General features: G+C 37.9%; 1 long non-coding RNA gene and 1 pseudogene across 1 annotated transcript; one reads left to right on the forward strand and one right to left on the reverse strand.

The window, feature by feature from the left end:
• Window positions 1-5,438: 5,438 nt before the first annotated feature.
• Window positions 5,439-6,605, forward strand: LOC101708595 (proline-rich protein PRCC pseudogene; annotated as a pseudogene).
• A 24,746-nt stretch (window positions 6,606-31,351) lies between these two features.
• LOC110347859 (uncharacterized) lies at window positions 31,352-42,892 on the reverse strand. Its single transcript, XR_015440215.1, has 4 exons — window positions 42,695-42,892; window positions 34,734-34,876; window positions 33,610-33,656; window positions 31,352-31,821 (listed from the first exon to the last, which is right to left on the reverse strand). It is a non-coding gene; the product is annotated as an uncharacterized LOC110347859 (long non-coding RNA).
• Window positions 42,893-72,089: the final 29,197 nt, after the last annotated feature.

Consider the following 72,089-nt stretch of genomic DNA (forward strand, 5'->3'; position numbering starts at 1 on the left):
ATTAAATTGAAAGGGGAACAATAGTTCCAAATTCATTCCTGGAAGCAAGTGTTACTTTGATTTTAAAATCAGGGAAAGACACAACCCAAAAAGAGAACTACAGGCCAATCTCCCTAACAAACATAGATGCAAATATCCTCAACAAGATTCTGGCAAACAGAATACAGAGTGTCATCAAGAAGATCATACACCCTGACCAAGTCGGATTTATCCCATGGATGCAAGCATGGCTCAATATTCATAAATCAATAAATGTAATACACTATATTAACAGAGTCAAGGACAAAAACCATAGGATCATCTCAATAGATGCAGAAAAAGCATTCAACAAAATCCAACACCCATTCATGATACAAACCCTACAGAAAATTGGAATAGAAGGTCTTTATCTCAACCTGATTAAGGCTATCTATGAAAAACCAACAGCCAATATCATATTAAATGGTCAGAAACTGAAAACTTTCACACTAAAATCAGGAACATGACAAGAATGTCCACTATCAACACTTCTGTTCAATATTGTTCTGGAAACATTAGCCACAGCAATTAGAAAAGAGAAAGAAATAAAAGGAATAAAGATAGGAAAGGAAGAAGTAAAACTGTCATTATTTGATGATGAAATACTTTACATAGAAGGTCCAAAAAACTCTGCCAAAAGACTTCTAGACTTAATTGACAGATTCAGTAGAGTAGCTGAATACAAGGGCAACACTCAAAAAACTATAACCTTCTTGTATACAAATAACAGACTCACTGAGAGAGAAATTAGGGAAACAATTCCTTTTGCAATAGCATCAAAAAAATAAAATATATAGGAATCAATCTAAAAAAGGAAGCAAAAGACCTCTACACTGAAACCAATAGCACTCTGATAAAAGATATCAAAGAGGATATAAGAAAATGGAAAGACATCCCTTCCTCCTGGGTAGGAAGAACCAATATAGTGAAAATGGCCATACTTCCAAAAATGCTATATAGATTTAATGCAATGCCAATTGAAATTCCAACAATGTATTTCACAGAACTAAAGAAAGCAATCCAAAGTTCATTTGGAACCAGAAGAGACCTAGAATACCAGGAGAAATTCTAGGCAACAGAGACATGGCAGGGGGTATCACAATCCCCAACATGAAACTATACTACAAAGCTACTGTGATAAAAACAGTATGGTACTGGGGCCGGGGATTTAGCTCAGTGGTTCCACTGCCTGCCTTGCAAGCACAAGGACCCCAGTTCAATCCCTGGTACAAAAAAAAAAACAGCAAGGTACTCACAAAGAAACAGACCCAAGCATCAGTGGAATAGATTAGAAGATCCAGAAGCAACTCCAGACATACTCAGCTACCTCATCTTTGACAAAGGAGCCAAGCACTCTCACTGGAGGAAAGATAGCCTATTTAATAAATGGTGTTGGAAAAACTGGATTTCAGCCTGTCAAAGATTAAAACTAGACCCATATCTATCACCATGCATTAAACTAAGATTGAAGTGGATTAAAGATCTAAATACTAAAACAGAAACACTAAACTTGCTGGAAGATAAGTTAGGTAGAACACTCGAAGACATTGGCATAGGAAAATACTTTATAAACAAAACCTCAGTAGCATGGGAACCAGCACAAAGAATCAAGAACTTGGATCTCATCTTACTAAATAGCTTCTGCACTGCAAGAGAAACCACCAACAGAGCTAAGAGACAACCTACAATGTGGGAAAAAATTTTTAGCGGCTATACCTCAGACCAAGAACTACTATTTAGAATATATAAAGAACTTTTAAAAAATCAGATTCCCCAAATTTAAAGATCCAATTCAAAAATGGGCATTGGAAATGAACAGACATTTCTCAGACAAAGAAGTAGAAATAGCAAATAAACATATGAAAAAATGTTCAACATCACTAGTCTTTCAAGGAATGCAGATGAAAACAACACTGAGATTCCACCTCACCCCAGAAAGAATGGCTGCTATCAAGAAATCAACCAATAACAAATGCTGGCGGGGGTGTGGAGAGAAAGGAACCCTTCTCCATTGCTGTTGGGAGTGCAGACTGGGTGCAACCACTGTCAAAATCAGTATGGAGATTCCTCAAAGAACTAGAACTAGAGGTCCCATTTGACCCAGCTATTCCCCAGCTGAGTATCTTCCCAAAAGAATTAAAAGAATCACACCACAGCAATATATGTGCACACATGTTTATAGTGGAACAGTTTTTAGTAGCTAAAGCTTGGAAACAGCCCAAGTGCCTATCAACTGGAAACTGGATAAAGATGATGTCATTTTTTAATAAAATCGAGTACTACTCAGCCATAAAGAATGAGAAACTAGAGACATTTATAGCTGAATGGATGCATATTGAGGCCATACTCTTAAGTGAAATAAATAGGACACACGTGTAAATACCAAATAGTTTCTCTGGTATGAGAAACTTAAAGTGTAAATAAGGATTAAAATGATTAAAATGAATAATTGATAATTTGAAATAGGAAGAAAAGGTTCAAAGGGTTAGAGGAAGTGGGAGGGGAAGGGGAAAGGAAAGAAGGGAAAGGAAAAATAAGAAAAGGAAAAAATGGAAACAAAGTGTTTGTAAATATGGAAGCATGGATGGGGTGAAGGGAGGACAGGGAATAGGGAAAAAATAAGAACCAAGATACATCATGTACAGGTACAAGTACCCAATGATAAATGTAAATGTATTGTATACCTAAGATGTACCAATAAAAGAATTTAAGGCGGAAAAAAGACCCAATTCTCCTTTTATTCAAAGTATTTTAAAGCATGGGTATTTACCAAAGAGCCTCTAGGAAATTTAAACCCAAAATGCCCATCCTCCTGATCTGAAAGCCTTGGTATCACTTTATAAATGACAGGAGTCATATGTGCCCCCTTGACTTCCTGTACTCACCCCACATGGCCAGGAAATTTTGAGAACCAAATAAGTAATAAAACGGGTCCTACTGTAGGCTCCAGCTAGCAACACAGTACGAGACCAGAGCATGCAACTCCTGGCACAGAGGTGTAAAGAGGCCATCCTACATGTTCCATCGTGGGAGAAATGAACCAAATTTTTTAAATTTTTAAATTATACCACATGGCCAGAACAGAATAAAATGGGTACAGTTTCTTAACTTTACTGAATTGAATATGTTAATAGCGATCTCCAAGATTTCTGGATTTTATTTGTTACTTTCTTTGATTTTTAAGTTTTTATCCACTCTTCCAATGTTCCTAGTCATCATTCACCCTATTAAGTCCACAAAACTGAGTCTGATGATAGAGGATAGAGGGCACTGGGGAAAACATCAATTAAAGTAAAACTCCTAGCCTCTTCCTGTCCTGTACTTTTTTTGTTCTCATGGGAGAAGGAAAGACTTCATTGACTGGTGGGAATGTGATAAAGAGTTAGGCTTCTTGGATTACATTTTGCTTTCCCTTGGCATCTGCCTTCCTGTGGAGTATAGGTGTTTTGATTTCCATGGACAAAGCTGTAAACTTGGCAGTAGGTGCTCTGCTTTTAAATAGCATGTCTACAGTTTTCCAGAATGACCTAGACCAAGTGGTTAAGTCTACTTACCTTAGGCAAATAGAATCAGAAAGAGAATAATAATAAATAATAAAACTGACCTTTTCCTGTCCATCTGATGAACTTCATTTCGAAATGAATTAGAATTCAAGTGGGTAATCTTTCACCCAGAAATCCTACTTCTAGAATTTACTCTGGGAAGCCACCTCTAAAGCACTATAATTCATTGCCATGTAGTTTGTTTTTAGAGTGAAAATTGCAATAAATCTGGCTTTGCAGATCTTTATTTTATGGGCTCTTATTTGTAATTCTACAATTGGGCAACAGTGAGACCAAAAATGATCCCAAATATTCCATAACATGGGCAGGTTATATTTACAGCCAGACAAAAAGAAATGATATACAGAAAATGAAAGTGACAGGATGACTGGTTACACTTCATCCCTGTCTTATTTGAACATAGTTTGAACAGTTGGTCACATGTAATTGGCTGAGACCCAGTTATTTGCTACAAGAGTAGGTTACAGTCCATTTAGAAATCAAGTTAGGTTATAGTTTCCTATGTAGAGAGAAACCCCTAGGCCAAACTTAAAATATGTAGGAGGCAGCTTTAGGCCAAATTTCATTCAATTTAACACTCGAAATAGCAAACATTAGAGACAGCTCAAATAATCATCCATAGAAAATGAGTTGCATAAACTTATAGTACATCCACTTGGTAGAGTAATATGAAGCCATTTTTTAAATGAGCAAATCTCTATAAAATGATGTGGAATAGCTTCCAGTATGCAGTAAATTGTTTAAAAAATTATTTTTCATGCTATTTTTGCATGAGAATGAAGGGGAGAGTAGAAATGGAGGTTAGAAAGAATAAAACTAGCACAGCAACTTTTCTGAGTACACCATTTGTGAAGTTTTCTTTTGAACCACAAGGTTGTTTTTCATTTTCAAAATTAATATCAAACCAACTGGATGGAAAATAAATCCTAAAAGTGAATAAAATCAGAAACAAATTTAAAATGTTTACCAAATTGATAACAATGCCACACAAAAACAATAAAGAATTATTCGAGCAATTTTTAGGTCCAATCTTCTGATAACATATACTTAGTGTGACATATTCTAAGAACAAAAAGACTTGCCCCTAAAAGCTTGGAAAGTTTTTTTTTCAGTACCTGGGAACAAACTGAGGACCTTGCAGTTTCAAGGCAGACATGGTGCCACTGAGGTAAATCCCCAGCCCATTTGGAAAGTTTTTTTATTGGTAGTAATATTAGTATTATAATTCTGAAACCATCTTGTGTGTTTTTAAAGACAGAATGAACTCATAAATGCATTGATGTATCAAAAATGTGAAGGGAGATACAAATTTAGGATGGGAGCAAGTGAGGAAGAAGCTTATGGTATTCTATTTCATTTAGAAGCATTGATATAAATTCATGATTTAAAATATGCACGCTTTCCTAGCTCTGTCCACTGAAAGGGCCCAGGGTCAAAGACATCTTAGTAGCAACAAGCACAATTTTTATGGTTTAGATCTAAAAATGTCCCCCAAAATTTTCATGTGTGTAGATGACTGGAGCTTGGGGGTGCCATACTCAACAGTGGATTTATACACTAATAATTTTGATCTCAAATGTGCTATTAGGAGGTGTGGCCTAGATGGAGGTGGTCACTGGAGGCTTGACCTGGACAGGTATATTCTTATCCCTAGCCCCTCCTTTCTCTCTCTATTTCCTGAATGCTGTGGATGAGCAATTCTGCCCCTGCATGGCCTTCCTCCATCCTATTCTTGCCTTGGAGCCTGCTATGTTCTGAAACTGTAAACCAAAATAAATCTCCCCTCATTTAAGTTGTAGGTGTCAGGTATTTTGTCCCAGCAATAGGAAGTGAATAAAACAAACATCTAATGTCCAGATCTTGATCTCCAATAAAAAGAAATAGAACTCCTTGGAGAATTGGCTGATTCCAGGCCTGGGGCAAGGAACATATAAATTGACCCTGGATTATCTTGCTGAGCAAAAAAGTAATGAGGTACTTAAAGAACGAAGGAGGAAAAACACAAAGGTCAGTTTTCAGGGGCTTCAAGAAGAAAACTGTCCTTCAGGGATCCGGCGAGGGGACTGGTTTGTCTGCCTTGCTTCCCCAACCTAAAAATCTGACTGTGAAAGAGACTAATAGGTGCTCCTGCCCCATGCCTTCTCCCGGAGACGCTCAGATGGCTCCTCTGATGCCAAGCCCTCCAGACTGGCTTCTAAGACCAAGCCCTCCTCTCTTGCACCTGTCGTGGGCACCACAACCACCACTCCATCGCCCTCTGCCGTAAAGGCTGCCTCCAAGAGCGCTGTCACGCAGGAAGAGGACGACAGTGATGAGGAAGTGGCCCCTGAGAACTTTTTCTCCCTCCCTGAGAAGGCCGAGGCACCTGGGGTTGAGCCATACCTTTACCCTGTCCCCACTGTCCCTGAAGAGCTGCCTCCAGGCAGGGAGCCAGAGCTGGCATTCCAGGACAATGTGGCCAACGACCCCCCTTGAGTTTAAGATGGCAGCAGGCTCCAGTGGGGCCCCTTGGATGGCTAAGCCTGGGGATGACGACAGCTACAATCAGTTCTCTGCATATGGCGATGCCAATGCTGCTGGTGCTCATTATCAGGATTATTACAGTGGTGGCTACTATCCTGTGCAGGACTCGGCTCTGGCCTCCTCCCAGGAAATCGCCCCAGATGCCTCCTTCATCGATGATGAAGCATTTAAGCGGCTACAAGGCAAAAAGAACCGAGGGCGAAAGGAAATCACCTTCATGGAGATCAAAGGTGATGACCAGCTCAGTGGGGCCCAGCAGTGGATGACCAAGTCGCTGACAGAAGAGAAGACCATAAAGTCATTCAGCAAAAAGAAAGGTGAGCAGCCAACAGGCGAGCAGTGGCGGAAACACCAAGATCACATATCTGATTCATCAGACTAAAGAGTGGGAGCTGGAAATGAAGAACACCTGGTCGGGAGAACAAACTCAGCCGCCGCCAGACCCAAGCCAAATATGGATTCTAGGGCTCTGGAACCCACTGCTCCCAGGATCTCCTACAGCCCAGGTGGCCTGGCCCCAGCTTCGAATAAAACAAAAAGAACATAAAAAAAAAAAGAGAAAAAGATACATTAATTTTAAAATAGACTCATTAACTCATAATAATATTTTAAAGTAAATGAAGGGCTCTTCTAATAATATTTTAAAGTAAATGAAGAGCCACTTCTTACCACCATTGATGCAGCAACAATTTATTTAGGCAATGATCATATATGCATGCTAAAATCACTGGATAAAACCCTATTGAAGACAAGATATTTGCAATCTCAAAGCATCACCCCAGAGATCATTAATTACACAGGGGAAATGGTATTTTTATGATGAAGTCATTTGGTAAGTCACATAAAACCAAGGAGTTAGATTTATCATTACTAACAATGGGAAAAACAGACACCAACACTATTGATGTGATGCAACAAAAGGACACAGCAGCGCCTATATCATATTTCTGCGAAATAGATTTAATCACAAGGAAATATATAAATTTAGATCATACAGTATTCTACAACTCTCCAAGCATCAATGCCATGAAAGACAGAACTGGTTTTAGAGTAAATGAAGTTATAGGGACATAATAAATAAATGAAATATATTTTTAAACTTCTGAAGAGCATTATTGAGCTATCTAAGAAAATTAAAATTAAAACAGTTGGTATATTCTAGATAATTTTGTATCAGTTTTGCATTTCTTGAGTATAGTAATTGTCCTGTGATCATATATAAATTTGTTCTTCTTAGATACATCTTAAAATTTTTTTCAAAATATGACAAAGGGAAAGAGGACCTTTGTCTCCCTAAAATTCCAACAGAAAACATCTTCCCTAAACATACTACTAATTTATTTTGAACTAACCAAAAACTAGAATAGACCCTCGAGTTACAACTGGCCTCATATACATACAACTTGCATTACGAATTTTAAACTTAAGACCACAGTCATCGCTTCTCGGCCTTTTCGCTAAGATCAAGTGAAGACCATAGTCTTCAGTTACAACCCAAATTCGAGGAGTGGTTTCACAATTTTAAAGTGAGAACGTGTTTATAGTGTAACTAGGCATGATGAAGCAGCCAGTGCTGATTAAAGGGCTGCTGAAAATTACATACACCACTTCTAAATAATGACACAGAGAAATGGCTTTTACTCTCATCAAGCTTTGAACTGTGATGAAATTGGCCTTTTCTGGAAGAAAATGTCCAGGAGAACATACATTACCCAGGAAGAGAATAAAATGCCAGACCACAAGCCTATGAAGGATAGGCCAACCTTGCTGCTATGTTTCAATGCAAGTGGTGACCTCAAGATAAAGCCTGTCTTGGTTTATCATTCTGAGACCCCTAGAGAATTAATAAAACATAACATCATGAAGAATAGGCTAGGGGTCATGTGGAGATCTAATGCAAAAGCCTCGGAAACAAGAGTACTTTTTCTTGAGTGGACCAGGGAGGTTTTCTGTCCTACTGTTAAGAAGTATCTGGAAAACAAAGGTTTACCACTCAAGGCTCTCTGCATCATGGACAATGCTCCTGCTCACCCACAAGATTTGAAAGAAGAATTTGCTAAAAAAATCCCATGGCTCTCAGTCAAGTTTCTGCCACTTAATGGAACTCCTCTACTAAACCCTATGGACCAGCAGGTTATAGCTAACTTTAAGAAGCTATATACCAAGGAACTGTTCCTGAAGTGCTTCCAGAGGGCCTCAGATACAGATTTAACACTTAAAGAGTTCTAGAAGGAACACTACAATGTCCTTTACTGTGTGGGTTTAATTAAGAAATCCTGGGCCAATTTCTCTCTAAGGACACTGAGATATGACAGGAAGAAAAAGTGGCCTAAAATTATACAAGAGACAGACTTTGAAGGCTGTGTAGAAGAGTCTGACCATTAAATTGACCCTGTGGTTGATGACACTGTCACTATAGCAGAGTCTACAGGTTTGCAGGTAGACAGTGGTGATGTCGAGGAACTGGGGGAGGAACACTCAGAGGAACTGTCTACAGAGGAACCTCAGCAACTTCTGATTGAGCAACAGAGAATGGCAGTTGAGGAGCTTTTGAAGTGGAGAGGAAGTATCAACAATCAGTGCAGCAAAATTCTTCTGAAATAAAGGGAATCCTGAAAAAAATGGACAGAGCTACAAACATTTGTAGAGAAGACCCACCCAGACAGAAAAGGCCAATTTTTGCTTAATCACTGTGCCATGTCATACTACAGAACAGTGTTAAAGAAAATACAGAAACAATAATCCTTAGACCATTTTTAGTTCTAAAAGGATTGAGACCTAGTGACCCAGAAGCAGGTCCTAGTGGGCTACAGACTCTCCTATGGAGAGAAAGGACACCAGAGAGCCAGATTCCTATGTTCTTATGGAAGGGGACTCTCCTTCCAAACAATAACCACCTTCCATTTCATCCTCCTTCCTTGCAAGCCAAAGATGTCAACTTTAATGGTGAGTACAGTATGAAATTATTGTTTCTGGTAAACTAGGCACATTTTATAACTTTTTAGTGAATACACTAGGAAAACTATTGATGTTTCTGGTAAATTATGCATATTATACAACCCCTTTTTTATCATGAAAAAGTTAGTTAAGGGGTGCTTTGAGAGGTTTGGAAAGCATTATGGCTATTACCATTATTTCTTACGGGAAAATAGTCTTGACTTACAATTAACTTGAGTTACAACCAGCCCTCATGAATGAATTGAGTTCATAAGTCAAGGGTCCACTGTACTGTCAACTTTTAGTTTGTCTAAATCTTTTCATAACATCCCCATGTGGCATCACATCTCATTAAAATACTCTACTTGATTCCTACCTTGTCTCTCTTGTTCTTGTGGGGCAGGGAATTGGTATTCCCTTTTGCTGCCTTCCCAATACTATCCCTAACTAGCTCAAAACACTTAAAATTCTTTCAAAATGAACAAGTGATTAGTAAAATTTGTATATTTTCCTGAGTAATTTGTTGGCACTCATTCTACCACCTAACCGAGGTATCTCTAGATGTTTGGGCATCATATCTATCTCTCTGTCTTAGTCACTTTCTCATCACAGGGACAAAATATCCAATACCCACAATTTAAAGGAAGAGAGGTTTACTTTGGCTCATGATAACAGTCATTAGTTGGCTGCCTCCATGGCAGAAATGGGATGGTGGAAGGGCTTAGGTAGAGGAAAGATGTTCACATCATGGTGATCAGGAAGTAGAAAGACAAGGGAGAACCTAATGAGGGAGATATATCCTTCCAGGTTAGCGCCCCCCCCCCCAGTGACCTATCTCCAACCAGTTCACACCTCCTAATAACAATTCACCTATACAGTTCCCATAATCCAATCACCTCCCAAACACATGAGGCTTTGGGAGGACACCTTAGGTCTAAACCATAACACTCTTTCATTAGGACCTAAGATCAACACTTAACTCATCTATTCAAGGCCACCAATTATGGACAAAGTATGCTGAGGAAAGATAGGCAAATAAGATAGAATCCCTATTCTCAAGGCTCAACATAGCTGAAGAGACAAATATGTAGGTCATTGCTACATAAAATGAGGTGTGGCACAATAAGAAAAAATACAGATACTAAGAGCCATATAACCCATAGCTGAGGGAGACTGCATCAATTTCTGAAAGAATTATAATACAATGACCATTGTCAACTACAAGACAGACCCTATCTAACCAAGACTGCCTAAATTAACTAACACTGTGCTTATAAACTTCCTCTGTCTAGGAAATATTTGACTAGAGCAAAGACTTCCATGAAAAAGGTGACCTGAGGTTTTGTTTATCTCCCCAAACATCCAGTTCCTTCTCACTCCTGATTCCCAAAGGCGTTTCAGTCAAGGATCTTCAATGCGTATGTGTATATTGATCGGTTTCCTTGAAAAAACCTGTGCATACCATCTGTGATGAAAGGGTCCCCTGAGCACAGATCAGGCCCCATTTATCATTTTCTCTCTACTATCAAAATAACTGCACAGTGCGGAGACTTGTTATTAAGAACTGGGCACTGCCGTGGAAAACATGTTATTGGAAAACACCTGCCTTGGCAAAAGCAAAGATGCGCTGACCCAATTATTTCCTCCATCTCTAATTTGTGATGGGATATTAAGAGAAATTGAAAAGAACACATTGGAAAGAAATGAAGTTCATTCTGTGACGGGGGAAAAAATACTCCCATTGAGCTCAACTGAGCAAAACTCTGAAGTATCATTTAATTATACTTTTCCATACTCCTTCCGTCTCTCATGAAAAATGTTAGGGCTGAAAACATGTCATCTAGAGATTTTTACTCACTAATAATTTCCCCCACATATCAATTTAAATTTTTAAAATTCCAACCTAGAGCTCTTTGAAAAGTAGTGATGAGAATGAGACCCTGCCAGACACAGAATGAGATGTGGTGCACTATGACTGGAACAGATGGCTCGGACAGAAGCCACCAATTCAGCCTGACAGCTGGAGATTAAACTGCTCCCTTGAAGCCTTTAGCAGTTTGGTGCCCCAATCTTTTCTAGTTTCTCCAGAAACATGAAGCTTGGATCTACATACGCTCCTTCAAGGTGTTTTTCAAACTGAGTAAAATTTGAACTGGAAGCGATACAAAGTCAGTTGACCTGCTCATTCCCAAATCTTGTGGCAGCAAAGAATCACTCTAGAGCTTTGGAATATCACTGAGATATTTCAAAGATGCAGATATACAAGAGATTAAAACACCCAAGTGTGGGGCACAGACCATTCATGAATTTTGTTATTTTTCCATGTTTCTGCTGGAATTTTTACATAAAAAACTATTACAATACACTTCAAGTATGCTTGCATCTCTCCCACTCTTAACTCCTGTTTTTTTCTCAAAGACAGCCATTATCTTGAAAATGCCTTGTTCCATTGCCATAGTTTTACATTTTCAGAATATATTTATATGTCCATAAACAATATAGTCAATTGTTTTGTGTATTTTTAAATATAAATAAATGATAAAATACTGTACAAATCATTTTGTAAATGATATCATTTAATTCTAGATTAAGTCATATCAATAAATAAAGATGTATTTTATTCATTTCAATTGCAGGGGTCATTATAATTTTGACATGTTTGGTATGTTCCTTTTAAACTAATATATAAATATTAAAATAAATATTAATACTAAAATTTTAAACTAATATATATATCAGTGTCTTTTTAGTCTTTGCCTGTGAATAGGGAATTTTAGTCTATTTACATTTGTCATAAACACTAATATAATTAATTTGTTTTCATAAACTGATTTTGTGATTTCTAATTATTATGATGTTTTTCTTTGCTGCGTTTCTCTTTTTCTGACTTCTATGGTTTTCACTGGGGTTTTATTTCTTCTTTATTCCACATACTGGTTTAGAAGTCATGCCTTCTATTTTAACTCTCTCAGTGGTTACCCTTAAACTTTTAATATACATAATCAAATATATCTAAAACAAATCAGTATCAGAATCCTCCTCACAAACAATATGATAGAGAATTGTAATTTCCAACTCCCAAACCCCTCCTATTAGTTAAAAGAAAAATTAAATGTTTATGGAGCAGCTACCACATGGCCATGACGTTATCAGCATTAGAGATATGGTGGTGAGGACCTAGGCATCCTGCCAGAGACACATAGTGTCTGGTTGGGCAGAAAGACAACTGAGTTACCACATAAATACATAGGTAAATATATAATGTGGAAAGACAACAAACAAAAACAGCTGCGTATAAAACAAAAGAATCACGTTTATTCTAGAAAGTTTTAGAAGGCTTCCCTTAGCAGTATTTGAGCTGAAGGAGAAATTAGGCAAGGGGAAAGAGAAGGGAGTTCATTGGAAGGAATAACCAACTCAAAGTTCTCAAGGTAGGAAGGAGCATTTAAGAGGGAAAACACACACACACACACACACACACACACACACACAAAAGAGGGAAAACACAGATCAGAGCTGCTGGATGCGCAGACAGGGAGCAAAGGAGGCTGACAAAAGGCAAAAGCAGGAGTAGCAGGAGATTTTAAGCCCAGAGCAAGTCACAGGTGAAGGGAGATAATATGTATATCCCAGCCCTTGGCATGGTGTCTGAGAAATGATGTCACAATGAATGTTTGCAAAAGGATTAATAATCCCTGAATAAATACAAAAATGACCTTGAGTTCATGGCCATGCAAGGCTGAATTATAATTTTAGTTTGAGACAAATCAATTCTCAAAAACAAACACAGGAACACATTTATAAACTCACAAATATTTGCAAGGTCTATGCTTTAGACAAAACACTGCAGGGCATCTCAGAAAGTTCTCAGAGTCTAGACAACAGCACAGAAACATTTTTCTGAAATCCAACAGTCCTTTTCATTTTATTTCACTTTTTTAGGTAAATTTAAGTAACATGAAATTTAATAGCTTTGTTAATAAAAAACAAAGGTATACCTTAGTCACATTTTCTCCAAAACATTTTTGTCCTTCTTCAATTGTTTTTTGTGTGTACAAGATATTAATGAAAGTTATTTCTGGGTTGTGAAATTTTTTAGTGATTTGTCAACTTTTATCTTTGTATTTCTAATTTTGCATGATTTTTAGATATAGTCAGCTCATATAATTTTTACAAGCACAATAAAGCCATGATATTTTTAAACTACTGAAGGAAAAAGGATTCATTTTGATCCTATCTAATGTAGCCATATAAATTTATGCCCCTCATTGAACTTGAGAAAAAATTTCAGTTCAGACAGGTCAGATGACTAAACCCCAGTGTTAAACAGAATATCTAGGACAGTCCTTGAAAGGAATTTTGCCCATTCCTAAAATGCAGAAGTCTATAACCTTGCTATTGAAAGGGAGAGCCTACTTTCTCCCTATTGCTACCAAAACTCCTATTACAGAGACAGGTACTTCGCATAGCAATCCAACACTCTTGTGGCAACTGCCACATTCTTGGGCATTTCTGTTTAGGGAGCAAGATTTTTGACTCATGCTAAATCTGAACCAGTGATAGTCACATCCTTGTATTACACAGAAACAGAGAAATAGGTCAACCTCTGATTAACTTTCTCTTACCATTCTCTTCTTTGCCAAAAAATTTAAGAGACATGCCTTTGAAGAAGAGGTAGGAAGAAGGGACAAGGAACTTCATGTAACATGCCTCACATTTTCTACCACCAATTCCACCATGTTGCAGATAAAATAAAATTTCCATGTTTATAACATTTATTTTCCATCTCTCCGGTTATCTTTCAAAAAGTTATTTTTCCTGTAACATCAATAATGTAACAAGATTTTTTCATTTATTCAATATCAGTTGTGTGCCTGAAGAATTCCAGAAATAGGAGGAAATTAAAGGTAAAGAGAGTATTATCTCTGTCTCCAAAAGTTTAGAGTCAGGAGCCAAATTTCCTACCATTTTAAAGTCATTAAGCATGTACTACTATGCTACTTATTAAAGATCAGGAAATTCTAGACACTGTTGCAACTATCAACTTAATTATAATTTGTCTGTAAATAAGGGCCCAGAAGAAAGAGTTTAGTCTTAAAGGGGGAGGGGGATCCCTAATGTGAGAGTTTACCAAAAAAACCACAATATTTCAGGATAGATGGAAATCAAAAAGACTCATTTGGAGACTACATCCCTGCAAACACATTGGCCACCTGACAGAGGAGAGAGTTGTTCTCTGTTAAAATCTACTCTTTGGGTCACTGTTTTTGGCATATGGGGAACATATTTGCCAATAGAAACTATTCCTCTCTGAGTCTAAGGTTTTGGGGGAATTCAAGGAGCCAATATGCTTCAGTCATAAAATGAAATAAAATCAGCCCTGTCTACTGCTGGCAAGACACTAATTCACTGTCAAACATACACTCAAGACGTATATGTTTGGTGGTTATGTCTGCCCACTTAGAAACAATTATCAAATCCCCTAAAAGAAATAAAAGAAAAATTTATAGAAAATAGGTGATGGACAACGTTACAAACCAAATTGGGTCCATCCAGACCTAAGTCATTTAGCTGCAAATGGGCCCAAGGAGAGCTTGGAGATGGATAGGCACCCTAAATATAGTCTTTCTATACCTAGTAGAGATTTTTAATGATGTTGCCTCAGGAGACCTATCAATACAACTTGTATGTGGTCCTGCTCTACCAACCTCTGCAATATGCTTTGTGAAATCAATCAGTGTCTTTATGCAGAAAAGGAAATTGTAGTAGTACTGGAGAACTATACTAAGTTTTAAAATTTGAAACACCACAAAATTATTCTTTAAAATCTTAAAAACAGATTATTTACTTAAAACTTGTCTCAACTACTTCTTCTCAATACCCTTTTATTATTAGAATTAGGATCTATTAAGGCTGTTAGAATAATTGGCTTTCTGCAAACACACCCTACAGATTCAAGAGGATAAACATTCTTACATCTCTGTTCATGTTTATTCATAGTTTCTGATAATTTTGTAAAGTGAATAATCAACACAGTAAGAAAATATTCTTTACCATGTCAAAACCATAATTTCTAAGGGCTTCCTGCACAAAGAAAGAATCAACTTCTTTCAATAAAATTTGAACACAAAGTAATTTGTCTCTCAGATACAGTAAATAATAATGTTCCTTGTCCCTGTTTCAACTACTTCTTTAAAAAAATAACGAAATCATCCCAATAAATCTTGCAATTAAAAGAAAACTATTTCTTTGATTTAGAGGACTTAATTTGAGACATATGGAATATTCAACTAGGTTTTCCAGGCAAGGGCCCCAAAGTCAGCAAGTCCATGACTGAAGAACCACAGGACACAGCTGAGTGTCCTGCAGACAGAGGTGAGGAAATTAAGTGATCCCAGAAATTCTCTGCTAACATACTTTAGTCTTTTCTCCATCCAAAGTCAAGCCCTTTTTTACAAGCTCTATAGTCCTTCTCTCAGGAGTTCTGGAAGTCTGATGACAGGAAAACACTTAAACTTTTTCTTGAATGGCATGATAAGAAACTGTATTTGTATTCCACACCCAACTTCCAAAGACCAAAAGAAAAGAGGAGCCTTTGACCCATTTACTAAAAACACATTTAAGGGACTGACCTTGAAAATACTCAAGTGGAGGAAAAGGCATCTGATGTTATCCAAAATAGGCCTTTAGAACTCCTCCTCCCCATAGTCCATCAGAAGAGGAAAAAGGGAACTGGGCCAGTTACTTACAAGGAAAAGGAGACATTAATCACCTAAAGAGGGAAATTGGGGATTCTGAATAGATATTCAATTTCTCCATGGGTAGAAATGAATTTAAACCCACTCAAGCAGTCATTAATCCATTCATTCACTGAACATTTCTCAACATCTACTGTGTGTCAGTCACCATGCTGGGGCCTCCCAAGTTGTGAGACACCTGGCCTTCGAAGACCCCTCTGGAAGGGGTCCAGACTACTGCAGATTACAGGACAATTTCATGTGTACCTAAGAACAAAAAGCAGCATCCCAGAATTGGGGGTGTCTATATTGAGATACAGGAAGGAGGCAATTTGTGAACTGAGATATGAAAAAAGGAAAAATGTTCATGGGGTGAAGTGGAGAAATAGTGTTTTCATGGAGGGGGAGGAGGAACAGTTCCTGCAAACAAACCAGGTCATGAAACAGGCAGTGCCTGGACAGAACAACCAGAAGCCCAACAAGGAGAAGAATGCAGGTTCTGAAAGCCATCCTACCTCCATCCCCAGTTTATGACCTCGGAGAAATCACCAAACTCATTGGACCACCCTACCTGCCTGTTAACATCACTCCAGGAGATTAAAAAATGCAAATGCTTGGGTTCTAACCAAATCAATAATATCAGGATTCACTACTACTTTTAAAAGCATTCCAAGTGATTCCAATATGGAACAAGCCTCAGGGCTTCCTATAGAAGAGGTTAATAGAAGAACCCAGCTCCACGAGTTGTCATGAGGGTTACATGAAATATAATGAATACAGAACACTAAGAGTGTTAATATAGAAAATGATGGGTTGTATGGGAGGGATCACAGAAGGAAATGAGACTGGAAGACAGCCAGGAGCCAGATAATCATCCCAGCTGCATCTTTCTGTGCCTTTCCTGCATGGCAGCCACTGCTGTAAGCTCTTCCCTGAATTTACTCAGGCAGCCTGGCTCTGTCCACCAGGCACTGCAACCCCATCACTATCCTGGGAGAGATGAGAGTCCTTGATTTGGACATGTGGGCTTTCGAGCTTATTGTGTGGGCACAGGTGAACTACATGATCAAAGAGTGTGTGATCAGAACTGTACTATGTAGTCATTCTGACTTTATTGTGTGTGATGGGTTAAGAAAGGAAGAAACTGAGGCAAAGCAATGATTCTACTTACAGTCATAAACGGGAGACTGAATGGGTCTATCCATAGAAGAAGAAAATCAGCTCTTATAACCCCAGAGTACGGGGAAATAAACAAAAACAAAGCAAAAAACAATCAATAGGAGTAATGGTTTTCTCACGCTACCTGAAAGTATTGATTATGACATGAATATATGATGATATGCAAGTATGTTCCATTCTACATCAACCACCTCTTAACTTCATGTCAGCTTCAAGTCTCAGCATTAATATCATTTGAAAAATTTTAAATCATGTCCTGAGAAGAGTCTATGAATAAACTTAGCATGCTTCCATTACCTTTTAAGAATCTCGTTTATTCAAAGGATAGTTTTTAAATGCTCTTTATTACCATCATGAGTTGAGGGAATTTGATTTAAATTATTTCCTCTACAGTAAAGTTTCTTTAATTGGAAATTCTGATTTAAACTGTATTTTTCCATTAATGACATATTAATGATACCACTGGCATGGAGAATACGGTGAACCTCAGCACTTAAGAAAAAAAAAAAGATTAAAATTTCTTGAATTCTGAAGGTGGGAAAATGAGGCAGTGACTGTGAAGCTCTGTGACATGCATTTGGCTTCTGCTGTTTCCATCCACTTTAATACTGACAGTGACTACCTGAAAAGAGGACAAGTCTGTTTTCTATCCAAGATCAAACAGCTAAAATACTCTTGTGGCCCCAGAGGCTATACTCTCACTACTTTGTGGCTCCTCCATTTTGTTCCATGAACCATTTGGGGGCACAAGGCCTTTTACACAAAGGTGTTTGGTCGGTTGGTTGGTCGAGTTGTTTTATTGGGAGTCGCAAGTATTTTATCTGGGTGATTACCATTAGCATTAGTGGTCATGAAATAGGAATAAGTATCCAATATTGACTTTCTGCTGTGGTCAGACTGAACATATTAAGTATTCTAAACTACAAGTAGGGACCAGCTTTTCTATTTTACAGATGACAACTACACTAGTTCCCTCTAGAGAGATCATGATTACAGAAGGAATAAATAACTTGAGTACCAATTATTTGCATGCATCATTAGCACTTCAAAATTATCACTTGACTCCAGAAAAATAAATATGACAATGAAGTCTTTTCCAGTCACTAAATTCAGCCTTCTTATGTACTATGTATTAGTCAATGCTTAAAAGAGCTTGCAGGGCTGGGACAAGACTGCACATGCTCCAAGTCAGATTTAATGCAGGACACAGAAATTTACAAGATTGACCTACAATGGCCACCCACAGAGTCAAATATAGAAGAATGCAAAAGATCTGTCCATGAACTAGAGACCCGAAGGATCTAGCCAAAGGACTGGAGCCCACAGCAATATCCCCTACGAGTCCACATCAGGAGGCCAAGGACCCTCAAAGGAACACCAGGAGGTCTGCACTGGGAGGTCAAAAGGTCAGCTCCAGAAGCTAAAGAGTCTGCATCAGCAGGCCCAAGGCCAGTGCTGGAAGCTGAAGAATCTGCACCAAAAGCCAAGAGACGACACCAAAGGCAAAGGAGAAGACCAAAGCTCCTCCAAAGAGAACAGCCAAAGCTACTCAGAGGAAAACCAGCCCCCGTGAAGCTGAGCTCCTTCCCTTCCATTCTCTTTTTATACCGTTCCAACAACAATCCTCCATAAAGCAGGTCTTCTACTCCCACAACCATGCTGACTCAATTCAGCCAGGTGTTCCCCACTCGAGTTGACAATCAATTAACCACCACACACTAGTTGCAATCTTGTGATTTAGAATAAGAAATATGTATTTTGGCTTTCATCCCCAGTTCCTAACACCAGCTTCTAAAGCCCATGTAATTTCCTGAGCAACTGAAATGCTAGGAGACTCTTGCTAAAATACTTGGTCTTCGAGCCCAGTTCCTGACACAGAGCTTCTAATCCCTTAGAACTTCCTGGGTGATAGGAACATCTTTTATTCTAATAGGGTGACACTTTGGTGGGGGGACTGGTCACCAGAAAGACCAAGCCATAATTACAGCTTGGAACTTTCAGCCTTACCTACCCCATTCTCCAGAAAGATGCTGGAGATTGCATTAATAATCATGTGCATGTGATGGGGCTTCCATAAAGGTCTCTGAACTACATGGTTTGGAGAGCTTCTGGTTTGCTAAGGAGGGTACTCCCCACCCACAAGAATGCATGGAAGCTCCACACTCCTCCCATACCTTCCCCCACACATCTCTCCATCTGGCTGTTCCTGAATTTTATCACTTTATAATTAATAGCCAAACCTAAGTAAGGTGTCTCCAAGTTCTATGAGCCATTCTAACAAATAACCCAACCTAAGGGACTGTAAGCCAATCAGTCAGAAGCATAGATGACAACCTGGACTTGGGATTGGCATCTGCAGTGGGGGACAGTCTCAGGGGACTGAGCCCTCTGCTATGAAATTGATGCTATCTCTAAGTAGTAGTGTCAGAATTTAGTTGAATTGTAGGACACAACAGCTGGTGTCAAAGAATGAGTTGGTGTGGGAAAAAATTCATGCATGCTGGTGGCCAGAACTGTTGAGTGCCAAACATGAGTACAATTGTCCTTCAGTATCTGCAAGAGATTTTTTCCAGAACCCTCCAAGGATACCAAGGTTCATAGATGATCAAATCCCTTATATAAAATGGTATAATATTTGCTTAAAGCCTATGTTCATCAGTCCATATACTTTAAATCATCTCTAGATGATTTATAATACAGTACTTAATACAGTGTAAATAGTTCTTAAAATGAATTGCTTAGGAAGTAATGACAAGGAATATCTTACATGCTTAGTATAGACACTGTTTGTTTCCAAATAGATTGGTTGAATTCAAGGCTGTGGAACCCATGAATATGGAGGACTAACCATACAGAAGAGAAGAGCAATTTGTGTGAGGTTTTTTGTTTGTTTTACGATACTAGGCAAAATAGCTAATCAATTCCTAAGAAATAGGGCTATTTTAGTTTAAGTTGTTCCTTGTATATAGAAATATTACTATGTATTTAGAATATTACTATGTTGTTAGAAATTAAATATGGTATATGATGTTCTTGTAGGTCAAAAATGGACAAATACTGGCAATTTTATGTGAGTAAATGTAATATGTTACTAGTATAACATCATTCAGAATATTCAGTAATTTGGACTGAGTTTACTTTAATTCTTTCCTGCATTTGCTAGGTTCTATCCAGCAGAACAAGGTGGATCTTGGAAACAGCACCTAAGACTCTGGTCACAAGGAATGGTAAATGCAGCTCTACAGTAAGAATTTAAGAAACACAAAGTTAACCTCAGTTGGCCTCTGGATGAACTAAACCTCATATGTCTTTATACTCCCCAAGGACAGTGTGCCCTCCTCCTTGGCTCTTGCTAAACCCAACCAGCCTTTGCCTGCTTTATGGTGGCTCCTACTTCTCACTGCCTAATCTATGGCCATCTAGGCCCTTGGGTGGCTGTACATCTTTCTCATGCAAGGTTCCTAACAAGGCAACTTTGATAACATTGTCACTATGAGTAGATAAATGTTCAATAATTCTGAAATAGAATTTTCATTACTATGTGTTTCTTCAACAAATGTGCTATAATTTAAATCCTGCACTGATAACTTGACTCCCAGCCTGGAGGAAGCCAAGTATTGGGAGGTAGTGGAACCTTAGAAAACAGTGCCTAGTAGAAGGAAGTTAGGTCTTCGGGAAAATGCCTTTGAAGAGGATATTGGGACCCCGTATCCTTCCTGTTTCTCCTTTTGCTTCCCAGATGCCATAACATGAAGGAGCCTTTGGCACCATGCTCTTCCACCAGATGTACTATAATACCACAGGCAGAAAGCAATAGGACCAACCAACCATGCACTGAAAGATTTGATAACGAATGCTAAAATAACCCTTTTCTTTTTAAGCTTATTATCTCATGTATTTTCTCACAATGATGAAAAGCTGCCTAACATATTAAAAAAAATTAAGAATCAATAGTGACAAAGGACATGTCAAATTATTGCAATACATGGATCTTCTTAGATCCTAACTTGAATGAAAGTTTTAAGAAAGTATGAAACAATGAGGAATGTTCACAATTGATTTGATGATAAGAAATTACTATTAATTTGGGGAAATATGATGAAGATATTAGGGATATGTTCTTTAAAGGTTTTTACAGGCGGCACTGAAATATTTACAAATGAACTTGTATTGGCTTTCAAACTAATCCAGTGGCAGATATAGACAAAATAACTCATAGTCACTATTGCTGAACATTAGGGTTCCGTATACTCTATTCTCTACTTCCACGAATATTTGAACCCTTCTACAATATAAATTTACAAAATGCTTTTTTAAAACAAATATACCTAACTTGCCACCTTCCCCGTCATGTCATTTGAAATGCTACATAAATTCTATAACCCTCAGCCTCCTTTTCTGAAAAATCAGAATAATACAACCTGGTCCAGAGCAAACTTTCAAGAAGCTTTGACCTCCATTGCTCCACAGAACATGCCCATACCAAGGTTCAGGTTGTTCTTATATAGCTATATATAATTACTTGTTATCTTTCCTTGGAAGTCCAGAGTAAACTCAAACCCAGTATGTCTCAGATTGAATCCATTCGGTTGGATGAATGAATAAAGAATGAGTAAATGAATGAATGAATGAATGACTCACTGTTTCTGGAGTTTCAGTCCATGGTTGGCAAGTTCAAGTGCAGAAATGGCATGGTGGAGGGGCCTGGGCAGAGGAATGCTGTGCACATCATGGTGGCCAGGAAGCAGAGAGAGGAGGAAGGAGCTAGGGAGAAAGATATACCCTTCCATGTCAGGCTTTTTTGCCAGGTTTATACTGAAAATTAAGAGAAAAAAAAAATTTTGTGTCCAATTTTGCAAAAAAGAAAATGCCTTCAAAGATGGAGGACAGAACTTGATTTCTGAAATGATTCATATTAAAAAGAATCCAAGTACTTTGAAACAAGACAATAGGAAAAATGGATTGAGAGCATGTCAGAAAATAGCAAGGCCCCACCCTTCATCCTGCAAAAGTGAAAAATTTTACTTTGACAAGAGAGCCCCAAAGCATTCTGTCGGACAAGAGTGACCTGAGAAATCGGTTTCCCATGACTAAGTTCAATATACTCAGCTATCCAGGTACTTGAGGGTCTCTGCAGCCATGATAAAAAAGGGCCTGACTACTGCCTCAGCTGGCAGCAGACACTGGTATCATCTATATGGTGCTGGCTTTATGTGCATGCAAAATCCAAGAGTTACAGGATCAGGGAGGCTTCCACTCAGATTTCTGGAGAAGGACTAAGAGGCCAGGAAGTGTGCCCCTGAGAAGGCAGTGCATGAAGCTATGAAAGTGAAGCTAAAAGTGTAGTAGAGACCACAGGAAGCTGGAGAAGCCAGGAACATGGAATGGCTGAGGAAATCGACAGGCAGTGATCAAAGCCAGATCAAGAGAGAGGCTATAAGGGATACAATCACCAGCAATGTCATAGGGGCAGGGTTGCCAAGACCTTTGGAGTTCACATCTCTTTACCACAACTTGCCCCAGGTACTGGACATGGAACTACAAGATTTAACATTTGTCCTGCTGGGTTTCAGTCTTGATTTGGTCCCATGCTTTCTGTTCCCCTATTTCTCTCTTTTTGGAATTAGAATACTTATATTGTGCTGTTGTATGTCAGCAGTGTTTAACCTTCTTTTTTACTTTTACAGGGGCTCACAGCTAAGAGTTTCCCTTAAGTGTCAGAGGAGAACTGTGACTTGGACTTTTCAGCAATCCTGAAACTGTTAGGACTCTGGCAACTCTTAGAGATGGACTAAATGCCTTTTGCATAAAGGGATATACATGAGGAATTTGGGGGCCAGGGGTGAAATGTTATGATTTGTATCTAGATGCCCCCAAAAGCCTCGTGCACTCATAGATGGGGCTTTTGGGAAATGGTTGAATTATGGGAGCTTATAGCTGACTTGCTGTTAGGAACTGGGGTCTGGCTAAAAGAGGCAGGTCACCAGGGATACAGCCTGGAAGGGTTTTTCTCTCTCCCCAGCTCCTCCTTTCACCCTCTCTGCTTCCTGTCCACCATATTGTGAGAAGTTCTCCTCTGTCATGCCTCTGTACCATGCTGTCTTGCCTTGGATCCAGCCAACTATGGAATGAAACGTGAACTAAAATAAACCTCTCCAGTTGTGAGTGTCAGGCATTCTGTTCCAGCAATGAGGGAAGTAACTAAGATAGGTCTCTTTACCTTTACAATGTGACTCTGATGCCTTTAGATTATGATCTAATGAAAAGAAATTGTTTCCTGATCTTTAAAAAGCAGAGACATTTTTCCCTGATTATTCAGTTGCCAGATAATGATTTATGAGCACACATTAAGCACTCAGTTTCAAAGACCCATACCAATAATCCATTTACAACCAGGGAGAGGCTCCCTGTGGAGAAAGTTCCTAGCTTCAGCCCCTACCTCTAGAGGATCTGTTCTAACCCTACTAAACTCTTTCAAAAAATGCATGTGAAATTCTAAAAACAGCAAGAAGTCCCAAAGGATGCAAACCATAAGACTGTGAAGTACCAAGGGATACTTACTCTAAAATTGCAAATACAAGAAAGCTTTGAACACCTCACCTTTTCATGTATTTAAAATTTCTACTTCAACGTGGATGTGAGGTACTTCCAATGGTCAGTGTGTCTATTCCTTTGATTAAAATCAATCTCTCTGATATCATTTGCAACCAATAAGCTATCAGTTGCATCTAAAATTAAAGGGTATAGCTTCCTCATCATCTTCTCTCTCTAAAAACTGTCCTTAGTTACATTTTTTGATGGAACATCTGCCCACCAGAGCCCATACTTGAAACTTCAGGTTTGGAGGAGGGAGGTCCTACCCTATCCTCGCATCAGACACAGATGTCTTGTGTGCACCCCAGGTGAGGAGAGAGGCCCCATCCTTTCCTGTCCCTATTGGAGACACCAGGGTATCATGCACCTGAGGAGAAGAAGAGATGCCTTGCCCAGTCCCCACTACAGACTCTAGCATGCTTTGGGCTCTGAGGGAGAGTAGCAAGGCCTGCCCCTGCCCCCACCATGACCCCAGTGCCAGGTGTGCCCCCATAGCACAAGTGAGCAGAGATAACAATGAAAAGACTGACCAGATTAAGGAGGAGACCAATGGACAGGAGGAGAGTTTTGCTCCAGGACTGAAGTATTACCCTACCTCAGAGGCTGGGTGAGAAACTGAATTGGGAGACATGCTTAGACAGGGTGACAGCTAAAAATAGAATCCCTGAGATCCATCTGGAGGCTTATGCTCAGGCTAGGAAGATCATGGGGCCTGTATACTGTACTAGGAGGCCAGGTTTAGTAGGTATAATCTCCAGAGGGGGTGGACCTGAAGGAGATGGTATTCAGTCCAGTAGTATGCTTGAGCTCCTGCACCACTGCCTACATCTAGCAGAAATTAGTGGTCTGAATTATTATAGGTCAATATCTGGGTGGCCCGAGTGTCTTCACTAAAATCATAGATCTCTTTGTTCTGGTTAAGGGCAGTGGTCCTTAGGGTCTGCCTGTATCCAGCTGATATTTGACACCATTGTTTTCACTGACTTTACTTACTACCATAGCGAAGGTGACACAGTTGTTGCTGTCAATTGGTTTTCTCTGTACGCCGGTATGTGGATTTCCTAGGGGGTCATAAACAACATTGGGACTCACTCCCAAAGAACCAGACTGGGCAAAAAAACCCACAAACCCCAGCCCCCAAAAATTAAACAAACAAAACAGAAACAAGAAAAGACAGGCAACAAAATGCCTCCAGAAACTCCCAACTCCCCCAAAACCACTTTAGAGGGGATTGCGGGGAAGGAAATCATAAGTCATGCAGCAGAAAGGTCTGAAAGGGTATGAATGAAGGTGAAACAGTTCAATAAGGTGTTTGGTGAATTTAAAGAAGATATAAATAATCAGACAATGACTCTAATGTAACAATTAGTGAGTCTAGAGAAGACATCAACAAAAAGCTAGTGGAGCTAAAAAGAGATGTAAAACATAAATGCCCAGCATAAACAAGAATGGGAATCCATAAAAAAGTTCCAAGTAGAAATCCAGGATGTCAAATATATGATTGAAAGTTAGGGTATCAGAAGTGATCAATGTGAAGACAGAGTGTCAGATATAGATGACAAGGGTGTAGTCAATGATCAATTTGATGAGAGATACCTTAAAAATAATAAGAGAACATGAAAACTTGATCCAACACTTGCTAGATGACTCAAAGAAGACTAATAAAACAGTAAGTAGAATTAATTTAAAAAATTATAAGACAGAACAAAAGCCATAAGTAAACCTGTTTACAGAAATAATAGCAGAAAACTTTGCAGACATGGAAAAAGAATTTAACATACAGACAAGTAAGGCATCTAAAACACTCCATGCCACAAAATAATTAAAATATCAGAAATCCAACCCAAGAACAGAATTCTAAGGGCTTCTAGGAAAAAGCAACCAGTCACCTATAAAGGAAAATCCATCAGAATTACAACAGATTTCTTAACACTAACCTTAAAGGCAGGGAGAGCTTGGAATGAAGTATTTCCAGTTCTAAAAGAAAACAACTTCCAACCTAGACTTTTATATCCTGCAAAATTGATGGAGAAATAAGATATTTCCATGATAAAGAGAACCTAAAGAAATTCATGACATCCAAACTAACACTCCACAATATTCTAAAGAATATCCTACAAGGAGACAATGAAGCTAACAATGTCAAAAGGTCCAATAAAATGAATGTACTACATAGGGCTAGCTATTAAGTAGAAGGGATAGAAACCAAAACAGCAACAGGAAAATAATACAATTACAGGAATAAGTCAATATCTATCAATTATATTATTTAAATGGGCTCATTTTGTCAATCAAAAGACATAGATTAGCAGAATGTATTTAAATAATCCAACAGTATGTTTTACATAAGAAACACATTTAACCCTAAAAGAAATTCACAAACTAAAAATCAAAGAGTGGAAAACAATATTCCATGCACTAGAACCTGAAAAACAACCAGGAGTGGCTATACTATTTTCAAACAAAGTGGACTTCAAACCAAAGCTGATCAAAAGAGGCAAAGAAAAACAAACAAAGAAAAGCAAATGGAATTAATATGAGAAAATGAAAAAATGCAAACAAAGTCTCTGTAAATAGGGAGGGGCTGAGAGGTTGAAGAAATGGCAGAGGAATGGGGAAAAAATAAGAATCAAGCTAGATTACGTAAAGGTACAAATTTCCAATGATGATTGTCATTATATTGTATACCTAAAATGTACCAATAAAATTAATTTTAAAAGGCAAAGAAGGACCATTACATATTGATTAGCAGAACTACTCAACAGGAAGAAATAACAATTATAAACGTATTTACACCAAACCACAGTATACCCAACATTATAAAATAAACACTAATAGACACAAAAGATCATTCAAAATCAATACAATTATAGTAGGAGACCTCAATATTCCATCACAAATAGATCAACTAAAGAAAAAAGGCCACAAAGAAATATCAGAGTTGAACCAAAACTTTGAACAAATTAACTTAATAGACATACAGTGGTACGTCAGTTCACTAACAATTCATTCCATGATTCTGGGGAAAATGGTCACATTCATGTTTATTCAAAAAAGATGACTACAGTTGTGTTTGTCACCCAATGCAGCGTTTGCAAATAAAAACAAATTATTGCCAAATGCTCCTGTTTGTGAACCAAATTGTTCACAACAAAAGCATTCATGAACAGAGGTACCATTATTTACAAAATGTTCTACCCAACAACAGAATACACATTCTTTTTGGTAGCACATGGAACTTTCCCCCAAAATAGACAACATACTAGCTGCCTAAATGAATGTAAAAGAATCAAAATTTTACCATGCATATTATCAGGTCAAAGTCCAGTGAAACTAGATATCAATAGCAAAAGACACCACAGAAACTATTCAAACATATGGAAATTAACACATTCATGCTACAGCCATAATTTGCATGTCTTGCTGGCAAGCTCCTCTGATTTGAATTCACTATCCCATGGAACAGCTTGAGCTACCAGTGGTGCATGCATGACTATTCCACCAGGTGGCTTGCATTGATTTAGCAGAACAAATGTAATCATATTATAGTTTCTTAAGGAAAACATTAAAATAGTATAAAAAATTGTAATGCAGCTAATTTGTGATACACCATCTGTAAATGTATATTATATACACCAGCAATGAGGTACTTATAAGATTTCCATGTTAAAATTTAAGAGAATTAATTATTGATAAACTGTTAATCTGTGAAAAACTGCCACAAACACAAACTACTCAAAAAATTCACTTTATAAAAGCTTATTTAGATTGAAGAAATGTGGAGAATGTTATTGAAGATTATCTGAAAAAATGAGTGCTGCTGTGGCCACAGAAAAGGTCAAATGTGTTATGACATTTTATGCACTCTGCACAAATCAGCCACCTTTATGTATAAAATGTTTCAAAGAGATTCATGAATTTAAATAAATTTCTTTTAATTTAATAAAATAAATGTGTTGATTATTGTAATAATTTTAATTGGCATGAATAGTGATAGTTAATATGCATATTTGGGTAGTACTTATTAAAATTCAAGCAACAAACAACTAATTATATTTGGTTCATTTATAGATTTTTTATTAATTTTGTTAGTAAAAAGACCAATAAAAGTTATTAGATCCATTTGTACCACCAGTGATACAAGCTGCCTGATGGAACAGTCATGCATGTACCACTGGTGGTTCAAGCTGGTGGGAGCAAGTTAAACAACACACTCTTAAATAATCAATGAGTCACAGAGGAAATTAAGGAAGAAATAAGACAGTTCCTAAAGTTAAATGATAGCACCAGTTCAACATGCCCAAACTTATAGGACACAATGAAAGCAGTCCTATGAGAGAAATATAGCAATGAATACCCATATCAGAAAAACAGAAATCCAAATATATAACCTAATGATGCATCTCAAGATCCTAGAAAAACATAAACAATCCAAATCCGAAGTTTATATAAGGGAGAAAATCATAAGCATGAGAACAAAAATCAATAAAATGAAGACTAAAAAAAAAATACAAGAAATTGATAAATTGAAGAAGCAGTTCTTTGAAAGGATAAATAAATAAATAAACAAACCCTTAATGAATCTGACTAAAAGAAGGAGAGAAAAGAAAAGACACAAATCAGTGCAATTAGAAATTTTAAAAAGTGAAATCACAATAAACACCACCAAAATACAGAAAATTATTAGCAACTACTTCCCAAACATATATGCCCAAAAGGTGGAGAAGACAGAAAAAATGGAGATTCCTAGATACATATGAATTACCAAAACTTAACCGAGAAGACTTAAAAATCTTGAATAATCCCATAAAAAGCAATGAAATTGAAGCAATAATAAAAATACTACCAAGATAGCCCAAGGCCTGATGGAGTCACAACCAAATTCTACAAGAACTTCAGGAAAGATCTAACACCAATACTCCTCAAATTTTATAATGAAATTGAGAGATAACGAGTACTTTTAAAATCATTCTCAGAAGCTAACATTATCCTGATCCCTAAACCAGGCAAAGATCCACCCAAAAAAGAGTACTAGAAGCCAATCTCTCTAATGAATATAGATGCAAAAAAATCCTTATCAAGATAATGTTAAACACAATGCAACAAATCATTGAAAAGATGATACGCCACAAATAAGTAGGCTTCATCCCAGGGATGCAAGTATGGTTCAACATATACAAATCAATAAATGTAATTCATTAAAAATAGAACCAGGGACAAAAAACATATGATCATCTCAATAGACACAGAAAAAGCCTTTGACAAAAATCTAACTCACATTCATGGTAAAAACTCTGAAGAACATAGGTAGAAGTATCTTATCTCAACATAATGAAAGCCATTTATGACCAACCTACTGCCAACATCCTATTAAATAGGGGAAAACTGAAAGCTTTCCCTTTAAAATCAGAAATAAGAAAAGGATGCCCATTATCACCACTCCTTTTCAGCATAGTCCTCAAAACATTAGCAAGAGAAATTGGGCAACAGAAAGAAAGAAAAGAGATACATATAGGAAGGGACAAAGTCAAAGTATCATTATTGGAAGATGACATGAGCTTTTACTTACAAGATCCCAAAACTCCACCAAAAGACTCCTAGAATTAATAACCAGATTCAGCAACGTAGCAAGACACAAAATAAATACACAAAAACCAATAGCATTCCTATACACTAATAATTAACTGAAAAAATTAGGAAAACAATATCATTCATAATGTATCAAAAAATTAAATATTTAATCAACTTGATCAAGGAAGTGAAAAACCTCTACAATGAAAATTACATTACTCTGTAAAAAGAAATCAAGGAGGACATAAGAAAATGGAAAGATAATTCCCTTCTTAGATAGGCAGGACCAATATAATCAAAATGGCTATACTTCCAAAACTGATATACAGATTTAATACAATTCCAATTAAAATACCAATGGCATTTCTCATAGATCTACAGAAAAGAATCCTAAAATTCATATGGAGCAAGAAGAGCCTAGATTAGGAAAAGCAATCCTGGGTAACAATCCCAGACTAAAATGTATAATAGGTAATGTGAAATAGGAATAAAAGGGGCAAAGGGGAAGGAAGTGGGAGGGATAGGGGAAAGGATAGAAGGGAATGGGATTAATATGAGAAAATGGAAAAATAGGAACAAAATCTTTGTAAATAGGGAGGAATGGAGGGGTTGAAGGGAGGGCTGGGCAAGGGTGAAAAATAAGAACCAAGAGAGACTATGTAAAGGTGCAAATTTCCAATGATGAATGTCATTATGTTGTATACCTAAAATGTACCAATGATTAGAATGAAGAATCGTTAATGCAAAATAGGAAGAAAAGGTCCAAAGGGGTAGGGGTAGTGGGAGGGGCAGAGGAAAGGAAAGAAGGGAAAGGAAAAATACTGAGCAATGGAAAAAATGGAAATAAAGTCTTTGTAAATAGGGAAGGGTGGAGGGGGTGAAGGGAGGGCTAGGAATGGGGAAAAAATAAGAACCAAGATGCATTATGTAAAGGTACAGTTCCCAATGAGAAATGTAATTGTGTTGTATACCTACAATGTACCAATAAAAGAATTTTAAAAATATTTTTAAAAAAAGAAAAGAAATAATACTGATAACAAATGGGATCATATCAAATTAAAGAGCTTCTGTACAGTAAACAAAACAACAGAATGAAAAGTCAACCTACAGAATGGGAAAAAAATCTTGCCAACTATCCTCAAGGACTAACATCTAGAATATATAAAGAACTCAAAAAAAAAATAGACTCCACAAAATAAAGACCCAATCAAAACACAGACAACCAAAGTGAATAGACACTTCTCAGAAGGAAAAGTACAAATGGCCAGTAAACACATGAAAAAAATGTTCAACATTGTCAGTCATTGGAGAAATGCAAATTAAAACTGCACTGAGATACCATCCTACCCCAGAAAGAATGGCTGTCATAAAAAAAATTAATAATAAAATATGAGAAAAGAAAAACATGGAAACAAAGTCTTTGTAAATAAGGAAGATGGGAGGGGGTGAAGGGAGGGAAGGGAAATGGGGAAAAAATAAGAACCAAGTTACATCATGTAAAGGTACAAGATCCCAATGATAAATGTAGCTGTATTGCATATCTAAAGTGTACCAATAAACTTAATGGAAAAAATTAATAACAAATGCTGGTGAGAATGTGAGGGAAAAGGAAATCTTCTACATTGTTAGTGGGGTATGTAAACTAGTACCACCACTATGGAAATCAGTGTGGAGATTCCTCATAAAGCTAAAAATAGAAATTCCATTTGACCTAGCTATTCTCCTTCTAGGTATTTTCCCAAAAGAGTTAAAATAACCATATTACAGGAATACATGGATACTCGTATTTGTAGCAGCATAATTCATAATAGCCAGATCTTGGAAACTGAATATATGTCCATCAACAGAGGAATATATATCCTTCAACAGATAAGAAAAAAGTATTTACACACAATGTAGTAGAACTACTCTGCCATAAAGTGAAACTTAAGGTATTTATAGGTAAATAGATGCACCTTGAGAACATAATATTAAGTGAAATGTCATGCGTACAAGATTAAATATTGCATGGTTTCTCTTATATGAGAAACTCATATATATGCATATAGATCCATAAATATATATGCATACACAAATAAAGGTAGATAAATAAGAAGTAGGGAAAAGTTCAAATAATTCCCCAAATTACCTATTCCACTGTTTGAAAAATACTTTAATATACATGCAAATTTGTTTCATTTATACTACTAGTTTTTCTCAGTTCATTGAAAAGAAAGTTTTGTGGTATTTTTTGTTTTCTTCTTCATTGTAAGAGAGAATCATTTTTGTCTATGTCTTACACTCAGAGTAACTACTTTGAAGACAATGATACACAGTGTATTAACTATTGTTATTCTTATTATTTTGTTATAAAAATTTGTTTTGTTTTTTCATAAAATATTTAAAAAGAAACTTCAGCTTTGTCTTCCACTTCACACTCATGTCCAGCCCAGACATTATGCTCATAAAAAAATATCTCTTGATTCTCATAGTAGAGATCTGTTGGTTGTGATCGAACCCTCTCCACTGCTTCTTTGCAAAGAACTCTTCATGCACTGAGCCCCAAACCAAACTTCACTTCTGGTTCACTTCTTGTGCTATGGCCCATGGTGTTTTCATCCTAGTTAGAATTTGGTCGATGCAAGAAGCAAATATCCCCTTAAGCCAGTTTAGGTAAAGGGAAGGTACATGGAAGGGACATTGGGAAGTCTCACCAGCATCTAAGGAGAGAAAGCAATGGACAGCTGAATCACACAGGGTCCTAATCCACCAAGCAGAAATTCAAGGCCTGTGGTCCCCGCAAGGTTTCTAGACTCAGCTCTCACTCTCTCTTTCTTCTCTCTTCCATTCACCTGTTTCTCTCCACAGATTGTCATGTTTGTCAAGGGTCCAGCTGTCTGTCCACATTCCACCCACCCTAGCCTCTGGCCTTTCTGTGGTATCTGCTCCGGATCCCACTCTGGCACCTCACTCTGACTCTGGTCACTTCTTCACATTTCTAGAGAATCTCATTTTCTCAACTCAGCAATGTTGCTTCTTCCTCAGTCAGGTGTACACTTGGCCCAGTCAACTATGGCTATGGGGTGACATCCCAGCAGTCTAGGACTACCTTTCAGCAGAGGCTGTGGGCATCCCACTCCATGTCCTACTTATTCCCCTTGGCCACACCAATCTAGTGGCGGGCTAAAGCCAACACTAGGGCTTTTTCCTGAGGGCTGTCTCTGGCTCCTGGGAAATTGCACCCTTTCCCACTAATGTCCCAAACCAATGACTCATGGGAGTTGATAAATAACCAGACTAGAGCACTGTTGAGATAGCAAAGCAGTATGGCATCTTCTTTCAGAAAGGGGTCTGGAGGGCAAAGATCTGAAATTTCTAGGACGCCACCACTACTGCACTCTGTTTTACTTTATATCACCTTTGATTGTTTACAAACCTGTCTCCTCTAATTGACTGTAAGCTCCTGAAAGGAAGGTATTGTTTCTTCTTTATCTTTTAGACTACAGGGTTCCCAACATGGGGCTTTCATACAGCAAGCCTTCAAGTCTTCGTTGACCAATAACTTAGATTGAATCTGCCAAACAGATTCCCCCAAATACATCCTTATAACTAGATCAGACACTTCTTTAACTGGGCCATACCATCATAAGATTCTTCTATGACTAAGGGGCCTTTTGAAAACACTGATTATACAAGTTTCATTTGCAAATAACATCTACAATATTGTGGGGCAAAAACAATTACAGAATACCACAACTTGTTTAATCTTTTAAATTTTTAAGAGAAAATGGCCTTAATTCTGCTTCGATGGCATCATGGAAAGTGTGAGTTTTTCCTGGCTCCTGAAATCTCCTCAGTGACCTGGCTATTAAACAGGCAGCACTGAAATATTTGCATTCTTTCTCATAAATTGTATTATCTGTGTTTCTCATAACTGTATTATCTCATAAACTGTAATTATCTTTTCACTTCCTGGCTCAAAACACCATAAGACACATTTTCCAAGAGGTTCAGAGTTCAGGTAGCAGTATCCTTTCACCCATGCGTTGCAGAGTAATGATATTGGTATGGTAATTAAATGTCCTCATCCTAGAGTATATAAGCAAAAAACTGGATGGCAGTTGTAAAAGAAAACAAACTGGTACTGGAAAATAAAAGCTATGATGGGCTCACAGTACAGGTTTAATTCTTTATTTCAAATAATGGGTATAACCTGAATGAATTAGTAAATTAAAATAAACTTACTCTGAGTTCTAATTCATCTTCACATAGGTATATATAAGAACACTGGAAGGGCAATATAAGGAGGGAAACCCAGAGGCACAGATATATCCTGGACTCTTTTAAGGAATTTGGCCTTTTTAGGCACATTGGCCTCTAGTCTGACACCAGAGCACTTAGAAACTGTCTCTTAGCCAAAACTTCCCATGTCCCCAAGATCAACATTTGCAGCCTGACAAACAACACAGAAGTTGCTCCAATAATTCCATCAAGGGTCAGTGACTTACCAGGCATGAGGCACATAAAGGTTGTCTTCTATTCAAAGATACAGAATCTGTAGATACAGAAAGCCCACAGTATAGTTATTTTTATAGTTTTAATAAATACATGTTTCTCTACATATGTTTTTATATAAAATTGTTTATAGCCTCAGGAAAGCAATCTTAAAAGTCTTCCAATGGTGCTAGAAAAATATTTTGGGCAACAGGCAATTTTTAATTGCCTTCTAATACTTCCTAATACTATACCTAATATTATGGTACTGGGTTACTTCTTCAATGATTACATTTATTTAAATGATCACATAGAGTTCTGTGAAAAATATGTTGAAGCTTGACATTTTCCCTTTCTAAATCTTATGGCCCTATAATTTTCCTGGAGTTGAGTCTAAATCCTACAGTGTCCCAAAGTTGTCAATGTTCAGTCTCCATCTACTGAGACCAATGTGAGGGTCAATCTCCCTGACAGATGAAAAATTCCTTTAAACTGCAGGAGCTAGGGGCTGGATGAAACCCTGGGACAGTGGTGGCACACCTATGGCACACATGCCTCAGTGGGCTGTTTATATCATTGAAAGCTTTAGAAGGCTCACCATCACTGCCCTAGGGTTATCTCTTCCAAGCTCCCTTCCTCTGGAGGTCCCTAGTGATGACAGATATATATTCATCCTTTGGTCTCAGGCCCCACCAGAGATGCTCAGGTGCTCTAGTCCCTTATATAAAATAACATAATGGTCAGGGATTTAGCTCAGTGGTTCCACCGCCTGCTTTGCAAGCTCAAGATCCCGAGTTCGATCCTCAGTACCAGAAAAATAAAATAACATAATATTTGCACATAACCCACACACGTCCTCCCATATACTTTACACGATCTCTAGATTATTTAAAACACATAATAAAGTGTAAATGCTACGAAAATACTTGTTATGCTGTATTACTTATGGAATAATGACAAGAAAAAAATATGTGCATGCTCAGTACAGCTGCAATTTTTTTCAAAACATATTCTGTCTGTGGTGGTTTGAATCCAGGGATCAGGCGATGACAGAAAGGTCATGGAATGGAGCCTTGACCACCCTCCAGCCCTAGTCCCAGCTGGTCTCCATTGCCCTTCAGTATTTCCAATCACAGACCTTATCCTGCTGCCTTCAGGCCTTTCTTCTCCACACTCAGATTCCACATTTCCATTGTCCATTTCTTAAATGGCTCTTCATAATACTATTTATGCTCTGTGAGAAGGATCCAAATCCTCTCCATCCCTCTGAGGAATGTGTGGCTGAAAAATGAACAAATAATTCAAACTGAATGAAGTAGAACTATCACCTCCCTTGTCACACTTTCTTTCATTTATACAACCTGAAATAGGCCAATAATAGTTCCCAAAGATGTGTCCAAATCCTATTCTCTGGAATTTACGAGTGTTAACTTATTTGCAAAAGAGTCCGAGTCAATGTGATTAAATTAAGGAATTAATGATTTCAAAATGAAGAAATTATCCAGTACTGTGTGGGCCCTAAAACCATCATAAATGTCCTTATAAGAGAGAGGCAGAGGAAGATTAGGTGCACAGAAGAGGAGAGGATGACGTGAAGACAGAGTCGGAGACTAGAATGGTGTGGCTACAAGCCAAAGAACACCTGGGCCACCAGAAGCTAGATGGATTCCCCCCTCGAGTCTCAAGAAGTAACCAATACTTTAAGTCCAGCAATATTGATTTTGGATTTCTGGCTTCCAAAACCATGAGAGAATAAGTTTCTATTGGTTCATTCTGCCACATTTGTGGTAAATTGTTACAGCACCAATAGGAAACTAATTTTTAGCTCCAGATGGCATGCTTTTTCCTGTTTTCTCTCCATGATGCTGACTTATTGAATGTAACTGAGTCTTTCTTTTTTTTTCACTTTTTAATTCAGTTTTATTTATGACTGTCAACATTCCAAAGTAAATCAGCTAACATTCTTAGCGTTACAAGCATCACTGACAAAACTGAACAAAAAAAATGGCAAAGTCAGTCAATATTTGATTGATTACAAATACTGTATAATAATTTATTACTCAACTCTGTGAGCTGGTAGATGTGCAGAAAGTTACATTGATACAGAAGTTAACATTGATACAGAAGTGTAGCAACTGTTGCCTATTCTGTTGCACTGTCAGATGTGTTGGCCCATATTTGTTGGACTAGGCTCCAGGTCCAATTTTAAATGAGAAATCACTAATCTGTTATTGTTATTGAACTGACTCACACATTCCCAAAATTAATCATCGTTAACATCAGAAGATAGAATGCTTCTAATCCAATCTCTTTCTAATCTAAAGATTCTTACTGAACACCCATTCAGCCTTTCTAATTCTAATGCAGTCAAAATACAATCCAAGAAATTTTTAATAAACCCGCCATTGCAACAGCTGTCAGTAAAGGATTTCTTGTGGTAATAGTAATCTAGAAAACTAAGAAAACGTTCCAATGTTTCAAGCCAAAAATTATTTTCTTTTTCATTTTCTGGATAGTTCATTTAATAAAGATTTTCCTGGTACTTATTACTGTCTTCATTTATCTTTTTCTTTTTTTTATATATATATTGGTACATTTTAGGTATAAAATACATTTACATTTATCATTGGGTGTTTGTACCAGAACATGATGTATCTTAGTTATTTTCTCTCCCATTACGTGTGCAAGCTTCATCCCCTCCACCCTTCCCTATTTACACAGAGTTTGATTCCATTTTTTTTCTCATAATTTTTCCTTTCCCTTCTTCCCTTTCCCATTTCCCTTCCACCATCCCCAAACACTTGGACCCTTTCTTATTTCAAATTATCTATTATTCATTTTAATCATTTTCATCCATATTTATACTTTCAATTTCTCACATTAGAGAAACTATTCGGTATTTACATATGTGTCCTATTTATTTCACTTAAGAGCATGGCCTCAATATGCATCCATTTAGCTGTAAATGTCTCTAGCTTCTCATTCTTTATGGCTGAGTAGTACTCCATTTTATAAAAAAAAACCACATCTTCTTTATCCAGTTTCCAGTCAATGGGCACTTGGGCTGTTTCCAAGCTTTAGCTATTACAAACTGTGCCACTATAAACATAGGTACACATATATCGCTGTGGTATGATTCTTTTAATTCTTTGGGGAAAATACCCAGCAGGGAAATAGCTGGGTTAAATGGGACCTCTAGTTCTAGTTCTTTGAGGTATCTCCATACTGATTTCCACAGTGTTTGCACCAATCTACATTCCTACCAACAATGGAGAAGGGTTCCTTTCTCTCCACACCCCCACCAGCATTTGTTATTGGATGATTTCTTGATAGCAGACATTCTTTCTGGGGTGAGGTGGAATCTCAGTGTTGTTTTTATCTGCATCTCTCGAATGATCAGTGATGTTGAACATTTTTTCAAATATTTATTTGCTGTTTTTACTTCTTTGTCTGAGAAATGTCTGTTCATTTCAGATGCCCATTTTTGAATTGGGTCTTTGAATTTGGGGGGTCTGATTTTTTTCAGTTCTTTATATATTCTTGATAGTAGACCTTTGTTTGAGCTACAGCTGCTAAATATTTCTTCCCACATTGTAAGTTGTCTCTTAGCTCTGTTGGTAGTTTCTCTTGCAGTGCAGAAGTTTTTTAATATGATGAGATCCCAGTTGTTGGTTCTTTGTGCTAGCTCCCATGCTACTGAAGATTTGTTCATAAAGTCTTTTCCTATGCCAATGTCATCAAGAGTTCTACCTAACTTATCTTCCAGCAAGTTTAGTGTTTCTGACTTAATATTTAGATCTACAATCCACTTCGATCTTAGTTTAGTGCGCAGTGATAAGTACGGGTCTAGTTTTAATCTCTAACAGGTTTAAATCCAGTTTTTCCAACACCATTTATTAAATAGGCTATCTTTCCTCCAATGAGGGTGGTTGGCTCCTTTATCAACGATGAGGTGGCTGAGTATGTCTGGAGTTGTTTCAGCATCTTCTAATCTATTCCACTGATCTTCAGGTCTATTTCTTTGCCAGTACCATGCTGTTTTTATCACAGTAGCTCTGTAGTATAATTTCAAGTAGGGGATTGTGATGCCACCAGCCATGTCTCTGTTGCCTAGAATTGCTTTGGCTATTCTAGGTTTCTTCTGTTTCCAAATGAATTTTTGGATTGTTTTCTCTAGTTCTGTGAAGTATATTGTTGGAATTTCAATCGGCATTGCATTGAATCTATATGGTAGTTTTGGAAGTTTGGCCGTTTTCACTATATTGGTTCTTCCTACCCAGGAACAAGGGATATCTTTCCATTTTCTTATATCCTCTTTGGTCTCCTTCTTCAGGGTACTATAGTTTTCAGTGTAGAGGTCTTTTGCTTCCTTTGTTAGGTTGATTCTTAGATATTTCATTTTTTTAGATGCTATTGTAAAAGGAATTATTTCCCAAATTTCTCTCTCAATGGGTCTGCTATTTGCATATAAAAAGGCTATTGTTTTTTGAACATTGACCTTGTATCCAGGTACTCTACTGAATCTGTCAATTAGGTCTAGAAGACTTTTGACTGAGTTTTTTGGGTCTTCTATGTAAAGTATCATATCGTCAGCAAATAATGACAGTTTCACTTCTTCCTTTCCTATCTTTATTCCTTTTATTTCTTTCTCTTTTCTAATTGCTATGGCTAATGTTTCCAGAACAATATTGAACAGGAGTGGTGATCATGGGCATCCTTGTCTTGTTCCTGATTTTAGCGTGAAAGTTTACAGGTTTTGACCATTTAGTATGATGTTAGCTGTTGGTTTTTCATAGATAGGCTTAATCAGGTTGAGATAGAGACCTCCTATTCCAATTTTCTGTAGCGTTTTTATCATGAATGGGTGTTGGATTTTGTCGAATGCTTTTTCTGCATCTACTGAGATGATCATGTGGGTTTTGTCCTTGACTCTGTTAATATAGTGTATTACATTTATTGATTTACGGATGTTAAACCATCCTTGCATCCCTGGGATAAATCCGACTTGGTCAGGGTGTATGATCTTCTTGATGACACTCTGTATTCTGTTTGCCAGTATCTTGTTGAGAATTTTTGCATCTATGTTCATTAAGGAGATTGGCCTGTAGTTCTCTTTTTGGGTTGGGTCTTTCCCTGGTTTTGGAATCAAAGTAATACTTGCTTCCAGGAATGAACTTGGAAGCCTTGCTTCCCTTTCAATTTCCTTGATGAGTTTAAAGAGTAATGGTGATAGTTCTTCTTTAAATGTCTTGTAGAATTCAGCAGTGAAGCCATCAGGACCTGGGCTTTTCTTTGCTGGTAAATTTTTTACTACATTTTTAATTTCACTCATTGTTATTGGGGTGTTTAGAATTTCTATATCTTCTTCATTTAATTTTGTCAATTCGTATGTATCTAGGAATCTGTCCATTTCTTCTGTGTTTTCCATTTTATTAGAGTACAGGTTCTCAAAGTAGATATTGATGATTCTCTGGATTTCTGCTGGATTTGTTGTGGCTTCACCTTTTTCATTCCTAATTGCATGGATTTGAGCCTTTTTTTTCCTTTTTTTGATAAGGTTGGCTAAAGGCTTATCGATTTTATTTATTCTTTCAAAAATCCAACTCTTTGATTCATTGATTTTTTTTTGTATCATTCTCTTAGTCTCCATTGCATCGATTTCTGCTCAGATCTTTATAATTTCCTTTCTTGTATGAGCTTTGGGTTTGTTATTCTCTTCTTTTTCTAGGAGCTTGAGGTTCTGCATTAAGTTATTTAACTGAGTTCTCTCTGTCATCCTAATATGGGCATTCACTGCTATGAATTTCCCACGTAGAACTACTTTCATTGTGTCCCATAGATTCCTGTATGTTGTACTGGCATTATCATTTCCTTGTAGAAACTGTCTAATTTCTTCTTTAATTTCCTCTGTCAACCATTGGTTGTTCAGGAGGGTGTTGTTCAATTTCCATGTGTATGTGGGAGTCTTGCAGTTTCTTATGTTATTGATCTCCAATTGTATTGCACTATGGTCTGATAATATACAGGGGATAACTTCGATTCTTTTACATTTACTTAGATATGTCCTATGAGCTAGCATGTGATCTATTTTGGAGAATGACCTGTGTGCAGCTGAAAAGAATGTGCATTCTGATTTTGTGGGGTGGAACACTCTGTAAACATCTATTAAGTCCATTTGTTCAATAGCTTCATTTAGTTCTAGAATTTCATTGTTAATTTTTTTTCTAGTTGATCTGTCTGTCTGTGATAGAGGGGTGTTGAGGTCCCCCACTACAATTGTATTAGTGCTTATTTGGTTTTTCATGTCCATTAATATTTGTTTTGTATAGCTGGAGGCATTCGTATTTGCTGCATATATATTTAGGATTGTCATCTCTTCCTCTTGGATTGTTCCTTTCACAAGGATGTAGTGACCATCTTTGTCTCTCTTAATTAGTTTTGGTTTGAAATCTATTTTGTCTAAAAATAAGATTGCTATGCCTGCTTTTTTCTGGGTTCCTGTCATATGGAGAACTGTTTTCCATTCTTTTACTTTCAGCCTATGGATTTCCTTTTGAGTTAGGTGTGTTTCTTGTATACAGCATATTGCTGGGTTTTGCTTCTTAATCCATTCTGTCAGTCTACTTCTTTTGATTGGTGAATTGAGGCCATTAACATTGATAGTTATAATTGACAGATATTGACTCATTCTTGTCATGATGTTTTACTCTTGTTGGCTCTTTTATTTCTTATTTTCCCCCCTTTCACTTTAGTGTCTTACCTTGCCTGGTGGCTTCCTTCTGTTGGGTCTCATGGAGTTGTGACCTTCATTGTCTTTTTCTAGGATATTGCTTAGAATTGTTTGGAGTGCTGGTTTGGTGTTCATGAAATTTCTCAGGTGTTCTCTGTCATGGAAGTATCTAATTTCCCCATCGATTTTGAAAGATAATTTTGCAGGAAACAACAGTATAGGTTGGGAGTTATTTTCTTTTAGGGCTTGAAATACTTCACTCCAGGCTCTCCTTGATTTGAGGGTTTGTGTTAAGAAATCTGCCATGATTCTGATGGGCTTTCCTTTGTAGGTGATTTGTTTCTTTCCTCTAACTGCCTGTAGAATTTTGTTCTTCTGTTGGGTTTCTGGGATCTTGACTATTATATGTCTAGGTGTAGAATTTTTTTGGTCATGGCTGGTTGGAGTTCTATATGCCTCACTTATCTGTACGTCCAATTCTCTACCTCTGCCTGGGAAGTTATCTACTATTACTTCTGTGATCAGTTTTTTTATGTCCGTTTTACTTTCTCCTGTTTTTTCACAGACTCCTATGAGTCTTATGTTATTCTTCTTTGCATCATCTAGCAGCTGTTGGACCGATTTCTCATGGTCCCTTACTATCTTTAAGAAATCTGTGTTTTCATGTTCCTTAACCGCAATCCTGTCTTCTACATCTGATATTGTCTTCAGATTCTCTTAGTCTCCTCTGCATGCTTTCAATGGAGTTTTTAATCTCCTGAATATCTGTTTGAATCTGTTTCACGGATTCCATTTCTTTATGTTGGGTGATCATGGTTTCCATTTCTTTCTTATGCTGAGCATTCCTGGCTTCCAGGATGTTTCTGATCTCATCTATTTTCTTATCTGTTTCTGCTCTAGAGCTTCTAATCATGTCTTTCACTCTGCTCATCATGTCTGTATTTATCTGGGAGATTATTTCTGTTTTGAAATTTTCTAGAGCCTCATGCATCTGCTTTGTTACTTCCTGTGCTATCAGTTCAGGGTGTCCAAGTGGTTGCTTATCAGACTTTTCCACCTCATTTCCTCAAGAATTTCCTTTTTGTGGCATGGAAGCCTGCGTTTGTGCCTTGCTTAAGTGTCTTCTCATTTTTGTCTTTGGTACTGTCCTTGATTTAATTCCTGGGTTGATATTTCAAGATTGCTTAATGTAGGTATCTTTGTTGCTTGTGTTTAAACCCCTTGTGGAATGACTGCTTTTCAGAGGTGTCTTCCAGATACAGTTTGTGTTTGGGTTTTGAGACTCTAATGACTCTGAAGCTATTATATTTTTCTTGTACCAGGAAGGAAAACTAATTAGATCAATCACAACATGTTAGCCCAAATGACATAGTCAGCAATACCATAGCATCAAGCACAGCTTAGAAAATGACAATTTGTGGTAGTTATTAATCTATCACTTTTAACTATGTGAGTTAAATTAAAACTGAGGACCAACCCAACATAAGTTTATAATGAATATACTCTTCAATATAGCATCTTTCCCCTTCGGGGTGGGGAGTTAAAAGGAGTTGAGGAAGGAGGGACAGGTAGAAAGAACAGGTAAGATTAGCAGTGAGGCCAGAAGACACAGAAAGATCACACATCTAAGAAGTTGTTAAAGGCAAGAAAAAATGGCAGAATGAAAGAACAAAGATGTAAATAGAATCACCTAACAGCAACAGGGAGGCTAGATACCAAATTTACTTTCCGTTAAACCTAATGATAATCAAGAGAAGGGAAAAGAGAAGAAAAAAACAATAAGAGAGAAATCCGAATTCAGTGCAGAAAGGAACAAATGGGGAGATGAGGAGCAATGTGGGAGAGTGAGAGAATGAGTGAGAGAGAGAAGGAAAAGATAAAATAAAGAAAAGAAAGAAAAGCAAAACTTTTAAGAGTAGAAAAAAAGTAAAACTTAAGAATTAAAAATAAGAGAAAAAAAATTTTTTTCTGTTTTGCAAATAGCAATAGAAATTATGGGCCTCCTTCAGGATATGTCTCTGCTGTCACAGTAGGCAACGTAGGAATTCCTGTGCGTATACAAGTCAATGAGTCTCACCAAGACAGCAGCAGACCAAGTACAGTGGTCTGATGTGCCTTTATTGCAGAGATTCTCTTTACTTTTCTGCTGAGCTTGTTTTCTTCGAGGAGCCTGAGAAGCCCTCTTTCTGTTGCTAACTTCTGCTCTATCTTGTGGCGCTCAGGACAAGGGTCTTTATAATCTCCTGTGCCTCTGTAGTGTGGGACCAGGTAGCAGAAAAGCCAGAAGGTAGGAGGCGCACGGGGGGGGGGGGGGGGGGGGACACGGGGACTGAGCGTTGGAGGCGCCCGCGGGGCTAAGAGGACCTTACCGTGCGGTGGGGACGGCCGCAGGAGTTTCCAGCTGCTTGTCTCACCGGGTCGGTCGCGGCAGTTTAGAGAGCGTCGAGTGGGGGTGGGGGTAGGGGTGGGGCTGCAAGACGCCTTTGCGCCTCACCGTGCCGTGGACGTGGCCCGGGAGGGCCGCAGGAGCTTCAAGCTGCTTGTCTCACCGGGTCAGTCGCGACAGTTTAGAGAGCGTCGAGTGGGGGTGGGGGTAGGGGTGGGGGTAGGGGTGGGGCTGCAAGACGCCTCTGCGCCTCACCGTGCCGTGGACGTGGCCCGGGACGGCCGCAGGAGCTTCCAGCTGCTTGTCTCACCGGGTCGGTCGCGGCAGTTTAGAGAGCGTCGAGTGGGGGTGGGGGTAGGGGTGGGGCTGCAAGACGCCTTTGCGCCTCACCGTGCCGTGGACGTGGCCCGGGAGGGCCGCAGGAGCTTCAAGCTGTTTGTCTCACCGGGCCGCTTGCGGCAGTTTAGAGAGCGTCGGATAGGGGTGGGGCTGCAAGACCACTGAGTCTTTCTTTCTATAAGAATATACTTAGTAAATAATGAAGCGAATCAGTTGAAAGGAAAATTCTTATCTTTTTATTACTAAGCACAAAATGTGGAGAGATGTGCTATAGTAGGATCTTGAGATGGTTTGGCTGTGACCTTGTGCCTTAGTTACTTTCTCATCACTGGAGCAAAACACCTGACACCCACAATTTAAAGGAGAGGTTTATTCTGGTTCATATATTTTAGGGAATTCAGTCCATATTCAGCTGGCTCCCAGGCAGGAAAGGCATGGTGGAAGGATCTGGCACAGAAAGCCACTCTTGTCATGGTAGCCAGGAAGCAGAGAGTGAAGGGAGGAGCTGGGGAGGAAGATAAATCCTTCCAAGTCTTGCCTCTGGTAACCTGGCTCTTCTGACCAGCAACACATTCAGCTCTGAACTCTGCGGTTATGAAGTGTTCAGTATCATGCCCTCACGCTGCAGCTTCCTAAAGCCCAGTCTCTGAATGCATAAGCCTTTTGGGGGACTCTAGATCTAAACCATAACTCATTGGATATGTCATTCTTTTTGAGTCAATGTTCACATTTGTAAAATGAAAGAGTAACCTGCAAAATCTTCTCAGATGATTCTATAAATCTACATGGGTTTTTATTCAATTATCAACTAATTTCATAGAGCTTCCAGGCAAGCACTGACTTAATGTCACCTTCTTAAGCGTCGCCACTTCTGAGAAGTCTTCTCTACTTCACCCCCATTCTCTCTAGTGGCTCTTGGTGCATGTCTCCATGTCAACACTTACTGCACTGTGCTGTAGTGACTTGTTTCCATACCCATCTAACCCCTAGACATAAGTCTCTGGAGGAGAATCTAGAACCTCCATATTGCTATCCTCTTTCTCCAGTGCCCAGCTCAGCAAAGAATGAAGAAATGAATGAATTGCTATGTAGTAGTGGCTCTCTTGTCTTACACAGTTGACTGATGGAAATGTAGGAAGGAGCTAAAAGCCAGAGTCTGAAGCTCAAACTCCTACTTCCTCAAAGGCAGGAAAGCCTTTGTCAATTAGGCCTGACATACAGACTGCATGTTATAAACAATTTCTAGGTTTTCATCAATGACTTGTTTTATCTATTTAATAAGCTGAAACCATAATTCAAAAGCCAAATTTGACTTCTTGTATGCTTGAAATTCATTCTGAGGACCAAAATATAGATACTTGAAAAAATCAAATTCATGCTGCAGATGTCTTATTCTCTATGGTGATCAAAGTTCAGAAAGGCTTCCTTAAAATATCTTGACATTTGTGCTCATAATTCTAATTCCACAGCCATAAAGTCTAAAGGCAATGCATGAAGCACTGCATATGAAATAATGTGGCCCTAAGCCTGGCTTTTCTCTCCACTAAATTTGGCCTATTTCTCTGGAAGCACTGGATTTGGTCTATTCCTCTGGAGACACTGAGGAGCTCTTCATCATAATAGATGCTCCAGCTGCTCCACATGCCAAGGACACTGACTTTAGTCCAGGAAATAAATGCAACCTGCCAGGATTTTGACTGGAGTAACCTGAATCCCTGCAAAATTTAAAGATCTTTCAAAAGTCAGTTGCCAGCATTATGGTTGGAACTGAGTAGAGAAGTCATTTATAATGGAAATTAGGAAACTTGATTTGGATTTTTAAGATAATCACTAAATCTAGACCTCTCTATGAAAACCTATAATCTTCCATTAAAATCTCATCTGGAATTTATCTGGTGTTATTTGATTAACCAAAACCATCATGGTACCTGCCTGCCCTATAGGAAGATGACATTAGCATGGTCAAATAGGACTAAGAATAGATTCAAGGGCCTGAGAGGGAAGGGATTATCCAAGATATATCCATTCTAAAACAATAACCAGGAGAATTTGTAAGTGGGATGCATTCACAGCCAGAAGAAACTCATCACTGCTCCTGTCCACAGTAACATTACTTAAGATGCCAGCCTTTCTAATTGGCTTCTCATAATCATTTTACAATAACTTTCATATTTATGAATGGTAACTTTCTAGATGTAAAATGGAAAGATGGAAATGGATTCTTGGATACAAATATAAACCTCTCTAGATGTAATTTTCTTAGTGTCTCTTTAGAAATTTGAGGATCTTTCTGACACATGTCCAAAATTCTCATAATTTCAAATTTTCCCTATAATTATTGATCTCTTATTTTTAAAAAACTGTACCTGTTCAAGTGTCTCAAATTTTGCCTTTTAAAGAACAGATTCAGGTGTGATGCTTTTAATATTAGTTAATGTTTCATAAATCACATGCAGGAAAACAGAAACAGATGCAGTACATATTCCCAGTTTTCCATTATTTTCCCCCCAAAATTTCTATAAATGCTATTACTTGAAGAATAACAGATGAAAGTATTGAATTACTAATAAAAAAAAACTCTAGGGGGAAATTCTTCACTTCAATTAAATAATTAAATCAATATGATGTAGAAAAAATTTTTAATTCAATATAATTTGTTATGCCATACCTCAAATGGGTGAAGCACTGTACAAGAGATATACCACACACACACACACACACACAAAGTTGGATAACTGTTTCTGCTGTCAGAGGCCTGCCAATCTTTTTTTTTTTCCTTAAATTCTTTTATTGGTACATTTTAGGTATACAATACATTTACATTTATCACTGGGTGCTTGTACCTGTACATGATGTATCTTGGTCTTCATTTTTTCCCCCCATTACCTGTGCGCCCCTCACCCCCTCCACCTTTCCCTATTTACATAGACTTGATATCCACTTTTTTTCTTTTCTCATAATTTTTCCTTTCCCTTCTTCCGTTTCCCCTTCCCCTCCCACCACCCCTACATCTTTGGACCTTTTCCTATTTCAAATTACCAATTATTCATTATTAATCCTTTTAATCCTTATTTACACTTTCAGTTTCTCACACTAGGGAAACTATTCAGTATTTACACGTGTGTCCTATTTATTTTACTTAAGAGGATGGCCTCAGTATGCATCCATTTAGCTATAAATGACTCTAGTTGCTTGTTCTTTATGGCTGAGTAGTACTCCATTTTATTAAAGAAACCACATCTTCTTTATCCAGTTTCCAGTTGATAGGCACTTGGAATGTTTCCAAGCTTTAATTATTGCAAACTGGGCCGCTATAAACATGGGTCCACATATATCTCTGTGATATGATTCTTTTAATTCTTTTGGGAAAATACCCAGCAGGGGAATAGCTGAATCAGATGGGACCTCCAGCCCTAGTTCTATGAGGTATCTCCACACTAATTTCTATAGTGGTCACACCAGTCTGCACTCCCACCAACAATAGAGAAGGGTTCCTTTCTCCCCACAGCCCTGCCAGCATTTGTTATTGGTTGATTTCTTGATAGCAGCCACTCTTTCTGGGGTGAGGTGGAATCTCAGTGTTGTTTTCATCTGCATCTCTCAAATGACCAGTGATGTTGAACATTTTTTAATATATTTATTTTCTGCTTTTACTTCTTTGCCTGAGAAATATCTGTTCATTTCAGATGCCCATTTTTGAACTGGGTCTTTGAATTTGGAGGGTCTGATTTTTTTTCAGTTCTTTATATAATCTAGATAGTAGCCCTTTGTCTGAGGTACAACTGCTAAAAAAATTTTCCCACATTGTAGGTTGTCTGTTAGCTCTGTTGGTGATTTCTCTTGCAGTGCAGAAGCTTTTTAATACGATGAAATCCCAGTTGTTGATTCTTTGTGCTAGTTTCCGTGCTACTGAGGTTTTGTTCATAAAGTCTTTTCCTATGCCAATGTCATCAAGAGTTCTACCTAACTTATCTTCCAGCAAGTTTAGTGTTTCTGTCTTAATATTTAGATCTTTAAACCACTTCAATCTTAGTTTAGTGTGTGGTGATAGATATGGGTCTAGTTTTAATCTCTGGCAGGTTGAAATCCAGTTTTCCCAACATCATTTATTAAATAGGCTATCTTTCCTCCAATGAGGGTGGTTGGCTCCTCTGTCAAAGATGAGGTGGCTGAGTATGTCTGGAGTTGTGTCTGAATCTTCTACTCTATTCCACTGATCCTCAAGTCTGTTTCTTTGCCAGTACCATGCTGTTTTTATCAGAGTAGCTTTGAAGTATAGCTTCAAGTTGGGTATTGTGATACCCCCAGCCATGTCTCTGTTGCCTAGAATTGATTTTGCTATTCTAGGTCTTGTCTGGTTTCAAATGAATTTTTGAATTGTTTCCTCTAGTTCTGTGAAGTATATTGTTGGAATTTCAATCAGCATTCCATTAAATCTATATAGTAGTTTTGGAAGTTTGGCCATTTTCACTACATTGGCTCTTCCTAACCAGCAACAAGGGATGTCCTTCCATTTTCTTATATCCTCCTTGATCTCCTTTTTCAGGGTCCTGTAGTTTTCAGTGTAGAAGTCTTTTGCTTCCTTTGTTAGATTGATTCCCAGATATGTCATTTTTTTGGATGCTAGTGTAAAAGGAATTGTTTCCCTAATTTCTCTCTCAGTGAGTCTGCTATTTGTGTATAAGAAGGCTATTGTCTTTTGAGTGTTGACCTTGTATCCAGCTACTCTACTGAATCTGTCAATTAAGTCCAGAAGTCTTTTGGTGGAGTTTTTTGGATCTTCTATGTAAAGTATCATATCGTCAGGATATAATGACAGTTTCACTTCTTCCTTTCCTATCTTTATTCCTTTTATTTCTTTCTCTTTTCTAATTGCTATGGCTAATGTTTCCAGAACTGTATCAAACAGGAGTCATGATAATGAGCATCCTTGTCTTGTTCCTGATTTTACCTTGAAAGTTTATAGTTTTTGACCATTTAGTATGATGCTGGCTGTTGGTTTTTCATAGATACCCTTAATCAGGTTGAGATAAAGACCTTCCATGCCAATTTTCCATAGGGTTTTTATATGAATGGGTGTTGGATTTTGTCGAATGCCCTTTCTGCATCTATTGAGATGATCATATGGTTTCTGTCCTTGACTCTGTTAATATAGTGTATTACATTTATTGATTTATGAATATTGAACCATCCTTGCATACCTGGGATAAATCCAACTTGGTCAGGGTGTATGATCTTCTTGATGACACTCTGTATTCTGTTTGCCAGTATCTTGTTAAGGATTTTTGCATCTATGTTCATCAGGGAGATTGGCCTGTAGTTCTCTTTTTGGGTTGGGTCTTTCCCTGGTTTTGGAATCAAAGTAATACTTGCTTCCAGGAATGAATCTGGAAGCCTTGCTTCCCTTTCAATTTCCTTGATGAGTTTAAAGAGCAATGGTGATAGTTCTTCTTTAAATGTCTTGTAGAATTCAGCAGTGAAGCCATCAGGACCTGGGCTTTTCTTTGCTGGTAAATTTTTTATTACATTTTCAATTTCATTGTAAATTGGGGTGTTTAGAATTTCTATATCTTCTTCATTTAACTTTGTCAATTCATATGTATCTAGGAATCTGTCCATTTCTTCTATGTTTTCCATTTTATTAGAGTACAGTTTCTCAAAGTAGGTATTGATGATGCTCTGGATTTCTGCTGGGTCTGTTGTGACTTCACCTTTTTCATTCCTAATTGCATGGATTTGAGCCTTTTCTTTCCTTTTTTTGATAAGGTTGGCTAAAGGTTTATTGATTTTATTTATTCTTTCAAAAAACCAACTCTTTGATTCGTTAATTTTTTTGTGTCATTCTCTTAGTCTCCATTGCATTGATTTCTGCTCTGATCTTTATAATTTCCTCTCTTGTGTGAGCTTTGGGTTTGTTATTCTCTTCTTTTTCTAGGTGCTTGAGGTTCTGCATTAGGTTATTTATCTGAGTGCTCTCTGTTTTCCTAATATGGGCATTCACTGCTATGAATTTCCCACGTAGAACTGCTTTCATTGTGTCCCATAGATTCCTGTATGTTGTACTGGCATTATCATTTCCTTGTAGAAACTGTCTAATTTCTTCTTTAATTTCCTCTGTGAGCCACTGGTTGTTCAGGAGGGTGTTATTCAATTTCCATGTGTTTGTGGGGGTTTTGCAGTTTCTTATGTTATTGATTTCTAATTTTATGGCACTATGGTCTGATAATATACAGGGGGTAATTTCAATTCTTTTACATTTACTTAGACATGTCCTGTGAGCTAGCTTGTGGTCTATTTTGGAGAATGACCCATGTGCAGCCAAAAAGAATGTGTATTCTGATTTTGTGGGGTGGAACACTCTGTAAATATCTATTAAGTCCATTTTTTCAATAGCTTGGTTCAGTTCTAGAATTTCTTTGGGTTTTTTTGTGTAGATGATCTATTTCTGATACTGGCATATTTATTTTTCCCCTTTTCCCTTTAGTTTCTTGCCATGCCTGATGGCTTCACTCTGTTGGGCCTCATGGAGTTGTGACTTTCATTGTCTTTTTCTTTTCTCTTTTGGTACCAAGGATTGAACTCGGGTCCTTGCGCTTGTGCAGCAGGTGGCAAAACCACTGAGCTAAATCCCCTGCCATCATTATCTTTTTCTAGGATATTGCTTAGAATTGTTTGGAGTGCTGTTTTGGTGTTCACGAAATTTCTCAGGTGTTCTTTGTCATGGAAGTATCTAATTTCTCCATCGGTTTTGAAAGATAATTTTGCCAGATGCAACAGTCTAGGTTGGAAGTTATTTTCTTTTAGGGCTTGAAATACTTCACTCCAGGCTCTCCTTGATTTGAGGGTTTGTGTTGCCAAGTCTGCCATGATTCTGATGGGCTTTCCTTTATAGGGGATTTGTTTCTTTTCTCTAACTGCCTGTAGGATTTTGTTCTTCTGTTGGGTTTCTGGGATCTTGACTATTATATGTCTAGGCATAGATTTTTTTTTATCGTGTCTAGGTGGAGTTCTATATGCCTCACATATCTGTATGTCCAATTCTCCACCTCTGTCTAGGAACTTTCCTACTATTACTTCTGTGAACAGTTTTTTATGTCAATTGTACTTTCTCCTGTTTTTTTGTGGACTCCTATCAGTCTTATGTTGTTCTTCTTTGCATTATCTAACAGGTGCTGGATTGATTTCTCATGGACCCTTACTATTTTTAAGAAATCTCTGTTTTCATGGTCCTTCACTGCAATCCTGTCTTCTATATCTGATATTCTATCTTCAGATTCTCTTAATCTGCTCTGCATGCTTTCAATGGAGTTTTTAATCTCCTGAATATCTGTTTGAATCTGTTTCATGGATTCCATTTCTTTCTTATGTTGGGCAATCATGGTTTCCATTTCTTTCTGCTGGGCATTCATGGCTTCCAGCATGTTTCTGAGCTCATTTATTTTTTTTTTATCTGTTTCTTTTCTAGAGCCTCTAATCATGTCTTTCACTCTGCTCACGATCTCTGTATTTATCTGGGAGATTATTTCTGCTTTGAATTTTTCTAGAGCCTCGTTCATCTGTTTTGTTACTTCCTGTGCTATCAGTTCAGGGTGTCCAGGTGGTTGATTATCAGACTTTTCCACCTCATTTCCCTCAGACTTTGCCTTTTGTGGGGTGAAAGTCTGAGTTTGTGACTTGCTTAAATGTGTTCTCATTTTTTGTTTTGGTACTGTCTTTGGTTTAGCTCCTGGGTTGATATTTTGAAGTTGCTTATTGTAAGTATCTTTGTTGATGTATTTAGAAGCCTTATGGAATGATTGCTTCTCAGAGGCGTCTTCCAGATATAGCTGGTCTTTAGGTTTTGAGTCTCTAATGGCTCTGAGGCTATCTCATTTTCATTATACCAGGAAGGACAACTGATTAGATCAATCACAACACCTTAGCCCAAGTGATATAATCAGCAACACCATAGCATCAAGTACATCTTAGAAAATGATAATTTGTGGTAGTTATTAATCTATCACCTTTAACTGTGTGAATTAAATCAAAATCATGGAACAACCCAACATATGCTTTTATTGGATAAACTCTTCAATATAGGAACTTTACCCTTCAGGATGGGGAGTTAGAAGGAGTTTGGGAGGGAGGAATAGGTAGGTAGAAGGATAGAGGAAGGTTAGCAGTTATTCCAGAGAGCACAGGCAAGAGAAGGAAAGAGAAGAAAAGACAAATAAAGAAGAAATACAAATTAGGGCCAGAACAGGAACACAAAGGGGAGATGAAGAACAATGTGGGAAAGCAAGGGAGCAAGGCAGAGAGAGAGAGAAAGAAAATAGAAGAGAAAGAAAAAAAGAGAAAAATGAAAGTTTTCAAAGAGTAGAAAAGAAGAAAAAAATAATATTAAAAATAAGAGGAAAAAAATGTGGTAATTTTGAAAATAACAAATAAAAGATGCATATGAAGGGCCTCCTTCAGGGTATGTCTCTGCTATCACAATAGACAAAGTGGGCAGCAGTGTGCAGTTATAACTCAATGAGTCTCAGTAAGCTAGTCTGAGACCCATGAGATTCAGGCAGATTTCTGGCTGCAAGTCCCAAGTTGAGCTCCCTGTCCTGCAGGGTTGCACTCTGCAAGGTTCTACTGCAGGTTCCAGCTGCCTTTCCCCTGAAGGAAGTCCAGGTTCCGAAAGGAGGTGATGATCCCTCCAACTTACCAAGTAGGGTGGTCTGGTGTGCCTTTACTGCAGAGATTCTCTTCACTTTTCCAGTGGGTTTGTTTTCATCAGGGAGCCTGAGAGAGGCCCTCTCTCTGTTTTTCACTTATGCAGCTCAGGACAATGGCTTTTATGTCCCACTGTGCCTCTGTAGTGTGGATCCAGGTCTGCCAAAAGGCCAGAGGCGGAAGGGGGGTCGGGGCCTGTTGTTGGAGGTGCTTGCGCACAGCCAAGCTGGCAGCTGGTGGGCGTGCGGGGGAGGGGGTGGTCCTCCTCACCCTGTCTTGGTGGCAAGCTGGTGGAGCAAGCCGGAGGAAGCAAGTCCCAGTCAGCCTTGCTGATCTTTATTGAAAACTTATCGAAACTTGTCAGGAAAACAGGGCAACTATGTACAAAGGTGCCAGAAATCAGCTCATTGGATAATGGATCTTTCCCTTGTGGAAGGTCCAAAGAGTGATGGGCTGCAGCTAAAGGTGGCAGAATGGTCAGGTCTAGGCCAGAGAAGTTGAGAGAGAGGACTGTCCAGCCTGGAGAAAAGAGAGAAAATAACCTGAGAGAAAGAGAGCACTGTGCCTGCATGGAAAAAGCAAAAACAGGACTTTTAGCTGGAATAGAGGATTCAGGCAGAGACATAATTAGAGGTTCAAGTTGGTACCAGAAAATGAAGGAATTTGCTTACTAAGCTAAAAATGTCTGGATGATTTCCTTTAGACTATTGAAAGGCAATGGAGATAGCTGGGTGAGGAAGTGGCATAATGCAGAAAGATTAATGCCCTCACATTGTGCAAAATTCAGGGGTGGGGGACAGTGAGTTGCAACACAGGTAACCAATATTTAAGTGTACTGAAGTCAACCAGGCATAAGCCAGGTGAGTAAAGAAAGACATAAAGAGGAAGGAGATGAGTAAAAGATGCTGAAAAGAAAGAATGACCCGGCTTGGAGGCTAATTGGATTGGGGGAAAGGAGGCACTATATTTTTAGACCCAAATGACTAAGGTTATCAAAAACAATAGCAAATTCAAGATGAGAAAATACGTTGATTGCAAATGTTAGATGTGTTGAATAGAAGGTAAAATATAGTAAAATATCCAAGAAAGGTGTTAATAATAAAACAGTCACATTTATTCAGAGCTCATCATCAGGGAAAAAAACATTCTAAATCACTTATGCATGTTAGTTTATATCATCTCGGTGACACTCAATAAGATAGACACATTATCCTGCTTTTACAGAGCAGAGACCTAAAGTCAAGGTCATGAAGGAAGTAAGTGGTAAAATTGAAGTTTGACAATTTATTACAGTAAAAAACACACTGCTATTGATCTCCTTCAAAATACTTCTCTCCCTTTCAACACACTTACTCCATCATTCTTGACAATGTGCCTGTTACTGTAATTTTTTTCAATTTAAACATTCACTGAATTTTTTGAACACCCTTTATATTTGAGATGAGGCTTGAGTCTTTTTTGCACAAGCTTTGCATCATTGTCATCTAAAAAGATGATACAAATTGAAAATCTTTTAAAATCCTAACAAATACATTGACTTAATGAAAAAGCTGCTTAAAATGTATAAAAAACCTAATATATATACACATAAATGTATATATAATAAATATATATATTTAACATACTGATAAAATATAAATAAATATGGTGGAATTGAAGTAAAAAAAATTAAAGTTTGAACCCAGACCACGGTTTTGCATTCCACTTTCAAGTTTCTAAGAGAAAACTGGTGATATGTGGCTGAGACCTAGAAAATAATCAGAGCTAGAACCAGAAATTTAGAAATAATAATGGCAACCTGGTTGGGGATAACAGTACTGAGGGCAGAATCTAAAGACAGATTTTTTTGGCTGGCCCTTTGTATTCTAATTGCACACCTGAGTTTAATAAAAGTGACTAACAGCATTCTGTGATGAAAGACCTAGATGCAAATCAGTGACCTTCCTAAGAAATTAAGAGGCTAATTTTCTGTTTTCCTCCCATTCCATGCTCTTGTAATTTTTCTCATCAAATTTCCTTTTCAGATTCCCATGGATCCAATTAATCCAGAGATTAATTGTCTAATGGGAGACTTCCAAATCAATCTGAGTAGTCAGGAGAAAGAATCACACAGAAATTTGAACAGTAAAAGGTCAATATAAAGAAATATTAACTATAAAAGAGGATTGTATTTACAAAGGATTAGCTAATTAAATGAAAAGAACTTTAAGGAATATAAATATAGGAGAAGAAGGAGAAGCCTCTACTGTTACAGCTGAGATCCCTGCCTCACCCAGGCTGAGATATGACTAATAAAAAAGGCACAGTTGTGGATCATTTGATGAAAGAGAAGACATTGGCAGGTATCTTCTAAGGTGCTGGGAAACTTGTTTGGGGAGAGGTATGTTAGTCAGCTTTCTGAGATACTTTATTGAGATACTTAACTTTAAAAGAGGGAAGGTTTTCTTTGGCTTTTGGTTTCATCAGACAGATCTTTGGCTGAGTCCGTGTTCTCCTGGCCTCATGGCTTTGGTCCTGTGGTGAGGTAGCATATCATAGTAGGAGTGCAGTGTTGAGCAAGCTGCTCAGCTCATGGCAACCAGGAAACAAAAAGAGATAGTGAAGAGACTGGCATCTCACAATCCCCTTCAAGAGCACACCCCCAGTGACTTAACTTTCTCCTATTAGACTCCACCTTCCAATACAACCAAGCTGTAGACCAAGCTCTTTAACACATGGACCTCTGGAGGACATTCCAGCTGCAAACTATAGCAGCAAGTATCTCACCAGGGGTACTCTTGCCTGAGGAAGGTGTGCTGGGAGGTTTCCAGCTGCTGACTACCACTAGCCACAACCCTGTAGAAGCTAGAGATATTCTGCTACAAAGTCACCCAAGAAGATGTGTGGGAAGCTGCTGGCCACTGTACACCCAGAGCTAAGCTTACTGCTTAGCTACAAACAAAGCTAGAATTGGATAAAGCTGGAGAAAGCCGTTGGTGCTTCAGGAGTTTGTGAAGCAAGCATCACCAGCTCATGCAATGTCTCCCTAGCACCCTCTAGTGGCAGAATTTCAGTGGGAAACTATTTAAAGAGCCCAGATCCTTTCTTATAGAGCAGGCAAAAGGGATGAAGTGGGACTAAGAAACGATAAGTCAATAATCACCATTTCTTACTCAAAGAGGTTCAGTTCACTGCTAATACTTTAAGAGACATTTCATTTCATCTGTTTTGGTAACGTTGGGAGTCAGGGATGGGGAGTTGATGTTGGCATTTTAAGAAAAGTCAGATTTTTTAAAAACCAAGAGCTTTCCCATTTCCTTCCAAACCTAAAATCCAATCATAAGCAACTGCCATGATGTTCTAAAAATAGAATTAAGAACTCTGCAGATCAGGGAAAGACCCTTCAAACTTGATGTGTTCTGTGAAAAGGCCTTTGTGTTCCACCAACATTTATACTGCTCCCTAACAATGAGATTTCCAGATTTCCAAATGAGATTCACAATGAGGCAATATTACAGAATCTTGTTTTCTTTTGTTAACAAAGAAGATAAAACAAACAAGCCGTCACTATTACTAGTAGAGAGAGGGGACAAGTTTTTAGCAAATAGGTCCTGGGTAAAGCAATTTGCAAAATTCACTCTGTATGAACCTGCTCAAAGGAAAAATAAAAGAATAACAACTTCATACCCTCAAATGAGATGACATCTTAATTCCTTACACTTATCATTGATGCTCTACCACTTTAAAAAGAGTTTAAAATATTAAGACCAACCTAAGAGGAACAATTATTGAACAGGAAAAATAAAAATTTTTTGCAGAAATTGTGATTGTTTCTTTAGAAAACCCAAGAAGCCATTTGGAAAACTATGGCAATACCAAAATTCTAAAACCAACTGGATGGAAATTATTTAAAATATGCTGGCTGTCCTACACAGAGCACTAAACATATGCTATCACATAAACTACTATTTCACTAGAAAAAAATCTGAAAGACTACACAACTCATAAAATGCTGGATTAGATGAGATCCAGCTGGCAGAAGCAAAATATCTAAGCAAAAGTTTACTTCTAACCTTTCTTAAAATTACACTGTAGAGACAGAAGGGACCCCTGGGGAGAGTTAAAAGATCTAAGCCCTTTTTCAAGGGTAGAAAAAAACTTCTGTGTGGCTTTGAGCAGCAAGCAGTTTTCAAGCAGCTCTATGGTTTGAAGCAGACAGGTTGCGACTTTGACTCCCACTTCTGTGTGGGCAGCATGGTCCCTCCTAGTGCAGATCGCCATGCCCACCAAAATTTCCCTATTAGCTCATAAGACCAAATCCCCAGCAACAAGCCCAATATCAGTCAATCAAGTGTCGACCCTCAGGGGTGTGGAGATGAGACCCCCTACTCTCAAAAAACAGGACTGCTGCCTCAGATTCAGTGGTGCTCCAGCTCTGGGCCCTGCCGCTCCTGTGGCTTTTTACTACATCTTCTTGCGATGCCTATGATAAAGTTACTTTTGCTTTGCACTGGACTTCTGTTCTGACTCCTCTTCCTCTTTCTAATTCGGAGAGAGAGACAGGCCCAGCCAGGGTGAGTTTGGGGACCCCAGCCCCAAGACTCACTAGTCATAACAACATAAATCTGTTTTCAAAAGAATATCTCCATAAAAGCAGAGATGGAAAAGAGCATAGGAAGATATCCATCAGAGAATATGAAAGTGTGATAAACTTGGAAGACAGAAAGCATGTAGAAACAAACAGACCAAAAAACATGAGCAGAAAAAGGAAAATCCACTTGGCAAGACTGAGGTGCACCAGCTTCTGGGCAGCAGCAGATGCACTTGGCAAGGCCAGCCCTACCGGCACAGGCTCCAGGGACAGGAGATGCCCACCACTGCCAGGCACATTTAAGAAATGATCTGAGTCACCCTCAAGAGGCTGACCTACCAACAGCTGACAGAAACTGAGAATAATTCTGAAGGAAGGGAATTACCTGCCTTGAGTATTTCTAAAGGGGCTGGGTGTTGGAGTGGATTTGGTAGTAACTCAGTATGAACACAAAGGCACTGATGAGACAGTGAAGAGAGACAGCTCTGTGTAAGGAGAAATGCTCCAGCACCCACCTCTAGCACCAAACTCCCACCTCTGTGCAAAACTCCACCCTAGCACCACTCCTACCACAAATTCACTACCGAGCACCAAACTCCCACCCTCAGCAAAATGTCCCCTCATCCCCAGCACACAGGCCTTCGGACTTTGGTAATTGTAGACTACCTCTCCTGCCCATCTACTTCACAACCAGGCACCTCAAAATGCAGTACTCCAGACAATAATTAGTGAACCCCACCAAATATGTAAAAGCTACAATCAACCCCAGCACACACACACACACACACACACACACACACACACACACATTCAGAGAAAGGTCTGATGGGGAAACTGAACAAGAGAGCCAGAAAAGCAAGTAGAGCCATGCTCAGAACTCCACCAGGTAACTCCATATGTATAAGAAAACCAGCAGAGGGGATCTTCCCCAAAGAATTAAAAGAATCATACCACAGTGATATATGTGCACCCATGTCCATAGCAGCACAGTTTGTAATAGCTAAAACTTGGAAACAGCCCAAATGCCCATCAACTGGAGACTGGATAAAGAAAATGTGGTTTTTTTATAAAATGGAGTACTACTCAGCCATAAAAAATGAGAAATTAGAGACATTTATAGCTAAGTGGATGCACATTGAGGCAATACTCCTAAGTGAAATAAATAGGACACACATGAATAAATACCGAATAGTTTCTCTGGTGTGAGAAACTGAAAGTGTAAATAAGGACTAAATGTATAATAGGTAATGTGAAATAGGAAGAAAAGGGGCAAAGGGGAAGGAAGTGGGAGGGCTAAGGGAAAGGATAGAAGGGAATGGGATTAATATGAGAAAATGGAAAAATAGGAACAAAATCTTTGTAAATAGGGAGGAATGGAGGGGTTGAAGGGGGAGCTGGGCAACGGTGAAAAATAAGAACCAAATTTCCAATGATGAATGTCATTATATTGTATACCTAAAATGTACCAATGATTAGAATGAATAATCGATAATGTAAAATAGGCAGAAAAGGTCCAAAGGGGTAGGGGTAGTGGGAGGGGCAGGGGAAAGGAAAAACGGGAAAGGAAAAAATGATGAGAAATGGAAAAAATGGAAATAAAGTCTTTGTAAATAGGGAAGGGTGGAGGGCGTGAAGGGAGGGCTAGGAATGGGGAAAAAATAAGAACCAAGATGCATTATATAAAGGTACAATTCCCAATGAGAAATGTAATTGTGTTGTATACCTACAATGTATCAATAAAAGAATTTAATTTAAAAAAAAGAAAAAAGAAAACCAGCAGAATGAAAGAGGAAAAGGAGGGTAAGATAGCAGAACAAGAGGGACAAGACAGGACAGAAGCACTTTAAGCAAAATTCTAATTTATATCTTCTGAAAGATCTGAGCAGCTATTACATTCATATAATAAGACAAAGTTGCCAAAGAAAAAGCAGGCAGAGAACAGGGAACTCACACAGAGCAGAAATCACTCTATCACTGGGTCAAACTCCATGTAAAATGACCAATTCTCCAGTTCCAAATAACAAAAGCCAACTTTCTACATTTTGTAGGACCACATACAATTTTTAAGTGACCAGAAGAAATCAAACACAGAACTTAATCCCACAATCACTCATCTGGCAAATACGAAAACAGGTGTGACAATATGAATGTTATGCAAAATACATAAAGCTAAAGCATTATGCCAAAGTATGGTATACTGTATGGCTGAAGATATAACCCAACTATGAATGTAATATTTGAGAATCTTTCTGCCTCCAGAAAAAAGTTGTCAGTTCCCTACTCCACATTTATTTCTCTTTGCTTAGAAATAAAACTCCAATTTTATTCAGAGCACCATTAAAATCTACTTTCTGACTCCCATGTGGCTAAAGTGGTCATTTAAATGGAAGCTGCTAGGTGAAGTTAGTATGCATTATTTTATTCTTCATCCTTTTCCTTATTCCTGAATAATAGTTAGATATAATGGGTGGCGCCCTGGAAACCATCTTATATTCACAAGGATGAAGGCAGGGAGGAAGGAAGCTATAAGTAATGTAAGTGCCTGGTAACTCTGTGGCATTGCCATATCAAGCCTGAGCGACCAGCTTCAAATGTCTTTCATGTAAAGAAAAATAAACGCTTACCCTATTTAAGCCTCTCCTTTTTAGGTCTCTGTAACCTACAGCCAACTGCATTTTCAAACTCAAAAGGCATACAACTACTTAGCTTTGACATTTGTAAAGGAAAATTTATCAAAGAAAAAAATAAATTAATGAATCAACAATCAATACATCTGTCTCTAAAATCAACTGATCCTAAACATTACAGTTGAAAAATAGACATTAGCAGACTGGATTAAAATAAAAGTGAGGCCCAACTTCATGCTGCTAAGGATAGAATGGCAATTTTGGAAATCCAGGCAGGTAAAAAAGAAGCTTGAAAAAGATGTGCTATGCAAATACTAAGCATAAGAATCCATCGAAGTAAGCAAGAAATAATGGAGAGAAAATGAGAATCACTCCACAATGATAAGGTGGCCAATTCATCAAGATGATTCCAAGTGTGTCAAACCTAATAACAGAGCTTCAAAACGCACGAGAAAAACTAACAAAACTTAAGGGAGAAATAGACAAATCCATAATCAAGGCTGGAGATTTCAACATTGTTTTCTCAGTAACTGAAGGAAAAAGTGGACAGAATATCAGTAATGATATAGAAGATGAATAACAGTAGTTAAAAACACAGCCTCACTGATGTTTACAGATCACCCTCCCCACATCTGCAGTGTGCATGTGTTTCAATGCACACAGAACAGTCATCAGATTGACTTTATCACTGCCTAAAATCAACTGAAAGCAAGCAAAGATGAGAAATGATTTTGAGGTCTTCATGCAATTAACAAGTTACATTCAATGGATTTCCATAGAAGACATCTCAATAAAGAGACAAATATTCCTTTCAGGTCAAATGAACCAGTATCAAAAATTAATCATGTATCTGACTTTGGGAGGTCGCCTCCAAAATGTTGCCAGGGCCCTGTCCTCCTGGTCACCACAGTCTTGTATAGTCCCCTCCCATTGAGTGTGGATTGGACCTAGTGACTCCCTTCTAGGTCCCTCTCTGCACTCCTAGAAGAAATCACTGCATATGTGCCCATGTGGTGAGGAACTAATGCCTGTAGCAGCCATGTGAGTTACTTCTCCTGACAGCTGCCCTCTAGCCCCTGTCAATTGTCACCCATCTAGAATCCTCCTGACAGCATGTGGAAACCTTATGTGGCACCCTGAGCCAGAACCACCCAGCTAAGCTGCTACTAGATTCCAGACCCTCAGAAACTGTGAGATAGTAAATTTTGTCTTCAGCTACTAAGTCTTGAGGTAATTTATAACACAATAGATACCTAATAGATATCCATTTTTTTAAAACTCAATAAATTCAACAAGCTTAAATTTATACTGTCTATTTTGTCAAACCACAAGGCAATATAATTAGATATTAATTGCCAAAGCAACAGAAAGAAATCTTTTTTGGAATTTTTAAATCCTTTTAAATAACTCTTGGTTAAAGAGGCAATCAAAGCTCAAATTACAAATTATTTATAAATGAATAAAAAATGAAAACACAACACTGAAATCTATGAGATGTAGCCAAATACATTAAGAAAAGTTTCTAGTTTAAAAATCTGGTATGTATTAGAAACATAAAACTCTAGGTTTTACCTCTTAGCCTTCAAAGCCTAAAATATTTGCTACCTGGCCCATTACAGATAAAAGTTTGTTCACCCTTCATTTAACCCACTACAGTTTATTCCTTACTAATGCTACATGCCCACTGCTGGTTGCCATGAGACTGTGCTCACTGTTAGTTACACCAGGGCCCAAACTGGCCTTGAATGTAGCTGGTCCCTGAATCAAAGGGAGGAAATTCTATCCTGGTGTCCTGAGTGGAAATAAAATGCATGACTCAGAAGAGTGACATTATTTTAACTTCCAATTCATTGACCAAAACTACTAACATGGGTCAACCTGAGGGGTCTAAGCAATACAGTCCCACCACATGCTCAGAAGCTGGTGCAGTAACATTACACTGTTGTGGTTTGAATGGTGGCCTCAAAAACATACCATGTCCTAATTCTCTGAACTTGTGAATGAAATCTTATCTGGCATCAGAATCACTTGTGAGGGCAGCCCTTGGAAACTAACACACCACCCAAAAATGGATATAGATGAAACAATCCTAAATTAAATTCTGGCAAATCAATTCCAAAAGTGTATTGAATATCAGTCCTAAATGGCCAATAAGGTCTTGTTTAAGAAATAATAGAGTGATTCAACATTAAGTTGATGTTGAATTGATATAGCATCATATTAATGAGGTGAAAAAGATTTCAAAGATCACCAATAAATGATAAAAAAATACTTAATAAAATTCAATGCATTTTCTCAATGAAACTATTAATGAAGTTGAATTCAAAAGGTTTTATAGCTTTATAAAGATTATCGAGAAGAAACCTACTATTAAAACCATACTTAATGAACAAATATTAGAGAAGAGCTAATTAAATCAGGAATAAGGTGAAGATGCCCACTGCCAGTGCTGCTATCCAGGGTTGTGCCGGAAGTCTTTGCCAATGCGATAAGAATAGAAAAAATCTATAAATCTTGGGAAAAGCGACAAGGTGCCATCATTTTAAGATACTGTGTCTATTGATTTAGAAAATCCAAGGGAATGAACTAATATTCAAACATGTAAGAATTGCTAGAACAAAGGAGACTTCAGGAAGGTGGGCATGGACAAGGTCAATCTGCTAGGAAAGCGATTAGAAAATGTCACAGCAAAGATTCTACCCTCAGGAGCAACCCAATTCTCAGACACCTAGAAACAAATTTATCAGGAAATATAAAGGTAAAATTAAAAAGTAGGAATTTTTCCTATAAGAGAGAACCACAATGATCCTAAATGAAAAAATCTGACACTGTTAAGATTTACATCTTCCACAAATTTATCCATAAGCAATGCAATTCCATCAAAGTCCCAAGGGTTTTTTTTTACTAATTATGTCAAGCTAATACTAAAACTCATGTAGAAAATGCCCAAGAGTTTCTAAGAGAACTATTTTTAAAACAATGAAGGGCAATTTCTGTAGAAAATGTGCTAATAAATTCAAAGAACATACAATAGAGTGCCTCTAGGACTGCTATAAACAGGCCAAAGTCAGGAACAGACCCAAATATTAGTAGGAATTTCATGTGACATGTAGGTGGCACTTCAGATCACTATTACTAGATAAATCAAATAGCCATTTGAGAAAAAATAAAAATATAACTATTTTATGTCACCAGAGAACAAAATCCAGATGGATTACAATAATCGTAGCAGAAGCTATAGGCCAAAACAGTGTAGTCTGACAAAATAAACTACAAAACCCAGAAAAGCATATAGATTTAGAATTGACCACAAAGACTTAGAATTTCCTGACAAGAAATTATTCTATAAGCAACATAAAAACATTTGAGGATCAAGAGAAAATAACAGCAAAGAATTAAAATGTATACCACATAAACATAATATATTCAATTTAGAACACATAAAGTATTCCTCTAAATCAAAAGAGAAACTAATAGAAAAATGAGCAGAGACTATAAATAAGACACTAAGAAATAAAAATATCTTTAAAACTTTTGAAATAATGTCATCGTAGTAGTCGTAATAAAATAAATGCACATTAAGGCTACAAAAATCAGTTTTATCACCCAAACTGGCAACTGTTTGTGGTGGTAGTAGGATGTTACAAGGATGTTTTGTGTACTACATTTAGAAGGAAAAGATACTTTAGCTCTAAAATCCATCATAGTGAAATATTTCTATATCACTATAATGACTTACATTAAAATAATTTTCATCAAAACTTTACTTAAAATGATGAAAATAGTAAAATAATTAACTATAACAAATATACCACCATCAAAAAGTTTTAAATAGGAGGAAATGAATGTAACAAATGAAAAACACATAAAAGTACATAATCATAGCCATAGTAATGGTCCAAGCAGTGTTAACATCGGCTGAAGATTTACTCTAAGCCAAAGACTTACTAAACCCTTTCTATGTATTGACCAAATTTACATAGCTATATTGTGAAGTAACAACTACTTGAATGCTCATTTTAAAGTAAGCTGATGTCCTGAAGATTTGGGGGATTTATCTATGCTAGAGAACAACACCCATGTGTATGAAGTAACTAGGTGGCACTTGCCCTGTCCCTGTAACTAGAGAGATACCGTGTGTTCTGAGTCAGTTAATGAAGGTTTGCAAGCTGAGACTGTAATGTTGTCATCTCACCCACCCACTACCAACAATGGACAGAAATCCCAGAGAGGTCCAACTTCTGCCTACATTCCTGCAGGAAAATGAGGTCTGTTGCCTGGTACCCTGGGGAGTTTAGGTAGCAATTCAATTGCACCCTTTACTCCTTGTGCTGAGTGAAAGACACAAAAGTCATCACAAGGCTGAAATGGATACTTGATCTTCTGAGTGGGTTGGCACAAGGCCAGATACCTGAATTCTTATCCCTAAAGAGCACCGGCCTACTTTGACGTCACAGTCAGACTGAGCCTACCTGAGAAAAGCTGTAAAACAGCCCCTATCCCCTTCTCCTCCCATAGTCCCAAGCATAGGCTACATCATTAAGTACTGCTTTCACTTGCCCAAATTATTCAAAAAGTAAGCCTAGAATTTTGAAACTTTTTCATCTTTCAAGAAAACATTTGCATGGAAATGAAGTCTTTGTAAATAGGGAAGGGTAGAGGGCGCGAAGGGAGGGCTAGGAATGGGGAAAAAATAAGAACCAAGATGCATCATGTAAAGGTACAATTCCCAATGAGAAATGTAATTGTGTTGTATACCTACAATGTACCAATAAAAGAATTTAATACAAAAAAAAGCAAAAAAAAAGAAAACATTTGCAGAAGATAGGAAAGAAAAGTCTGAAGCACACCATGCATCATGCAAGGGGGTTGTGGGCCAATTGTAGCCTGTGAGGCCTGAGCAGGTGAATGCCTGCGAAGGTCTTTCCAGCCCCTCCTGTCCACTGGTGCTTGCTGATGCAGCCCATCCTGATGGCAAACAGCTCAGTTCGCGGTCAGCTCTATCTTTGCACCTCAGGAAAAGGTAACCTGATTTTCCTGCAAGTGTAATATGTTTGATCATTGAAAACTCTCTGAGAGCTTCCTTGGAATAATTAAAAGGTATGAAAATAGAAATATGAACTATCAAGGTGGATAGCAGTGGGCCAGCCCCATAAAACACATGCAGGGAAGGCATCAATGTAATTGATGCAAATTTCAGACACTTCAGAACTTTCTAACGATACAGGTCAAAGGCTAACACTCTCTTTGGGCTCATAAGGGGGGGCAATTTGAAGCTTCCTTTAGAGTTTCATTAGGGCACAGTGTGCTCTGCGACTCTTACTGATTTATGACTTGGCAGTCTGACATTGTGACATCTGAGACATCCCAGGCAATCTCTCAGGTACCAATCTGGGACATGAATGGCTGAAGGACACTGAGCTCATTAACTACAACTACAAAGCAGCTTTTACTTCGACAGTAAAAATGGCACTTGATGTTAAAGCCAAAGATATCCTAGCAGGAGCATTACTGAGACTGATAAAAGGATGATCCCAATGATGATGAGCAGAGTCACTGGTTCCAGAACCAAGGGCTTTGTGTGGGCAAGAGCAAAGATTTAATGCTGGTCAGAGCAAGCAAGGGTGGGTCCCACATTTCCTCATGCCTAGATAAGGAGTACCAGTTCACTACACAATTGCACTGTTACACTTCATCTCGGGCAATGTGCACACAGTAACATACCAGATAGTGTGCTGAGAACTGAGGGTTTGGGATGAACAGAGCACATGTGGTCTCAACATTATGGTCTTACAGCCTAGAGCAAACTTTTTCTGTAGAAAGTCAGGAAATAAGTAATTTAGGTTCTGCAGGCCATATGGTCATAACTACTCCACTCTGCCATGGTAGCACAAAAGTGCCATAAATGATATGTATGAGGTGTGGCTGAAATATACAGTGAGTGTTAAACTTTTTAAAAAGTTATTACAGTTCAAAGCACACTGTTATTAATACCTCTCAAAATGCCCTCCTTTGCTATGAACACATTTATCCCTTCATTCTTGCCACTTTCTGAAGCAGTTCTGAAAGTCTTCTTTCAGGTCTTTACAAAGTGTTATTAAAAAATATAGTGAGCACTGCTGCTGAGTGCCATCCAACAGAAAAGCAGACTCATGAAAACATTATAGTGTTCTCATTCATCTTATTCACCATATCTGGCATCTTATGACTTTTGGTCTTCTCTAAAGTCAAAATGTCCATGAAAAATAAACTTTTTGAACTGATTCTGGACATCAAGGCAACAATGACTATACAACTAAAGATACTCATAAAAGAGGACTTCCAGAACTGCTTCAGAAAGTGGCAAGAATGATGGGATAAATATATTCAAAGTGAGGGGGATTTTTGAGGGGGGTTAATGGCAAAGTGTTGTTTGTTGTAATCTTTTAAATTTCAACTTTCACCTGTGGTGGCTAGATTTCACCCAATGGTGTTAGTTTGCTGACCCCAGGCCTAGAAAACTATTAAACAAATACGTAGTTAATAACTACAAGTATTGGAGCCTGCTGTGTCAAGTACTATTCTAAATGCTTTATAGAACTTACTCATTTGACCCCTCTGAACTAGAATAATTATGCCCCCTTTACAGATCAGAAAACTAAGGCACAAAAAGGCTCATAACTTACACAAAATCATACAAGTATCAAACAGGATGAGGTAGGTCTTGAACCCTGCATCTCCAACTCATGCATACATGAGAACTGAACCATATTTCAAAAAGTCCATAAGGCCAAGTGTGATGACTGCTAGGGAGAAAAAGAATATGGCCTGAGAGAGAATAGCAGTGGCCTACTTCAGATGTGCTAAGAAGTAATGGGTAAGCCTGAGAGGAGAGTGGACCATAGAGGAAAACAGGGGCGTTCCAGGCTATATTAGTTTTCTATTGCTTCCAAATCACTGCAAATGGCTGCTCCAAAACAACATAAATATGTTTTCTCACAGTTCTATAGGTCAGAATCCAGGGAGCTCTGATCTAGGTTTTATAAGGCCCATATCAAGGTGTAAGCTGCTTGGCCTCTTATGTGAAGCCTCTGGGGAGAACTAGCTTCCAAGCTTGTGCAGGATGTTGGCAGAATTTAGTTTCTTGTGGCTGTGGGATGGAGCTCCCACTTCCTTGCTGGTTCAGCCAGGAGGCTCTCTCAGCCCCTGAGGTCCCAACCTCAGGTCTAGAAATCTATTAAACAAATATATAGTTAATAACTACAAGTAATAACTACATTCCTCATCATGTAGTCTCCTCCATCTTAAATCAGCAATGGAGATTGAGTTCTGCTCTATCTTCACATCTCCCTATTTTCTACTACTCTTTCACCTGGAGAAAGTTGTCTGCTATTAAGGGTTTAAGGATTTGGGCCTATCTGGATAAGAAGCTGGTTCCCTACTTTAAGGTCTATAGCATTAGTGACATCTGCAATGTCCTGTTAGTCATGCAACATAACATACCACAGGCTATGGAGGTCAGGATGTGACTATCTCTGGGGGCCTTGAAGGAACAGCATATGCACAGTATATGAATTGAAATAAGGCAGAGGATGGAGAGATGGGAGAGCAAGGAAAGAGCTAGGCAGGGCCAGGCTAGAGAGGTCTCAGGGACTGGATGCTGCTGCTGGGATAAGAAGTTGAGGTCCTGTTTAGCTGCTGAGTGATGGGTGGGCAGGAGTGAGAGATAATTGGGAGACCAAGTAGGTAACCACAGCAGTGGTCCAGGTGCAAGATGGTGATGACCTGAGATAGTGGAGTTTAAGAAAAGGAGAAGATTAGGGATATGTTTTCAGAGATAACTTATTGATAAAGCAAGTGCAGGTGACTAAGAAGGGAGAAGGGTTAAGTAAGAAGAAAAGAAGGCTGTGTGAAGAATAGCCTTCAGGTTGAAGATCAAGTTGAGCACTGAAAATGCACTGCTGATATGCTATTAGATATTAATTTGCAGTGCTGTCAAGTAGACAGATAGATGACTTGAGAGGTAAGCAGATCCCACAGGGTTCTGCCCACCCCAAAAGTGTTTGTCCAGGAGTTGTCATGGTTTGAAATTCTCATCATTGTCTCATTTCAAGAAAATAAGGTTTTGAGTATCCAGGAGAATGGTCTTGAATGGCCTACAACATTACATACACTGTATTAGTCAGCTTTCCAGTACTATAACAAACACCTGAGATAACCAATTTCTGAGGAGAAAGGTTTATTGTGGCTCCCAGATTTAGAGGGTTCAGTCCATGATCGGTCAGCACATTATGGCAGAAACATGTAGCAGAGCAAAACCTTCTCATCTCACAGCCCAGAAAGAAAGAAGAGAGCAAGAGGTAGGGCTGGGACAAACATCCCTTTCAAGGATATGCCCCCAATGATATGAAGACCTTCCAGGAGGCTGTACCTACTAAAGGCTCAACCGCATCCCAGTAATGCCACTCTGGAGAATAAATCTTTACCATATAAGCCTCTGGAGACATAGAATATCCAGATGATTCCACTTACACAATATAACAGCAAGATGGTTGGATAAACAGGCTCTCTCCTTGGAAGCTGACACTCGAAAACACAGAATGGAACATTCTTTATGAGACACAAGTCCAGGGAAGGCCCTGGGAGGTGGGCCCAAGTAGGAGGCATCTCAGGAAGATACTATAAATTAGTATCAATAGCCTGAATGATATGAACCTCATGCCCTCATTCAGCCCAAATCCCTAACTATGGAGACAATAACCTCAATTAAAGAGATGCTCCTTAAGTTTCTGTGAGGTGACTGTCGCCAACAGAGGGATAGAATACTGGCTCAAGCAGAATCAATTTCCACTGTCTCTGTAAAATTTGCATGCATTGGCCCCTTTGAGGATGCCCTGAAACTGATCCCAGAAAGTCAGCATGATGCCCATGGATAGTGCCATGTAGAAGTGCCAAGGTGGGCACTACAGTTTTTATTATAGTCTCTAAGAATTATCTAGTCTCCATTCTCTCCTGACTTAAAGATGTGGTTGTTCCATCCCCTACAAAACCTTGCTTCTTTTTAACCCAGTCCTAACTCAGGAATCAGACCACACTGCTTGATATCCCAACTTTTCCATGTATTGTGTAACCTTAGACAAGTCACTTAACCTCTCTGTACCTCAGATTTCTCATCTTTAAAACAAAGTCAGAAAGATGAGGCCTGGAGAGTTCCAGTTCTAGGATGGCCATGGGAAGTGTTCTATAGACCCACTCTTCAATGAAACAAGCACAAGTGCTGACAACTATTCAGAATAAGCCACTATTTAAAATCTCTGAAAATGGTCCTAAGGGCACATAGTAAATGAAAAAACGTTCATTCAAGAACATCTAAAACTCAGTAAAAACTTTTAGATTCTATGCACTTGAGCCATAACTCCCTCCCATACTCTTTGGGAAGCTGCAACAAAGATGAGATTCCTTTTCCTCCTGGTTCTTAAGCAAAGGGACCGGCTCACTGGAGAGAGTGAGCTTCCAGTGTTTCTCATCCCCACAAACTCCATTTGGAGAGGCTGAGTTCCTTGTGAGGGTAGTAGTAAGTCACAGGCTCCTTTCCCTGGCCCTCTCTTAGGGCACCTCAACAACCCACATGGCACAAATCTAGTTAGGGAATAACAATGAGTCAGGGTACACTCAGATACAACCACTAAAAGCCTCTGTTGTGAATACAACCCTGAGGCAAACAACATACCACTGACTAGACCCACCAACAGGACAAGTGGGGCCGGTCAGCATTCACATAGCAACAGCCTGGTAAGTAGGTGTAGAAGCACAACAGGATGCAGTTGTTACTCATTATCTTTCCCTGTACTTGGTGCTTTACAATATTACAGGTGCTAGAAACAAAATTTACCCATCCAAATATCTCAAGACAGAGGAATTTTTTGACTCATTCTTTTATTTTTCTTTGTCTTTGAGTGGTTTTTTTATCTTCTTTCCTTTTTTCTTATCTTTTTCTTATTTTCCTTCCCTTTCCCTTGTTTATTGTTTGTTCAGTTACATATTTACTTTTCTTATTCCTTAACTGGATTTTTTTTATTTTGCCTCTTTTTCTTCTTTCTCATTCTATATTAGTCTTTTTTCTTCATTTTTTTTCTATTCCTGTACCTATTTTTTTCAGTTTTTATTAGTACATGTTTGCCATACATAATGATTACATTCCTTTTAGGGGATTGGTACATGCATGTGACACATCTTAATTCTTTTTTTCATTCCATTTCCTTCCTCTCCCCATCCACTCTCCATCTCTTAGTCCTCCTCCTTTTTGCAAAAGATCTACCTCCATATTTCTTATCTATTATTTTGCTCTTTATTTATGTTTTAGATTTCTCATATAAGAGAAACCATGCAATATTTAGCTTGTGTGTCTGATTTATTTCACTTAACATTATGGTTTCAAGTGTATCCATTTTCCTCCAGATGGCTCAAGTTTATCTTTATTTATGCTAGAGTAGTATTCCATTGTGTATAAATATGACATTTTCTTTATTCATCTGTTGATGGACATATAGGTTACTTCTAAGATTTAGCTATTATGAATTGTGCTAGTATGAATATGGGTATGCATGTATCACTGTTACATGATGTCTTTAATTCTTTCAGGAAGAAATTTAGGAGAACAGCTGGGGAAAATGGAATTTTTATTTTTACTTTTTGTAGGAATCTCTATATTTATTTCCATAGTTTACATTCCCACCACTAATGTAGAAGGGTTTCTTTTTCTGCTTAGCCTTGCCAGAATTTGTTATTGATTTCTTGATGTTAGTTATCCTTTCTTGAGTAAGATGAACTCTCAATGTTTTTAAATTTGCATTTATCTAGTGGCCAAAGATGTTATACATTTTTAAATGTATTTATTAGGCCATTTGTTCTGAGAAGTGTGTATTTGCTGTAGTTGCCCAGGTTTTTATTGGTCTTTTATTTTGGAGATCCAATTTTTTGAGTTATTTATATATTCTAAATATTAGTCCTTTGTCCAAGGAATAGCTGGAAAGAAATTTTCCCATTCTTCATGTTGTCTCTTTACTCTGTTGGTTGTTTCATTTGCTGTCCAATCTTCTTTTTATTAAATTGTACTTTTTCTATTTTTCCTTTTGCAATCCCTCAATTTTTTATTATTTTTAACTTTTATTAATTTTTTGGCTTTTAGTTTACTTTACATTATTATTTTTGTTATTTTCTACTATTAATTGTGGCATAGTCAGTGATTTCAATTGGTCTTTACTGTTTATTCATGTCTGGTTTGTCTTTGTATTGTTATCATTACTTAAGTTTCTTTTTCCCTCTCTGATAAAAGGATTAAGCCCTCAGAAGGAGGTTACACACTAAGAAGAACTTCACATAAAGTGGAAGATATATCCAACCAAACAGATGAACAAATCTCAAGATAGGAACACAGTATGCAAAAGGTAAGGTAACATGACTCCTCCTAAGATCCATAATTCATCAGTAACTGATTAAAAGTTAATGAAATACCAAATAATTCAAAACATTGACTTTTAAAATAATCAATGACTTCAAAAAGAATATAAATAAGCAAGTGAATGAATTAAGGAAGAAAACGCAAGATACAAAAAGCCAATTTAGTAAAGAGGCAGAGATTCAAAAACAAAAGAGGTACAGATTCTGAAGAAAAAATGAAATAAAAACCATGGAAATGAAAAGTACATAAGTCATATCAAAAACTCAGTAGAAAGCTTCATTGATAAGATCAAGAAGAAGACAGAATTTTAGGGTCAGTAGATGGGGTTGATGAATTAACATACTCAGATATGAGTAATGGAAAAATAGGAACAACACATCCAAGAACAAATTTTTGTGTAAAAGATGACACAAGGTTCAGCTTAATGAACCTCAGTTCAATTTAATAAACTAATAACCAAAAACTTCCCAAATCATGGGAAAGATATGGACATCCAGGTACATAAGGCACTGAAAATCCTAAACAGGCATGACCATAAAAGGACCTCCTATGTCACATTATACTTAAAATGTCAAGAGAGAATCAACATGTCACTTATAAAGGCAAACCATGAGAATAACTGCAGACTTCTCTGCAGAAACTCTAAATGTCAGGAGGACATGGAATGATGTATTTCAATCCCTGAAAGAAAATTACAGCCAATCTAGACTACTATATCCAGCAAAATTATTCTACAAAATCAAAGAAGAAATAAAGACCTTTTTACATAAACTGAAGAAATTCATGATCACTGAGTCAGCACTGCAGAAAATATTTATAAGAATCATACACAGAGATGAAGAAGAGTAAATATGCTATGGAGAATTATGAAAGAATCAAACATTATAAAAACAATAAAATGACAGGAATTAATATATATCTTTACATAATAACTCTGAATATAAATGGTCCTAAGTCTCCAATTAAAAGATAAAGACTGGGAGATCATAAAACAAGACCCAACTCTTTGCTATCTGCAAGAAACACATCTCACTAGCAGACTGAAACTAAAAGGATACAAATAACACTCTGTGCAAATAAAATACAAAAGCAAGCAAGAGTATATTCACATCCAACAAAGCAGATTTCAAGAAAAAATTAGAAGAGACAAAGAAGGCCACTACATATGGGTAAAAGGACCAATCCACCAAGAAACATATAACAATTGTAAATATATACACATTGAATCTTGGTGCATACAATTTCATCAAACAAACACAGTTCAACATAAAGACACACATAGGTCCCAATAAAATAATAATGGGTGACTTCAGTACTACACTTTCACCAGTAGATACATAATCCAGACAAAAAAATCAATAAAGAAACATCAGAGTTAAACTACACTGAAGATAAAATGGACTTAACAGATGTCTGCAGAATATTCGGTCCAACAACTACAAAATATATACTCTTTGGCAGCTCGTGGAACATTCTCCAAAATTGATAATATTTTAAGAAATAAAACAAGCCTTAGCAAATACAAAAAATTAAAATAATTTCTTGCATCTTGTTAGATCATAATGGAATGAAACTAGAAACCAACAGTAAGAGAAACTATACAAAAACATGGAGAATGAACAATTCACTTTTGAACAATCAGTGGGTCACTGAAGACATCACTAGGAAAATTTTTAAATTTCAAGAATCAAAGGAAAATGGA

Source organism: Heterocephalus glaber, unplaced genomic scaffold (genome assembly GCF_053883595.1).
Source record: "Heterocephalus glaber isolate CG9 unplaced genomic scaffold, H.glaber_assembly_v1.0 deba00001497, whole genome shotgun sequence".
Classification (NCBI taxonomy): Eukaryota; Metazoa; Chordata; class Mammalia; order Rodentia; family Bathyergidae; genus Heterocephalus; species Heterocephalus glaber.